Here is a 57,197-nt window from a genome sequence, read left to right as displayed (position 1 = left end):
TCTGACCGGTGTCTGCATTTCTTCATCCTAATAAACCTTCCAGAACTTTAGCTGGACATAACCAGTGGTCGACCAGTAGGGTCTATGACAAACCACCAACAGACAGGAAGGGATATAGCAGGTATAATGTACCAGTGTGTGATCTCAGAAGGAAATGGTCAATTCTTATTCAGTAAGCAAGTGTCACCCTAACATTGAAAACAAGGCACAGCCACAATAATCATTAGCAAAGTTTTATTTTCATTAGAAACGAAGAGCTAAACAAAACAAATCAAAAGTTGGAGCTCCTTCACAAAAAAAAAAAACAGTCAAGAAATAGACCTTCTGGGGGTAATTCTTGTTCTCCCTTGAACCCAGGCTCTGCCTTTCCCAATTAAATCTTTATTTGTGTCCCAGGGATGAAGCCAACTTGATTGTGGTGGATAAGCGTTTTGATGTGTTGCTGGATTTAGTTTGCCAGTATTTTATTGAGGATTTTTCTATCGATGTCTATCAGGGATATTGGCCTGGAATTTTCTTTTTTTGTTGCATCTCTGCCAGGTTTTGGTATCAGGATGATGCCGGCCTCACAAAATAAGTTAGGGAGGATTCTCTCTTTTTCTATTGTTTGGAATAGTTTCAGAAGGAATGGTACCGGCTCCTCTTTTCACCTCAGGTAGAATTTGGCTGTGAATCCATCTGGTCCTGGACTTTTTTTGGTTGGTAGGCTATTAATTACTGCCTCAATTTCAAAACTTGTTATTGGTCTATTCAGGAATTCAACTTCTTCCTGTTTAGTCTTGGGAGGGTGTATATGTCCAGGAATTTATCCATTTCTTCTAGATTTTCCAGTTTATTTGTTGAAATCTTTTTCCAGTTGATTTGGGCTGGAGAGTTCCGTAGATGTCTATTAGGTCCACTTGGTCCAGAGCTGAGTTCAAGTCATGAATATCCTTGTAAATTTTATTTCTTATTGATCTAATAGAGGTGTTTGTAGTATTCTCTGATCATAGTTAGTATTTCTATGGGATCAGTGGTGATATCCCCCTTATCATTTTTTATTGTGTCTATTTGATTCTTCTCTCTTTTCTTTTTTATTAGTTTAACTAGCGATCTATATATTTTGTTAATCTTTTCAAAAACCAGCTCCTGGATTCACTGATTTTTTTGAAGAGTCTTTCATGTCTCTGTCTCCGTCAGTTCTTCTCTGATCTTAGTTATTTCTTGTCTTCTGCTATCTTTTGAATTTATTTGCTCTTGCTTCTCTAATTATTTTAATTGTGATGTTTGGGTGTCAATTTCAGATCTTTCCTGCTTTCCGATGTGGGCATTTAGTGCTATAAATTTCCCTCGTGACACTGCTTTAGCTGTATCCCAGAGATTCTGGTATGTTGTCTCTTTGTTCTCATTGGTTTCAAATAACTTATTTATTTCTGCCTTAATTTCGTTATTTACCCAGTAGTCATTCAGGAGCAGGTTGTTAAATTTCCATGTAGTTGTCTGGTTTTGAGTGAGTTTCTTAATCCTGAGTTCTAATTTGATTGCACTGTGGTCTGAGAGACAGTTTGTTATGATTTCTGTTCTTTTGCATTTGCTGAGGAGGGTTTTACTTCCAATTATGTGGTCAATTTTAAATAAGTGTGATGTGGTCCTGAGAAGAATGTATATTCTGTTGATTTGGGGTGGAGAGTTCTGTAGATGTCTATTAGGTCTGCTTGGTCCAGAGCTGAGGTCAAGTCCTGGATATCCTTGTTAATTTTCTTTTTGATCTGTCTAATATTGACAGTGGTGTATTAAAGTCTCCCATTATTATTGTGTGGGAGTCTAAGTCTCTTTATAGGTCTCTAAGAACTTCTTTTATGAATCTGGGTGTTCCTGTACTGGGTGCATATATATTTAGGATAGTTAGCTCTTCTTGTTGCATTGGTCCCTTTACCATTATGTATTGCTCTTTTTTGTCTTTTTCTATCTTTGTTGGCTTAAAGTCTGTTTTATCAGAGACTAGGATTGCAACCCCTGCTTTTTTTTTGTTTTCCATTTTCTTGGTAAATCTCCTTCCATCCCTTTATTTTGATCCTATGTATGTCTTCACACATGAGATAGGTCTCCTGAATACAACACACTGATGGGTCTTGACTCTTTATCCAATTTGCCTGTCTGTGTCTTTTACTTGGGGCATTTAGCCCATTTATATTTAAGGTCAATTAAATGTATGTGTTATGTGTGAATTTGATCCTGTCACCATGATGCTAGCTAGTTATTTTGCACATTAGTTGATGCGGTTTCTTCATAGTATCATTGGTCTTTATGTTTTGATGTGTTTTTCCATGGCTGGTACTGGTTTTTCCTTTCCCTATTTAGTGCTTCCTTCAGGAGCTCTTGTAAGGCAGGCCTGGTGGTGACAAAATCCCTCAGCATTTGCTTCTCTGGAAAGGATTTTATTTCTCTCACAAGGCTGGTTCAACATTTGCAAATCAATAAAGTAATCCATTACATAAATAGAACCAGTGACAAAAACCACATGATTATCTCAATAGATGCAGAAAAGGCCTTCAATATAATTCAACATCCCTTCATGCTAAAAAAAATCAATAAACTGGGTATTGATGGAACACATCTCAAAATAATAAGAGCTATTTATGAGAAACCCATAGCCAATATCATACTGAATGGGCAAAAGCTGGAAGCATTCCCTTTGAAACCTGGCACAAGACAAGGATGCCCTCTCTCACCACTCCTATTCAACATAGTATTGGAAGTTCTGGCAAGAGCAATCAGGCAAGAGAAAGAAATTAAGGCTATTCAAATAGGAAGACATGAAGTCAAATTGTTTCTATTTAGAGATGACATGATTGTATATTTAGAAAATCCCATTGTCTCAGCCCGAAAACTCCTTAAGCTAATAAGCAACTACAGCAAAGTCTCAGGATACAAAATCAATGTGCAAAAATCACAAGCATTCCCATACACTAATAATAAACAAGCAGAGAGCCAAGTCATGGGTGAACTCTCATCCATAATTGCTACAAAGAGAATAAAATACCTAGGAATACAACTTACAAGGGACATGTATGACCTCTTCAAGGAGAACTACAAACCACTGCTCAAGGAAATAATAGAGGACACACACAAAAAATGGAAAAAAATTCCATGCTCATGGAGAGGAAGAATCAATATTGTGAATGGCCATATTGCCCAAAATAATTTATATATTCAATACTATTCCCATCAAACTACTATTGACTTTCTTTGCAGAATTAGAAAAAACTACTTTAAATTTCATATGGAACCAAAAAAGAGCCCATATAGCCAAGACAATCCTAAGCAAAAAGAACAAAGCTGGAGTCATCATGCTACCTGACTTCAAACTATACTACAAAGTTACAGTAACCAAAACAGCATGGTACTGGTACCAAAACAGATATATAGACCAATGGAACAGAACAGAGGCCTCAGAAATAACACCACACCTCTACAACCGTCTGATCTTTGACAAACCTGACAAAAACAAGCAATAGGGAAAGGATTCCCTATTTAATAAATGGTGCTGGGAAAACTGGCTAGCCATATGCAGAAAACTGAAATTCGACCCCTTCCTTAAACCTTATACAAAAAATAACTCAAGATGGATGAAATACACAAATGTAAGACCTAAAACCATAAAAACCCTAGAAGAAAACCTAGGCAGTACCATTCAGGACATAGGCATGGGCAAAGACTTCATAACAAAAACACCAAAAGCAATTGCAACAAAAGTCAAAATTGACAAGTGGTATCTAATCAAACTAAAGAGTTTCTGCACAGCAAAAGAAACTATCATCAGAGTGAACAGGCAACCTACAGAATGGGAGAAAATTTTTGCAAACTATGCATTTGACAAATGGCTAATATCCAGAATCTACAAGGAACTTAAATTTACATGAAAAAAACCAATCTCATCAAAAAGTGGGCAAAGGATATGTGCAGACACTTCTCAAAAGAAGACAATTATGTGGCCAACAAACATATGAAAAAAAGCTCATCATCACTGGTCATTAGAGAAATCCAAATCAAAACCACAGTAAGATACCATCTCACACCAGTTAGAACGGTGATCATTAAGAAGTCAGGAAACAACAGATGCTGGAGAGGATGTGGAGAAATAGGAACACTTTTACACTGTCAGACGGATTTTAAATTAGTTCAACCATTGTGGAAGACAGTGTGTCAGTTCCTCAAGGATCTAGAACCAGAAATACCATTTGACCCAGCAATCCCATTACTGGGTATGTATCCAAAGGATTGTAAATCATTCTACTACAAAGACACATGCACACGTATGTTTATTGCAGCACTATTTACTATAGCAAAGACTTGGAACCAACCCAAATGCCCATCAATGATTGACTGGATAAAAAAAAGTGGCACATATACACCATGGAATGTTATGCAGCCATAAAAAGGATGAGTTCATGTCCTTAGCAGGGACACTAACACAAGAACAGAAAACTAGACACTGCATGTTATCACTCATAAGTGGGAGTTGAACAGTGTGAACACATGGATACAGGGAGGGGAACATCACACTCCAGGGCCTGTTGGGGGGTTGGAGGCAAGGGGAGGGAGAGCATTAGGACAAATACCTAATGCATGTGGGGCTTAAAACCTAGATGACAGATTGATAGGTGCAGCAAACCCCCATAGCACATGTATAACTATGTAACAAACCTACACATTCTGCACATGTATCCCAGAACTTAAAGTAAAATTTTAAAAAATCTTTATTTTTCTTCCTTCTGTTTCTTTTGTCATCCATTTTTTAGCAGCCCTGTGGCCACTACTGAATCTTCTTTTTTCTTCCATGGAATCTTCCTGGAATTCCTTACTTTCTCTTTTATTTCCTCTTCCATTTTCTTTTAATTATGCTTCATGTAATAGACATTTGTTAGATTCCTATGTCTTCCCCTCTCCTAATTCAATGACATTTCTCCATAGGAGCCACCATTTAATTAAACAGCACATCTACTTCAGGTGGCTCATTCTCAGTTTAAAACTGCTTCCTTGCCATCCAGATCTAAGCCAGTCCACACATAGTATTGCCCAGACAACAATCAATAGTTCTGGCATGGTCCAATTACCGCAATTTTTACTCTATGGTTATGGAAAGAGAATCTCTCTCTCTCTGTCTCTCTCTCTCTGTCTCTCTCTCCACCCCACTGCCCCGCCACCCCGCTCCTCTCTTATTCTGTCTATCTGTGGAAATAGTTGGCTCTGGTTCCTGCTGACATAGGGAGGATGAGGAGGATGAATGAATTGAAGAGAAGAAAAGCCTGCCCTGCCTCTGGAATTTCAGTTACTCACATCAGTAAATTTACTGTGTTATTAAGAGAATAGAGTCAGGTTTCTGTTACCTGCAATTAACAGGATCCAAACTAATTAATTTTCTGATTCTCTCATCTCTATTAACAGCAATGCAACAAAGTTCATTGTATGACAAATATGTGATAGGTCAGATAATCTGTAATGTATTTGAGAATACCAAAAAATTAATTACTTATTATTACATTTTCACATGGTTGAATGTTCAATGAAATAAAACTTGTATTTACATGGTTCTCCTCTTCACAAAAAGGAAACGTTCACAGAAGTAAGAGAATAGAAGGTTGTATTATGTTGTGGAGCCACTCAGCCCACAAGACCTAGAAAAGGGAGATTCCACAGGGAGAAGACACAGTTTTGAATTGGTGGTACCTCTCAAAATAAAACAGTCAAAAAATTTATACATTTCAGGCCCTCGCTACACCTATTTCCACTGGAATCCTAAATCACATCAGGAGTCACTAAGGATTCTAAATTCAGAACAATCCTCTCATTTCCGGAACCATTCAGTGATACAAATCTTTAAAGCCAGAAGACTGTATTTAGTGACTTGCTGCTCCTGTGCAGCATGTGAATCACATAGATTTTGATGACATGGAAAAGAAAATGTTAATTCCCAGTGGATACCAAGTAATTCAAACACCTGGAAATGCTGATTTTTAAGATTTGCATTCAATTAACGTTTTTATCAGATGCCAGGCATATGTGGTACATCATTTAATTTTCAACAATCTGTGAGGCATTAAGTTTGTAGTGGGGGTAGCTGTGAAATTACAAAGAAAACAAACTTGCCAGTGCTTTAAGTGCATTAAGATGTGCAGCTGGTGAGTACAGGGAATTGGCAATGGCTCCTGAGGATCTTGCTTAGGGAGCTGAGTGAGTGGAGGAACCATAGGAGAAGAAGTCAGCTAAAAAGAAGAAGCTAATAAGCTTGGAATACTTTGAGTTTGAGGTGCCTTTGAAACATCCAAACAATATACAAGGAGTTCAGAAGAGAGGTCTGAACTGAAGATAGACTTCAGAGTCATCAGTGTATAAACAATAGTAACAGCAGTGGAGGTGGATGGTAAGATCTGAACAGAATATGGACCTGAGAAAATATAAGGGGCAAAGATAGAATCTTGAGAAATACTACCATTCAAGGGGCAATAAGAAAAGAAAAGTACAAGTCAGGCTGAACTTTCAGCCAGAGATGTAGAGGGGAGAAACTGGTGACACCAAAGCCAAATTTCAAGGAAAATAAAGGGGTCAGAGGTGTTAGATGGCCCAGAAAAGCAATCAAGTTAGGCCAGAAAAGGGATGTTGGAACTGGTGTAGAGGAGGTCTTTGCCTCTTAGCAATTTCAGGGCAGTGGCAGAGGCAGAGGCCTCATTGAAGATAGAGGAGTCAATGGGTGGTGAGACCCTATGTGTAGATAATTCTGTTAAGGTACTTGACTGTAAATGGACACTGAGTGCAAGGTTGGGCTGTTTGCTCTTTTAATTTTAGTTTTTGTTGTTGTTGTTGTTGTTGTTGTTGTTGTTTTCCTTAAGAATTCAGGCATTTGAAACATGAAAGAGGGGGAATAACTTGTGAGGAAGTGGGAGAAGGCAGGATAAAGATGACAGGAGAAAGATTTGACTCTGAACTGCATAAAGATTACCCTTTCTCCTGAGAAAGGCATGATGAAGTTGAAAGTGGGCAGATAAGGGAATTGGATTAGAGATGTTTGGGGAAGACGCTGATCAAGCTCATGACCGTTGGCCTTAATCTTCCCTATGAAACATGATTCAAAGTCTTTGTAGAGATGGAGGCAGACAGAGGCTGGACGAGGACACTTTGTGCTGTCCATACTCTCAGCACTTAACCCCTCAGAGTAGAAAATAACCCAACCTTCAGAGTGCATGATCATGCAAATGCCTGGGAAGAAAATACACACGACCTTTACTTCCCTGTGCTTAATGAATGATTCTTCACAATGGCACTAACGTGGGGATAATAGCCTGCCCAGACATACTTACCTGAGATTCCACATAGATCATAAGTACAATTTCTTGTGTCTCCAAGGAGATGGGTGATTTGATTGTAGGCCATCTTAGGGAACTTTTCCAAACAAGGAGCGGATTTGTGGCTACAAAATTTCCCCAAGTACTCCCGTATCTAGAATGTGGAAATGTATACTGTTTTGAGCATTCTAAAAATGCTCATAATACATACAAATGACCACTGAAGAAAGCCATAGAAAGCCACATATTAGGACTACCAAGACTTGTATAATGATTGTCCCAAAGATGTCAAAGAAATGTGAAAAGCTGACAAATGCCACTATTGAAAAAAAATACCCCCAGATAAAGCAGCACAAGAGTTGGAGCCAATAAGTAAATAGACCAGAGGTGATTTTTACTGCTTTAGGGGTGCTTAAAAAATGAGATAAAGAAGAAAATTTCTACTCCCACTGGCAGTATTCTCCGACTGTCAATGTTCCCCCCAGAACCTTACCTGTGATTGTCTTGTGGCTGCCTAAAATGTTTAGACAGTCTGGAAGAACTTCATGTCAAAACGGTACATTTTTTCACACCCTAGACAGGTGAAAAAATGCCATTTTAAACCTTTCTGAACACCTGCTGGGTGGAGTCCCCCATGAAGATGTCAAATCAAAATGAATGAATGGAAGAAAAAAGTCCCAATACTGGTTGCTCAAGTTTAGACAGCTCAAAGGGCAATTCTTTATCAAGAATATCATGTTTCCAGACCTGGCAATTGATTATGATGGTATTTCTATGCATGAATTCAGCCAGGAGTCTTTTGGCAAAGATTTGCTCTCTATTATCTAAAGTTAAACATAATTAAACTAAGTGTTGATAATATTCCTAGTAGCTACCTTTTATAGGCAGGAATATTTGTGGCAAATTTAGGTTGGAGACCGAAACAGAAACCATGTAATCTTGGTCAGTTCTTTCTAGTTCTGGGATGGCAGACTTTATAGGAAAAGCTATAAAGATAAAATTTTATGACCAAAGATGGTTCGAGATGATATAAATTATTTAATATTTTTCAATTAATAAAATTATGAGGCCTGAAAGGTTGATTTGATGTCATGAGGAAAATCTTAGGGAAGAGCAAATTGCATAATTACTAGTATATGGAATTGCTTATTCTTAGAGAGACATGAGTGCTCTAGTTCCTACTAGGTCTTCAATGACCTTCATCACCTATCTCTCTTCCCTTTCCACTGGCTCCTTCTCATATGCCTGAAAGCATGCTCAAGTTTCTACCATTCTAGAAAGAATATTCCCTTGACAATTCTTTCCTAACAGTCCACCAGTGTCTCCCTCATCCTTTCACTGGCAAACTTTAAGAAAACATATTGTGGAAGAAGCATCACCAGTTTGGAAACTGGACAATCCTATGTTAAAATCCTTACCTTGCCACTGACTAGCCCAGTGGCCTTAAGCAAGTCTCCTTCCCTCAAGTAAAATGGCACAATACTATAATACTTCTTTTTTTTTATTCTTTATTTTTTATTATTATTATTTTTTAATTATACTTTAAGTTTTAGGGTACATGTGCACATTGTGCAGGTTAGTTACATATGTATACATGTGCCATGCTGGTGCGCTGCACCCACTAACTCGTCATCTAGCATTAGGTATATCTCCCAATGCTATCCCTCCCCCCTCCCCCCACCCCACCACAGTCCCCAGAGTGTGATATTCCCCTTCCTGTGTCCATGTGATCTCATTGTTCAATTCCCACCTATGAGTGAGAATATGCGGTGTTTGGTTTTTTGTTCTTGCGATAGTTTACTGAGAATGATGATTTCCAATTTCATCCATGTCCCTACAAAGGACATGAACTCATCATTTTTTATGGCTGCATAGTATTCCATGGTGTATATGTGCCACATTTTCTTAATCCAGTCTATCATTGTTGGACATTTGGGTTGGTTCCAAGTCTTTGCTATTATGAATAATGCCGCAATAAACATATGTGTGCAGGTGTCTTTATAGCAGCATGATTTATAGTCATTTGGGTATATACCCAGTAATGGGATGGCTGGGTCAAATGGTATTTCTAGTTCAAGATCCCTGAGGAATCGCCACACTGACTTCCACAATGGTTGAACTAGTTTACAGTCCCACCAACAGTGTAAAAGTGTTCCTATTTCTCCACATCCTCTCCAGCACCTGTTGTTTCCTGACTTTTTAATGATTGCCATTCTAACTGGTGTGAGATGGTATCTCATTGTGGTTTTGATTTGCATTTCTCTGATGGCTAGTGATGATGAGCATTTTTTCATGTGTTTTTTGGCTGCATAAATGTCTTCTTTTGAGAAGTGTCTGTTCATGTCCTTCGCCTACTTTTTGATGGGGTTGTTTGTTTTTTTCTTGTAAATTTGTTTGAGTTCATTGTAGATTCTGGATATTAGCCCTTTGTCACATGAGTAGGTTGCAAAAATTTTCCCCCAATTTGTAGGTTGCCTGTTCACTCTGATGGTAGTTTCTTTTGCTGTGCAGAAGCTCTTTAGTTTAATTAGATCCCATTTGCCAATTTTGTCTTTTGTTGCCATTGCTTTTGGTGTTTTGGACGTGAAGTCCTTGCCCATGCCTATGTGCTGAATGGTAATACCTAGGTTTTCTTCTAAGGTTTTTATGGTTTTAGGTCTAACGTTTAAATCTTTAATCCATCTTGAATTGATCTTTGTAAAAGGTGTAAGGAAGGGATCCAGTTTCAGCTTTCTACATATGGCTAGCCAGTTTTCCCAGCACCATTTATTGAATAGGGAATCCTTTCCCCATTGCTTGTTTTTCTCAGGTTTGTCAAAGATCAGATAGTTGTAGGTATGTGGCGTTATTTCTGAGGGCTCTGTTCTGTTCCATTGATCTATATCTCTGTTTTGGTACCAGTACCATGCTGTTTTGGTTACTGTAGCCTTGTAGTATAGTTTGAAGTCAGGTAGTGTGATGCCTCCAGCTTTGTTCTTTTGGCTTAGGATTGACTTGGCGATGCGGACTCTTTTTTGGTTCCATATGAACTTTAAAGTAGTTTTTTCCAATTCTGTGAAGAAAGTCATTGGTAGCTTGATGGGGATGGCATTGAATCTGTAAATTACCTTGGGCAGTATGGCCATTTTCATGATATTGATTCTTCCTACCCATGAGCATGGAATGTTCTTCCATTTGTTTGTATCCTCTTTTATTTCCTTGAGCAGTGGTTTGTAGTTCTCCTTGAAGAGGTCCTTCACATCCCTTGTAAGTTGGATTCCTAGGTATTTTATTCTCTTTGAAGCAATTGTGAATGGGAGTTCACTCATGATTTGGCTCTCTGTTTGTCTGTTATTGGTGTATAAGAATGCTTGTGATTTTTGTACATTGATTTTGTATCCCGAGACTTTGCTGAAGTTGCTTATCAGCTTAAGGAGATTTTGGGCTGAGACAATGGGGTTTTCTAGATATACAATCATGTCATCTGCAAACAGGGACAATTTGACTTCCTCTTTTCCTAATTGAATACCCTTTATTTCCTTCTCCTGCCTAATTGCCCTGGCCAGAACTTCCAACACTATGTTGAATAGGAGTGGTGAGAGAGGGCATCCCTGTCTTGTGCCAGTTTTCAAACGGAATGCTTCCAGTTTTTGCCCATTCAGTATGATATTGGCTGTGGGTTTGTCATAGATAGCTCTTATTATTTTGAAATATGTCCCATCAATACCTAATTTATTGAGAGTTTTTAGCATGAAGGGTTGTTGAATTTTGTCAAAGGCTTTTTCTGCATCTATTGAGATAATCATGTGGTTTTTGTCTTTGGCTCTGTTTATATGCTGGATTACATTTATTGATTTGTGTATATTGAACCAGCCTTGCATCCCAGGGATGAAGCCCACTTGATCATGGTGGATAAGGTTTTTGATGTGCTGCTGGATTCGGTTTGCCAGTATTTTATTGAGGATTTTTGCATCAATGTTCATCAAGGATATTGGTCTAAAATTCTCTTTTTTGGTTGTGTCTCTGCCCGGCTTTGGTATCAGAATGATGCTGGCCTCATAAAATGAGTTAGGGAGGATTCCCTCTTTTTCTATTGATTGGAATAGTTTCAGAAGGAATGGTACCAGTTCCTCCTTGTACCTCTGGTAGAATTCGGCTGTGAATCCATCTGGTCCTGGACTCTTTTTGGTTGGTAAACTATTGATTATTGCCACAATTTCAGCTCCTGTTATTGGTCTATTCAGAGATTCAACTTCTTCCTGGTTTAGTCTTGGGAGAGTGTATGTGTCGAGGAATGTATCCATTTCTTCTAGATTTTCTAGTTTATTTGCATAGAGGTGTTTGTAGTATTCTCTGATGGTAGTTTGTATTTCTGTGGGATCGGTGGTGATATCCCCTTTATCATTTTTTATTGTGTCTATTTGATTCTTCTCTCTTTTTTTCTTTATTAGTCTTGCTAGCAGTCTATCAATTTTGTTGATCCTTTCAAAAAACCAGCTCCTGCATTCATTGATTTTTTGAAGGGTTTTTTGTGTCTCTATTTCCTTCAGTTCTGCTCTGATTTTAGTTATTTGTTGCCTTCTGCTAGCTTTTGAATGTGTTTGCTCTTGCTTTTCTAGTTCTTTTAATTGTGATGTTAGGGTATCAATTTTGGATCTTTCCTGCTTTCTCTTGTGGGCATTTAGTGCTATAAATTTCCCTCTACACACTGCTTTGAATGTGTCCCAGAGATTCTGGTATGTTGTGTCTTTGTTCTCGTTGGTTTCAAAGAACATCTTTATTTCTGCCTTCATTTCATTATGTACCCAGTAGTCATTCAGGAGCAGGTTGTTCAGTTTCCATGTAGTTGAGCGGCTTTGAGTGAGATTCTTAATCCTGAGTTCTAGTTTGATTGCACTGTGGTCTGAGAGATAGTTTGTTATAATTTCTGTTCTTTTACATTTGCTGAGGAGAGCTTTACTTCCAAATATGTGGTCAATTTTGGAATAGGTGTGGTGTGGTGCTGAAAAAAATGTATATTCTGTTGATTTGGGGTGGAGAGTTCTGTAGATGTCTATTAGGTCTGCTTGGTGCAGAGCTGAGTTCAATTCCTGGGTATCCTTGTTCACTTTCTGTCTCGTTGATCTGTCTAATGTTGACAGTGGGGTGTTAAAGTCTCCCATTATTAATGTGTGGGAGTCTAAGTCTCTTTGTAGGTCACTCAGGACTTGCTTTATGAATCTGGGTGCTCCTGTATTGGGTGCATATATATTTAGGATAGTTAGCTCTTCTTGTTGAATTGATCCCTTTACCATTATGTAATGGCCTTCTTTGTCTCTTTTGATCTTTGTTGGTTTAAAGTCTGTTTTATCAGAGACTAGGATTGCAACCCCTGCCTTTTTTTGTTTTCCATTTGCTTGGTAGATCTTCCTCCATCCTTTTATTTTGAGCCTATGTGTGTCTCTGCACGTGAGATGGGTTTCCTGAATACAGCACACTGATGGGTCTTGACTCTTTATCCAATTTGCCAGTCTGTGTCTTTTAATTGGAGCATTTAGTCCATTTACATTCAAAGTTAATATTGTTATGTGTGAATTTGATCCTGTCATTATGATGTTAGCTGGTGATTTTGCTCGTTAGTTGATGCAGTTTCTTCCTAGTCTTGATGGTCTTTACATTTTGGCTTGATTTTGCAGCGGCTGGTACCGGTTGTTCCTTTCCATGTTTAGCGCTTCCTTCAGGATCTCTTTTAGGGCAGGCCTGGTGGTGACAAAATCTCTCAGCATTTGCTTCTCTGTAAAGTATTTTATTTCTCCTTCACTTATGAAGCTTAGTTTGGCTGGATATGAAATTCTGGGTTGAAAATTCTTTTCTTTAAGAATGTTGAATATTGGCCCCCACTCTCTTCTGGCTTGTAGGGTTTCTGCTGAGAGATCCGCTGTTAGTCTGATGGGCTTCCCTTTGAGGGTAACCCGACCTTTCTCTCTGGCTGCCCTTAACATGTTTTCCTTCATTTCAACTTTGGTGAATCTGACAATTATGTGTCTTGGAGTTGCTCTTCTCGAGGAGTATCTTTGTGGCGTTCTCTGTATTTCCTGAATCTGAACGTTGGCCTGCCTTGCTAGATTGGGGAAGTTCTCCTGGATAATATCCTGCAGAGTGTTTTCCAACTTGGTTCCATTCTCCCTATCACTTTCAGGTACACCAATCAGATGTAGATTTGGTCTTTTCACATAGTCCCATATTTCTTGGAGGCTTTGCTCATTTCTTTTTATTCTTTTTTCTCTAAACTTCCCTTCTCGCTTCATTTCATTCATTTCATCTTCCATTGCTGATACCCTTTCTTCCAGCTGATCGCATCGGCTCCTGAGGCTTCTGCATTCTTCACGTAGTTCTCGAGCCTTGGTTTTCAGCTCCATCAGCTCCTTTAAGCACTTCTCTGTATTGGTTGTTCTAGTTATACATTCTTCTAAATTTTTTTCAAAGTTTTCAACTTCTTTGCCTTTGGTTTGAATGTCCTCCCGTAGCTCAGAGTAATTTGATCGTCTGAAGCCTTCTTCTCTCAGCTCGTCAAAGTCATGCTCCATCCAGCTTTGTTCCATTGCTGGTGAGGAACTGCGTTTTTTGGAGGAGGAGAGGCACTCTGCGTTTTAGAGTTTCCAGTTTTTCTGTTCTGTTTTTTCCCCATCTTTGTGGTTTTATCTACTTTTGGTCTTTGATGATGGTGATGTACAGATGGGTTTTCGGTGTGGATGTCCTTTCTGTTTGTTAGTTTTCCTTCTAACAGACAGGACCCTCAGCTGCAGGTCTGTTGGAATACCCTGCCGTGTGAGGTGTCAGTGTGCCCCTGCTGGGGGGTGCCTCCCAGTTAGGCTGCTCGGGGGTCAGGGGTCAGGGACCCACTTGAGGAGGCAGTCTGCAGGTTCTCAGATCTCCAGCTGCATGCTGGGAGAACCACTGCTCTCTTCAAAGCTGTCAGGCAGGGACATTTAAGTCTGCAGAGGTTACTGCTGTCTTTTTGTTTGTCTGTGCCCTGCCCCCAGAGGTGGAGCCTACAGAGGCAGGCAGGCCTCCTTGAGCTGTGGTGGGCTCCACCCAGTTCCAGCCTCCGGGCTGCTTTGTTTACCTAAGCAAGCCTGGGCAATGGCGGGCGCCCCACCCCCAGCCTCGCTGCAGCCTTGCAGTTTGATCTCAGACTGCTGTGCTAGCAATCAGCGAGATTCTGTGGGCGTAGGACCCTCCGAGCCAGGTGTGGGATATAGTCTTGTGGTGCGCCGTTTTTTAAGCCGGTCTGAAAAGCGCACTATTCGGGTGGGAGTGACCCAATTTTCCAGGTGCGTCCGTCACCCCTTTCTTTGACTCGGAAAGGGAACTCCTTGACCCCTTGCGCTTCCCAGGTGAGGCAATGCCTCGCCCTGCTTCAGCTCGCGCACGGTGCACGCACCCACTGGCCTGCGCCCACTGTCTGGCACTCCCTAGTGAGATGAACCCGGTACCTCAGATGGAAATGCAGAAATCACCCGTCTTCTGCGTCGCTCAGGCTGGGAGCTGTAGACCGGAGCTGTTCCTATTCGGCCATCTTGGCTCCTCCCCGCACAATACTATAATACTTCTTTGAAAGATTAGGTATTTAATGACTGGTACCCATTGTTCTCAGGCTTGTTGATTCTTCATTTGCTGACACATCCCAGTTGACTGCAATCTGGTTTCTAATCCCATATTCTACTGAAACTTGACTTACTGTCACTAATTACAGTAAAGTAAGCATTTTGTTCCTAGTCTGTTTTTATCTTTTTACAGTGCCTAACACTCCTGACTTCTCCTTCGTTGGTTCTTTCTTCTTGATAGGCTTCAGAGAAATGTCTCCACCTTGATTCTTCTCCTGTATTTCTGCTGGCTACTAATTCTAAATCTCTTTCAGTCTCCTATAATTCTTTAACCTTCCGCAAATGGTGGTATGCATGTGGCTCTACGGCTGGCGTTTTCTCAAGGTAGATGTTTTCCCTGGGTAGACTTTACACAGAAAACTTCTCTTCTCTACCTTCTTCACCCATCTGCTGCTATTCCCTAATAGTCACTGCAACTACATGTCCCATAAGCATGTATTTGGTGTGCTCTAAATTAAACTCATTATTTCCTTTTCTCCCTGCTAAATCTCTGTTTTCTCCAAAATTTCATTTCCTAGTTAATGACCCCAGTGTCAAAACTAAAACATTCTATTTATTTCTGACCCCTTTCTCTCTTACTATTTACATCCAATCTGTCACCAAATTCTTTTAATCCTACATCCTAAATTCATCTTGATTTTCCTTTGCCCCTTAGTTGAGGGCCTCATCTGTATTCCTGGAGTTACTTCTAAGTGGTTAGAAACCACTGGCGGTAATGGAAGTAACTGCCAGTTACTCCCACCTCCATTTCACTCTCCACACTAAAATCAAGTGATTTCCATAAAACACCAGTGAGATAGTGGTACATCCACACCAGAAACCTCTCAGAAGTGTTCCTGTCCATTTCCAGTTCATGCTATGCTCCTTATCCATCACATGAAGTCCAACTGATCAACCTCCTGCATATGTCACCTACTCAATGAAAACTGTCCTTACTGGCTCATTTCCCCACCCCACCTCTGGACTGAGTGAGTTTCCCTCTAATCCCCAACTCCCTTAGTATCTCTCACATATCTCTACCCTATATGCTGAGTATTTTCCTGCATGTCTTTATCCCCAATTAGTCTGAGAGTTCTTTGGCAAAGAGCATATATTATTTGTCTTTGTACTCCCAGCACCTGGCACAATCCCTGACACTCAGTCAAATACTCTATGGTATTTTTATTATGCTACAAAATTGCAGAATGATTGAATAAATGAGATGATAATCTACATGTGTAGTTGCACTATTGTGGAAGATTATTCTCCATTTCATATTATGCATTAAGTTTTCCACTGTTAATGTCAAACTTTTCATAAAAGGTTCTCTAACTTACCAATATAAAATGTATGAAATACACCTTTGAAATTACAGACTCATTTGGTCATGAGGACATCTAGAATATCTTGACTGGTCATGGACAAAACCACATGCCTTGTTTTGCTCAAGAAAGTGGGGATTAGGCTGATGACCATAATTTTACTGCATGTTTCCTGAGTTATGTGCTGTCCCCTTTATTTTCTGGTATGACTAGTGTCTTTGTGACAAATGGGGTAAATGTTCTTTATTCTACCTATCTTTTTGTTCCCTCAAAGATTCATTTTCCTCAAGAATCATGCTTTAAGATTAAAAGCCATATGGACTATAATAGAATGGAAGTGTGTACATAATCAAAGGAGTTTTTTTTACCCTCATAGTAGGTAAACTGAAGTCATCTTAAAATAACCACAATAAAAATGCTTATTATATCACAAAGGCTTGCCGAATAACTCCCCCTGACACCCCGCCCCTAAATGTCCATTGAGTAAATTTCCTATTGTCAATATACACTGCCACTGCTTTAGTTTTGCTTTTTCTCACCACAGTAGTGGCTCTCTCTTCTTGCTCTTTCTGAAAACCAACTGCCACTTTGTTAATTATGTTAGGTATGATAATGGTAGTATGATTAGTTAGCATATTATTTTTAGAGATATACATTAAGTTGAAAAAATAACATGTCTGTATTTTTCTTTAAACTAATTAACAGAAAAGATTAATCAAATATGACAAAATGTGGTAGATGTATTTTTATCAACTAAACTAAAAATGAAAACAACCAAACGTCTATCAATAGAAGACTGATTGAATAAACTATAATATATCCACACAGAATAGAGTGCTATATTGCTGTTTTAAAAAGTAATGAGTAGCCAGGCATGGTAGTGCATGCCTGCAATCCCAGCACATTAGGAGGCTGAGGTAGGAGGATGACTTGAGCTCAGGAGTTCAAGACTACTTTCAGAAACAGGGAGACCCCTATCTCTACAAAAACTGAAAAATTAGCTGGGCATGGTGGCACACACCTATGGTCCCAGCTAATTGGGAGTCTGAGATGGGGGAATTGCTTGTGGCCAGGAGGTTGAGCCTACAGTGAGCTGTGATCACACCACTGCACTTCAGCCTGGGTGGCAGAATGAGACCCTGTCTCAAAAAAAAAAAAATTAATGAGCAAAATCTTATTTACTGCATGGCATGATGACCACTAGAATATATTAAGTTAAAAAAAGAGGTAGATAAAAATGTACATCATAAACTAACATTTATCTAAGAAGGAGGTTTTATATATATTTTAAATGGAAGGCTAACTCAAAACATTTTTTAAGAGGCTGCCATTTGAGGGAGGAAACAGGGTGGATGCAAATGCAATAAGGATAAAGGCCAGACTTCTCAAAATACACCTTGTTTATTGTGTAAAGTGATTTGCACACTTATTTGGATGTATATTGTGGTACAGAGAAAAGTAGTAATTACGTTGATGCTATTAGGACCTGGGATTTTTGGCATGAGAAAAGGATTAAAAAGGTGAGTTTGTGTTCTATACCACTGTGGGATGACTATAGCTAACAATAATGTATAGTTTCAAATAGCTAGAAGGAGGAATATTGAACATTCCCAATATAAAGAAATGATAAATGTTTGAGATGATGGAAATGCTAATTACCCTAATCTGATCACTATACATAATATGTATCAAAACATCACTATGTACCCCGTGAATATGTACAATTATTGTTAATAAAAAAATGAAATTTTAAAAGTTTGCTGAAGTTAAGCTAAAAAGAAAAAACTTGTAGTGCAGAATTTGAATTCGAAATTGTCAGTATGAACTCTCAACAGTTTTATCCTTTAAAAATTCACGTATGACAGGCCAGGTGCGGTGGCTCACACCTGTAATCCCAGCACTTTGGGAGGCCGAGGCGGGCGGATCACGAGGTCAGGAGATTGAGACCATCCTGGCTAACACAGTGAAACCCAGTCTTTACTAAAAATACAAAAAATTAGCTGGGCATGGTGGCGGGCGCCTGTAGTCCCAGCTACTCAGGAGGCTGAGGCAGGAGAATGGCATGAACCCGGGAGGTGGATCTTGCAGTGAGCCGACATCGAGCCACTGCACTCCAGTCTAGGGGGGCGACAGAGTGAGAAGACTCCATCTCAAAAAAAAAAAAAGAAAAAAGAAAAAATTATACGTATGACAACCAAAGCACAGACAACAAATTTAAAAAATAGATAAATTGAACTATATTAGGATTTAAAACTTCTGTGCATCAAAGAGCACAATCAACAAAATAAAATGCAATCCACAGAATGGGAGAAAATATTTGCAAATCATATATCTGACAAGGAGTTTACATCCAAGATGTTAAGGAACTGAGACAACTCAACATAAAAAACCAAAATGATTAAAAAATAGGCAATGGACTTGAACAGACATTTTTCCAAAGATCTACAAATGGCCATTAAGCACATGAAAAGATGCTCAACATCACTAATGATTAGGGCAATGCACATCAAAACCACAATGAGAAAACAATTTACACACATTAGGGTTGCTATATCAAAACACCAAAAATAACAAGTGTTAGTGAGGATGTGGAGAAATCAAATTCTTGAGACTGTTGGTGGAAATATAAAGTGGTTCAGCTGCAATGAAAAACATTATACTGGTTCCTCAAAAACTTAAAAAGAATTGCCATAAGATCCAGAAATTTTGCTCTGCTAACATGTCTCACAAAATTGAAAGCAGAGTCTCAAAGAGATATTTGTATACCCACATTCATAGCGGCATTGTTTACAATCATCAAAATGTGGAAGCAACACAAGTGTCCTTCAATGGATGAATGGATAAACAAGATGTACACATACAATGAAATATTACTGTGCCTTAAAAAGGAAGGAAACTGACATGTGCTACAACATGGATGAATCTTGAGGATATTATGCTACGTAACACAAGGCAGTCACAAAAAGACAAATACTGTATGTTTCTACTTAAATGCAGTACCTAGAAGTAGTCAAATCTACAGAGACAGAAAGAATGGCAGTTTCCAGAGGTTGAGTAGAGTGTGGAGTGGGGAGCTATAATTTAATGAGTACACAATTTCAGTTTGCAAGATGAAAAGAGTTCTGGAGATAGACGTTGGTGATGGTTCCACAATAATGTGAATGTACTTAATACTACTGAAATGTACACTTAAAAATGGTTAAGATGATACGTTTCATGTTATGTGTATTTTACCACAATTAAAATTTTTTAATGAATCAAATGTCTACAAATAAAGGATTGATTAAACAAACAAAAAAGACATTTAAGGAGCATTTCAATTGTGCAATATATAAACTTTATTTAAATCCCAATTCAAACAAATACCTTTATGAGGTAAGCGGAACTTAAATTCTGGCAGGATATTTGATGATGTTAAGTAACTCAGGAATGGAAAACCAAACATTGTATGTTCTCACTCATAAATGGAGGCTGGCTGGGCGCGGTGGCTCACACCTGTAATCCCAGCACTTTGGGAGGCCAAGGTGGGAAGATCACCTGAGGTCAGGAGTTTGAGACCAGCCTGACCAACATGGTGAAACCCCATCTCTACTACAAATACAAAAATTAACCAGGCGTGGTGGCGGGCGCCTGTAATCCCAGCTATTCAGGAGGCTGAGGCAGGAGAATCGCTTGAACCCAGGAGGTAGACGTTGCGGTGAGCCAAGATCGTGCCATTGCACTCCAGGCTGGGCAACAAAAGCGTGATTTCATCTGAAAAAAAAAAAAAAGTGAGAGCTAAGCTATGAGGACGCAAAGGCATAAGAATGATACAATGGACTTTGGGCTCTCGGGGGAAAAGGTAGGAGAGGGGTGAGGGATAAAAGACTACACGTTGGGTACAGTGTACACTGCTTGGGTGATGGGTGCACCAAAATCTCAGAAATCACCACTAAAGAACTTATTCATATAACCAAAGAGCATCTGTTCCCCAAAAACCTATTGAAATAATAAAAAAAGTCACTTTCCTAAAAAAAAGGAAAAGAAAAAAAAGAAATCCTTGTTATTTCTTAGATATGATGGTGATATTGCAGTTTTTATATGGGTCCTTTCTTTAGAGATATATATTTGTGTGTGTACAGATGAAATGATGTATTTGGAATGTGCCTCAAAAATCTGGTAATGGAGGGAAGTGTGGGAACATAGATAAAATTGGCAATGAGTTGATAATTGTTGAAACTGGTTCATGGGTACATAGAACTTTATTGTCTTATTTTCTCACTTTTGTTTATTCTTGAAATTTTCCTCAATAAATACTATTTTTAAAATGTTAGTAATTGTCAAATCTTTGTTTATGGTGGTTCATTATACTACTCTATTTTTCTCTGTGTTTATATAGTAGTCATTATATAAAGTAAAAAAAAAGTCCTTCATCGGAATGATCCATCTGTACCTGATGGTATCACCAGTTTCTTTACTGCCTCTCCATGGTCTCTCCAGCTAATTATCCTCTGATGACAGATAAAGCCTTCTGTCACCTGCCCTCTGCCTTTCACTCCATCTCTTGCATCTGGTACTGGGTCAATGTTGAACTAGTTTGGTTCCTAAATACACAATACTGTTCATGCCTCTGTCCCTTTTCATATGCTGTTCCTTCTTCCTGAAATGCTCTTCCCCTTCTTTACACCTGGTAAACAACCCATCTTGCAAAAACCTCTTCAGTGTTCAAGTTCTCTAAAACCTTCCCATATCACCCTTCTACTCCTTAATTAACTTGTTAATGTATATCTTGCTTCATTCCATACATATCTGAGGCAGCTTCCAGGCAAATTACCACTCTACTATTTCTCTGACATGTACATTATATTAATCTTTGCACAAATCTCAAAGTGTTATAATTATTTCATTACAGGCTTTTCCTGCCCCCACTAAACTATAATTATGTAGTCAATATTTGATAAATATTTATTCAATCAAATTCGCTCCTGCTTTAAAATGATTTAAGTGGCATTGTGAATAGAAGCAACGGTTAAAACAAAGAAAATCTTAATAACTAGAATTTTTTTCATACTATCAATCAGTAGAAGAAAAATAATAACCACCACAGCTGCTTAAAGTGGTCACTAGAGGTTTAGTTTCACCTCAAACACTAACAGATTCTTGTCGAAGATCATATTATTATGACTCAGTCATAGGATTATTTTGAATCAGTTAAGAAAACATTGGAAGATCTTAAATGGAGATTAATGTCATGTAGATATGTGTCTTTCTGTATATGCAATGACCATATTTGGGGGACCCCTTGAAGAGAATTAGGCACTGCAAAAGATGTAAAACCAGTAACACTAGTAACATTTACCGATTTTTTCCATACATTTTGGTGACTATTTAAGTAATTATCTTGCTTCTCTTTTCTTTTTTAACTTACTTTTAAAAATGTATTCACGCAAACAGTTTAAAGATCCAGAAAAGAGTTAATCATTTGCCTATACCTCTCCTCCCCTCCCTGACCTCCACCACTTCCACATCTGCTGCCACTTCCTGCTTCATAACAGCAACTCTTTCTACACTTGTAACCAATTCTTTTGGTATTTGTTGCATTGTTGTACATAGCATGCTTATAGCCCTCTCTTGATTTTTCAGTTTGAGTCATTAGTTTTTTTTGTTTTTTGAGATGGAGTCTCGCTCTGTCACCCAGGCTGGAGAGCAGTGGCATGATCTTGGCTCACTGCAACCTCTGACTCCCTGGTTCAAGCGATTCTCCTGCCTCAGCCTCCTGAGTAGCTGGGATTACAGGCACGCGCCACCATGCCCAGCTAATTTTTGTATTTTTGGTAGAGATGGGGTTTCACCATGTTGGCCAGGATGGTCTCAATCTCCTGACCTTGTGATCCGCCCGCCTCGGCCTCCCAAAGTGATGGGATTAAAGGCGTGAGCCACTGCGCCTGGCTGAGCCATTAGTTTTTATAATACTTCCGCATAAGAAAGATGAGGCTTTCTCACACACAACCTCCACCTCAACCACACACATACGGAAAAATCCTGCTACTACAGCAGGCTCTGAAAACATATCTCATCACTTTCAGTTTTTTCTATTCATTACGAGTTACTCAGTCCAGCACACATCAAGGGAGGGAATTAATCTCTATCTTTATAGGAAGGAGTTTCAAAGAATTTGTGGGCATGTTTAAAAATGACCACAATCTATCTAAAAGACGTCTCAGTGATTTTTCCAGTAAAACATTAAGTAAAACATAGTTTTATTAAAATTTTAACTTTTTTCCTCTCTAACTCTTGAGATATAGGGCTAATTGTATTACAGAGGAAATTTTGCCATCATTTTGCCTGATGTTACCATCAGGTAGTGTGCTTTCCTTTCACCATCAGCTTAAGGATTTCCTTCTCCTGTATCTTGCATGGGGCCCCTTGTTTCCTTGATCCCATTACTTCCCCTTCTTGGTGTACTCACTTTTCCAAAAGAGTGCATACTTTACCAACTTCCTGATAAAGAGTGAATAGGAAATAAAGTTTGTAAGCATATGATCATCCAGCTTCCAATTGTTTTTCAGAATTTCCATGCCATTTGATTCTTTATCCTTGCTCTGTTCTTTCTCTCTGGAAAACTTTAGGATTTTCTCCATATCCTCAGTGTTCCAAAATTGCACCATGATGCATCTCAATGTGCCTGTATGCTTCCTCTGTAATGATTAACTAATGGAATTCTTCAATCTAGAAATCCATGCTCCTCCATTTGAATTATTTCTTTGATAATTTCTTATCCTATTCTCTCCATTTTCCCTGTTTCCTCCTGGAATCTTACTAGTAGAATGTTAGATCTCCTAGACTGGGCTTCTAATTTTCTTTACTTTTGTTTCTTTTCTATCTCTTCATCTTAATCCTTTACTTCCTGAGAGATTTCCTCAATTATATCTTCCAGACCTTCTATTACATTTGTAATTTCTATCATGCTGTTAATTTCCAAGAATTACTGCATTTTCTAAGCGTTTTAAAATAACATTCTACTCTTACTTTTTACATATAATGTCTGTTCTTATAACTCTAAAATCACTAATGGTAGTTTTAAAAATTTTTTCTTTAAAATGCATAGTTTCTGTTTCCTCCAAGTAATTGTCTTTCTGTTTGTTTTGGTCTCTGCCTTTCATACTTTTCTGAAATCTCTGGAGCTCCTTGGCTATCCACTTATATTGCATAAAATGTAAACTTTGATGGAGCTTGTAGATTATGGGCTTCCACATAGGATAAATTGGGCAATTTAAATGTGAATTTCAAAATGTGTCATTTTTTTGAAGTCACTTTTTTGGGGGCAGTCAAATTTCTGAGAAGACTCATCAGAAATGAGTCTTCTGATCCCTTTCCTGGAGAATATAGGCTTAATTTCAGCATTCTGCAAGCCAGGTGGGAAAGAGAATTGGGGAAATAAAATTTCAATATGTACATTTTAACTTAATTTCCATTTGTTCAGTATAGTGTCCCTGCCTTCAGTTATACCTATTATCTCTCAGTCCAGAAATATTTTTGAAAAACTATATCTAGAGCTTAAAGCTCCCATCTTCTGCTAGGGTAGGGAGAAGCAGTTGTTTGGCTGCATGGAACGGGACAGATATCTGAGGGACAATTTTCCTTAAAAAGGTTTTCAATCAATTCTGCTTTTAACTCCACCTCCAGCCCCATATCTAGAGGTGAATGGTGCTGCTAATTCCTGAGAATTTTACAGATTCCATGGTGTAAATCATATTGCTTATTTTTTTCCACTTCTGGCTTAGGTTTCAGATTTTTTTTCCTCGGGTCTATTAGACCAATTATCAGTTACCATCTATGTTTTTTGTTTGTTTGTTTTTTGTTTTTGTTTTTGTTTTGAGACAGGTCTCACTCCCGTCGCCCCGGCTGGAGTGCAGTGGGAAGATCACAACCTATTGCAGTCTCAACTTCTCAGGCTCAGGTGATTCTCCCAACCTGGACCCCCCCGTAGCTGGGACTAGAGGTGCGCCCCATCATGCCTGGCTAATTTTTGTAGTTTTAGTAAGACAGGGTTTCACCATGTTGGCTGGGCTAATCTCGAACTTCTGGGTTCAGGCAATCCACCCACCTTGGCTTCCCAAAGTGCTGGGATTTGTGTGAGCCACGGGACCCGGCCACCATCTACTTTCTAGCTCTCCAAAATTGTGTTTGTTTTTGTTCCCCTTCTTGTTCTCTGCTTGCTTTATGCCATTGAAAAAGATCCCTTTACTTTTTTTTTTATTGTGGTAAAATGTATACTTTCAAATCAACAATTTTGAACAGAAGTACCTTTTCCAAATATTAGTCATTGCCAATGATCATATTTACCAAGCACTATTTTTAATAAGTCTAAATTGTTAAATCTCAAATCGGAGGGGAAATATAGAGGATATGGAATAAAGGTGTAGATTTTTTCCCTTTCTTTCTTTTTTTTTTTTTTTTGGAGACATAGTCTCACTCTGTCGCCCAGGCTGGAGTGCAGTGGCCTGATCTTGGCTCACTGCAACCTCTGTCTCCCGGGTTCAAGCGATTCTCCTACCTCAGCCTCCCATGTAGCTGGGACTACAGGCACCTGCCACCATGCCCGGCTGATTTTTGTATTTTTAGTAGAGACAGGTTTTCAGCATGTTGGCCAGGCTGGTCTTGAACTCCTGACCTTGTGATCCGCCCACCTTGGCCTCCCAAAGTGCTGGGATTGCAGGTGTGAATCACGGCGCCTGGCCTGGTGTAGATTTTAAGAAAATAAAACTGACAATTTTAAAAAGTGAGCTTTACCATACATCTGCAGGGAAAGTTAGGCAGCTTCTAGCTGGGATAAATGTGCTTGGCAGCCTGGAAAGACTGTGGAATTCTGTTGGTATGAACAGTGGCAAGCAGACTTAAAAGTTAAGGAATGTGGACTTGTTAAAGTTAGTCCTCTTAGATTATATATGAATTGAATAGGAACAGTTATTTCATCAAGAAATATTGAGCAGAGCTGGAAGTAGAGAAAGAAGTTAGGACTGTTTGATTTTTAAGAGGAAAAACATCTGTTTTTGATTTTATGCGCTGCCCTCTCTCCAAGTGCTTTTAAGTATCTTTAAAGACGCCTAGATGCAAGACGATCTAGTCTCCATGAAATAAACCATGTCTTAAGGAATCCCCTATGCATCCATCTACTTGCTTGGCCATTGAAATAAGTTGCCCTACAACTTGACCATATCTCAGATACAAGTTTATTTAAGTTGCCTTTTTTGAATTAGACTATGTGATTTAAGAATATCGTGAAGTAAATTAAACAACTGTTGGTGGCCATCTGCCTCTGATTATCTGAGGTACAATTTTCCAAACTGTGTGTTCTGGGAAACATCAATAACCCGTAAGTTGGTGAATACTATATGGAAAAAAAACCTGTTTTTGTTTTTTAAATTTTCTTGCTTTACTATATATAAGAAAAATATGAAATATATTTATATAATTTTATAGTGCTGTATATAATCTGCCTTTATGAAATGGAATGCCATACAAAAAAGACCAACAAATAACATTAGCAATCACCTGATTTATGAACACATGGATTTATGAACACTCTAACATGGTTTTGAGGTCTAGGAATGATAATGTATTTACCAAAATGCCACGTCTGGTTTCAGATTTATTGTCTATGGTTATATATCGTGTGTCTCAAAATTTCAAGAAATATTTGCAATACTTAAAAATGTTTTTCTTCTTAAAATAAAACATTTAATTTTCTCACGTTTTTATCAGTTTTGTCGCTATTTTGTGGGAGTTACAAACAGATTTTTAAAAATCTTCAGAAGTTATAAAATCATGCTGGAAAGAGGAAACATACAGTTTTATCATAATACAACAAGGTTTATGGTCAAGTGTTATAGTAAGTTTGAGAGGTGAAGTCACAGGATTCAGAGGAGAAAGTTACTGTGGACTGATATAGTTGGGGCACACTCTGATGAGGAAGTATGATTTGAAATAGGACTTGGAAAATAGTGACAGCTGGAAGATTGTCCTTCTCAGTCTCTCACACTCTCACATGTCTTGCCATATGCCAAGATTGCAAAGCTCTGACTGCTTTTTACCCAGGCCATGTCTTAGAGTTCTGTTTGCAGCAAGCAACTTAAAGAGATGAAGTAAAGTCTCCTTTTTGGAAAAAGAGCAGGTTTGATTATTAGTTCCTATAAAATGGCAGTTCCCCAAGCTCACTGTTCTCTCCAGTAATGCAACCTGCTGTGTGAGCAAATATCCATCTTAGCCATCTCTGTTGCCCCTGTAGGGCTTAGGGAAAAGGGGTATCATGCAAACATGATACTCATGCTGTTTGTGCTGTTGTGATTAATACAATTTTTGTCGCTGGGCTAGACATTTCATCTCTTCTGCCAATTTTCATGATACAGTAATAGACTATTAGCTTGTAAATAGGGTAAAATAAAATCCCAGACCTGACACTGGGGTAATGAGAGATTAGTATGTTTTAGAAAGCACTGTTCAGTAGGAATGTAATGGAAGGGACCTTCATTGGGGGCTCTGGGTAGCCAGCAAGTTTATGAGGTTAGACTTTCAGTAGATTTGACTTTTCAGCCCTGATTATTGGAATCTAACTCATTCTCAAGCCTTAGCTAAAATATTTCCTCTTTAATGAAATTTATGTGAATATTCCTAGGCAGATCTGTATTCTGAAAACACTTTGCTTATTCCTTTATTATAGTTTAGTTTTTTATTCCAATTATGGCTAATTGTTTACGTATTTGCCTACTGATTTTTTGAGAGTAGAAGTAACATCTTATTTCTCTTCTTTTCTCTGATCCCTTTAGCCTACTGCCTTATAATAATAGTAAATTTTGTTTATTGAGCATTTTCTAGGCATTATCTCATTTAATCCTCACAAAATCATCTGGGTAAATAATATGATTATTCCACATTTTACAAACGCTGAAACTGAGATTTGGAGAGGCATTTGAAGTCACATCCTTAGTAGAGGCCAAGCCATAAACCCAGTGTTATCTGCCTCTAGTGTCTGAGCTCTGAATGATGGGATTATAAAGATTCCCACAAACAGTATCCTCTCTCAATACAATCAGCTCTCCATATCCATGGATTCAACCAACTAACTATAGGTCAAAAGTATTTGGAAAAAAATTTCGATAGTTGCAACTGTACTGAACATATACAAACTTTTTTCTTGTCATTATTCCCTAAACAATAGAGTATAACAACTATTACATAGCATTTTCACTGTAGTAGGTATTAAGAATAATCTAAAGATGATTTAAAATACATAGGAGGATGTGCATAGGTTATATACAAATGCTACACTATTTCATAGAAGGGACTTGAGTATCCATGGATTTGGTATCCATGGAGGGTCCAGGAACCAATCCCCCACAGATACTGAGGGATATTTCTTGAATGGTTGAAAGTAAGTATATTAAGGAGTAGATGGTGACCCTGAGGGCATTAGTTAAATAGGGCCCAAAACTTGACAAGGAGGGTCACTGAAAAGTGAGTTGCAGAGTTTTAAAAGCAAACTGTGACTACTGAATATACAAGTTCATTTCTCACTGTTATCAATAATTTTATCAAACCAAGTTTCTCATGTAATATTCTCCTAGCAAAACAAACTATAAAAAAATGTACTTAAAGTACCATAAGGAAACTCATGCACAACACGCATGCATGCCCACTTACCATCTGACTTTAATTCCACAGTAACACATGCTATTTGGTCTTAGGTATCTTTCCTTAGCTCAAGGGTTATGGTTACCTACATTCTAAAAGGGAGCATCACTTCTTGTCTTTTAAGTCAGTATGTTCTTATCTTCTGTTGATTATCCCAGAAAGTCCAATGGTCAGCTTCAGTCATCAGATCATTTAGGTGTTGTAGGGCAGGGGTCCCTAACCCCTGGGCCATGGGTTGGTATCGGTCAATGGCCTGTTAGGAACTGGGCCACACAGCAGGAGGTGAGTGACAAGCGAGCAAGTGAAGTTTCATCTGTATTTACAGCTGCTGCCCATTACTTGGATTACTGCCTGAGCTCCACCTCCTGTTAGATCGGCAGCATCCAGTGAGGGATCTAAGTTGCATGCTCCTTATGCGAATCTAATGCCTGATGATCTGTCATTGTCTCCCCTTACCCCCAGATGGGACCATCTAGTTGCAGGAAAACAAGCTCAGGGTTCCCACTGATTCTACATTATGGTGAGTTGTATAATTATTTCATTATTACAATGTAATAATAATAGAAATAAAGTGCACAAAAAATGTAATGCACTTGAATCGTCCTGAAACCACCCACCCCCACCCCTGTCTGTGGAAAAATTGTCTTCCAAGAAACCAGTCTCTAGTGCCAAAAAGGTTGGGGACTGCTGTTGTAGGGAATGTGTGAGGTAGTTGTTCAGCTCATTCAGAATAAAAGCCAGAGTGCTTACAGTGGTCCAAAGGCTTACATAATCTGTCCCCAACCCCTTTATCTCTCTGACTTCATGGCCTATTTCTGTCTCCTAATTCGCCATTCTCAGACCATCTTGATTAACCCTTCATCCCTTCAATTTTTGCTCAAAGGTCGCTTTTCATGAGGGCAACAGCTCTCCAATCTCCAGCCTTTCTAATGCTCCTTGGGGTGCTCTCCGTTTTCTTTTTTTCATAGTATTAATCTTCTCCTTACATACCCAATTATTTATTTATTATTATTATTATTATTTATTGTGTCTGCTCTTTTTCCTCCGCTTCCCCCTAGGACGTAAGCTCCATGAGGACAGAGCTTTGGTTTTGCTTCATTGACATATGCTAGAACATGCCCAGAATGTATCAGACACTCAATAAATATTTGTTGGTTTAAGTGAATGAAATAATAATGAAATCCTATGAATCAATAAGGAAAAGACAGACAAACTAAATATAGAAAATGGGCAAAAGGTTTGAACAGGCATTTCATAAAAAAGGATATCCAAATGGCTAGAAAAGAGATGTATAGATGCCTAAAGTCTGCAATGATTAGGGAAATGTCAGTTGAAACCACAATGAGAGATACCATTACATATTCCCCTGACAAAAAGTAAATAACTAGAAATACCAAATGTTGCAGAAGTGAGAAGCAATGAGAATTCTTATAGTAGTATAAATGGATACAATCCTTTATATTTGACATGATATAACAAACTGGAATATGTGCATACTCTCATGCTACCACTTATTCCCAGAAATGCACTCCGAAGAAACACTTGCTCGTGTTTATCAGAGTACAAGTCCATGAATGTTCATACCAGCAGTGCTGATAAGAGCCAGAACTGGGAACAACCCAAATGTCCATCAGCAGTTCAATGGACTACATTATAGTATATTTGAACAATAAAATACCACACAGCAATCAAAATAAATAAATTGTCCTAGACATAATATGGATTAATCTCTTAAAAACAAAAAGAATATCACAAAACAATTATTACAGCACGATTGTATTCATTTAAAGTTCAAAAACCAGCAAAACTAAGCATGGATAGTTTAGGAATGCACATTTAAGTGGTAAAACATTAGCAAAAAGAAAGAAATGATCACTTCTCACTTCTAGGTGGAAAGAGTTGGAAGTGTGAAAGGATGTATGAGGCAGGGGTTTCTGGGGTGCTGGAAATGTACATTTCCTTCCACTCTTCGGTGGTTACATAGATGTTTGCTTTGTAATAATTATTAAATTGTACATAAATGTTTCATATACTCTTCTCTGTAATTTATTTCTCATAATTTTTAAAATGGCAATAAATTGCTGGATCTTGTAGGATATTCCTTTCATTTGGAACTTCTTAATGTTCTAGTCCTTGTGGCAAACCATCTTGAAAGAATATACCCTTTTTTGATTTGGATCTTTTTAAAAATCATTTTATGTATGTATGTATTTATTTATTTAGAGACATGTCTTGCTCTACCACCCAGGCTGGAGTACAGTGGCACAATAATAGCTCACTGCTACCTCAAACTCATAGGCTCAAGTGATCCACCCACTACAGCCTCCAGGGTAGCTGGTACTACAGGTGCACAGCACCACACCCAGATAATTTTTTTTTTTTTTTTGGAGAGATAAGATCTTGCTATGTTTCTCAGGCTGGTCTCAGAACTTCTGGTCTCAAGCAATTCTCCTGCCTTAGCTTCCCAGAGTGCTGGGATTACAGGCATGAGCCACTGTGCCAGCCCTGATTTCAGTCTTTTTCACTGGATAAGAATATAATATGATCAATTCCACAGTCCTTACATTGCAATTTACAAGAGATATTTCATAAGTATGTAATGAAGAGGAAGGGACAAAATTAAGTCAACTAAAGGCTTTGCTTTTGGGGTAGGCTTAGTGTGAGGTGTGCTAAACACTCAGTGGGAGTGCGCTGCTGTCAAAATAGGCCCTGGCTGCTGCTGCTGGGGCTGACTCAGAGAGGGAGGGTTTCTCCATCTTTTGTCTTGGGAAGAATAATTTATTGTAGGCCACCTGGTAGATAAGATGCAGGATGTTGTGAAATTTAGAGTTCCAAGATGTTTTTCAGCCAGAGACATTTGAGTATTTGGCTAATTCTATTTTCAGATACTCCCCTTAGGACTTGCTTCTTTAGTCAGTTCATTGAGCATTGATATTTCTAGCCATGGCTTTGGATAAAGCAAGGAGACCATTCTTAATCTTATGCCTTGTTATTATCTTGCCAGTACTCGATACAATGTAGAATCATCTCTTATAACAATGTGGTTGTTTTTCAGCAAATATTAATAGCAGATTCTGCATCTGAATCTCTTTAAAGTTTACGTGTTCAGGATAGCATAAAGCTGGGGGGTGATGATGAAGAATCATTTGGTAAACCAGCAAATAAATACATACTGAGTGTAGAAATGCTTCTTTAGCCAATGATGCAGCCTGTTTGGGCCAGGCCCAGAGGAGTGGTGACTTCTGCCAAATAGCAGTGACCTTGTTCCCACCAAGAAATAACTTACTGTGTCTCAGTCTCACCATGTTTATTCAAAGTGGTCTTTCCTATTAGTAGTTGCTGAGTTTCAAGATAAAACGTCAAATATTGAGGGTCACTAAGGAGATCTGTATCTCTTATGCCCACAAAGTCACATGGGCTAGGAAGGGAAAAATCTGACCCAGTAATAAAAACATCCAGTGGCCACATTAAACTACATCATCTAGGGAGGATCCGTACCCTACCTTTGGTTTTGCCTTTATTGACATGTAACTTTGGATTAATAATGTAACCTCTTTAACTTTCGATTCCCATTTGTAAATGTGAGTGAGGTGTTTCACGGGTAACCTGGAAACTTGTTAAAATGAAATGAAATAAAAGATGCAAAACTGCTTTTTTGACTGTAAAACTCTACACCAGGGTAAGGTTACTTTTTAAAAATTTCCAATTATACATTTAATATTTATTATTCATTACAACAACTCCAAAGATCAAAAGTGCATGAAATTAAAAAAAGTTCCTGCACCAATCTTAGTCCTCAGAAGGGACCACATTTGATAATTTAGTGCTTACCTTTCTACACTTTATGAATGTGTGTGCATGTGTGTGGGGGCTGGTCGGTGGGGTTAACAAAAAAGGGATAATATCCTACTAACCAGTAAAATACTAAGTAGCAATTTTTTAAATGAGGTAAATTGTCAGATACTGACATGGAATAATTATACTTCATGTGTAAAAGTTACAGAACAACACTTATGATAGAGTTTATGCAGACACAGAGTTTATACATGGCTACTTCTGAGAAGAATATATTGCAAAGGAATGAGGTAATTTTATTTTACTTCTCACCATTCTCTACCATTACAATTATTTTCTTAAGCGTATATATTTTCACAATAATTATTAAAGACTGTGCAAGAGGAGGTGGAGCATAAATCAACACAATGGAGACAATATGATACTACTGAAGATGCAAGTATAAGTGATAGAACATAAAAAAAGTTTTGAAAGGAAAGAATATACAAAAAGATATTGGAGGCTGGGCGCAGTGGCTCACATCTGTAATCCCAGCACTTTGAGGCTGAGGCAAGCAGATTGCTTGAGCCCAGGAGTTCGAGACCAGCCTGGGCAACATGGTGAAACCCCATTTCTACAAAAAGTACAAAAATTAGCTGGGCATGGTGGCACATGCCTGTGGTCCCAGTTACTCAGGAGGCTGGGGTGGGAGGATCACTTGAGTCAGGCAGGCAGAGTTTGCGGTGAGCCAAGATCTTGCCACTACACTCCAGCCTGGGTGACAGAGTGAGATCCTGTCTCAGACGAAAAAGGAAGAAGCAATTGGAAAATGAAATAAAGGAAGTAAAAATGAAACTAGGTATGATATGATTTTCAAAGCATTCTTTTAGGGAATGAAAAAAAGCTGATCACGCTGTTTCTGCTGCCAACTTTCTTGTTACGCATGACTCTCAACAACAGGATATTCTGCCCTGTAGGTTAGTTCTTTTTAACGGCCTTATGCAGAAAAAGGTAAACAGAAATCAGCATAAGCTTTTGCCAAAAGAGGAAGACGGGCTAAATATGACCAGTGCTCAATTATTTTATAGTTTAAAGTTTTTATATCTCATATTTTAAAATTCAGAAAACAGCCACAAATTTGGGGAATGAGCAGGAATGACAAGCTAATGGAAGGCAAGGATCGCTGAAAAGTCCCGGCATTATAAAGTTACAGAATTTTATCCGTAGATATAATTGCTCTCACCGTCTTTAGAGACTTTCTATCAACAAATCCTGCCACGTCTGTGTACAAAGTCTACCTTGAATCTGTCTACTTTTTCCATTTTGGTCCCCATCCACTCAGTTCAAGTTCACTCCCACCTATTTCCACTGTAGTGGCCTCCTGATTAGTCTCTCTCCTTCTACCCTGGCTCTCCTGCTTCCCATGTCATTCCTTTTCTCTCAAGGAAAGCAAACCATCTTCCTAAAATGCTCGTATGATGAAAACCAAAATCCTTCTCATGGTTTCCAGGCACTGCACACTCAGTCCCTTGCTCATTTTTTTCAGTCGCCTTTCAGGTTTCCAACTCTGCTAACATCTTTTTCTCCGTAGTCTTTGCACATACTGTTCCTTCAGTAGGACTGAAATGCTCCTTCTTGCTACCCTACAGGATTCAGTTTTTAAAAAGCTTCCCCAAATCCCTTCTCCCCTAATCTAAATCAGGTCACAATTTGCACTTATTTGTTTGGTATTGGTTTTATCTGACTTCCCAACTCTGTTGAAGCTGTGTAACAACTACTTGGAGGCTCATAAAACTATCCTCTCTACTTTTGTGTTTATTTTATATTTACCATAACATATAAGCTTTAACACTTTTCCTCTGATCCTATAAACTAAAAACAACACTTGTTGCCTGCAATTCTCTTAACTACTTTTTCAAATTTCGTATTTTACAAAGTTTATTTTCCTTTTCATGATCAATTTATTATTGTAACCCTATTAGAGTCATAAAATGCTCTAATTTTTGAATGACCACAGCAGGCTCGACTAGAAGCCCAATGTGCCATCAATTGTGCTATAGAACCAGCTAGAATGCCGTAATTTTAAAGTTCCTAACAAGATGTTGTGGGCAAGAAAATGAACTTGAAATTAACATCAGATAACCTAACAGAAATGTCTGAAGTTCAATTGTTCTGCCACTGTTTTTGCTCCAAAAGTCTTTTATTTGAAAAGGACTCTAGAACAAGGATATAAGACTTCTTTTAGTTCTAGCTTTTACTTTGGATGAATCACTTTCTTTTTTTGTTTGTTTTAAATAATATTATAAAGAGGTTAAGCTCTATATTTTAATTTCAGATATAAAATTCCACAATTTGAAAGAAAAAAAGCACTCAAAAAATACCAATGTTTATTTTTTAATAAAGCAATAATTCAAAACAATTTTTTTTTCTACTCATTCAAAAGGTCATAACCCAGGAGTGCTGTTTATACCAGATGAATCTACAAAGCCAAGAACAGGAATCACCGTATCTCCTTCAGTAGACCTGATACTGTGAGTCTTCTCTTTTCTGTTGACATATTTGTGCAACATGCTGTAGTACTGGCCCTTCGGATTGAAAGTATACAGTGATGAAATTTGCTGCCACTCTTTCACGCTTGGAGTGTTATATTCTTTTGGATGCGAGCCCTCAAAGAAACATTTAATATTCTCTTTTGCCAATTCAGTTGCATGCTCTGTGGCTTTACCTTTAAGGATCTGCTGCTCCTGTTCCAAATAGATTTTCCAGAATTTCAGCTGCAGAAAACTAACTGGAGATAGGCATCGGGTGACAGATGTAAAAATCAGAAGAATGATGATAACAACTGCTATCAAGATCCAGCCCAACACCTTAAGAAAACACAACAAAATAGTAATTTAGTTACTTGGTTTTTTACAAGAAATTTAAAAATCCTCAGATAAAGTTTCAACTACTCCCCAGTTATGATGATGAACAAGCAACAGTTTTAGGTCTTAATTCCTTAAGAGTAAGGTGTCGCAGTAACCTCCCTAGCCCCCCAGTACAACTTCTTGCTTGGAAAGTCAACTGTAGTCCAAGTTATGCACTATGATTCTGCCCAGGGAGGAGCCCATACCATTCCCTTAGAACTCAAAATGTGGAATTTCTGCAAATCCTGGGAAAGAAGTGTTCATTTTAAAGAACCTCTGAGCTTTCTAAGTCCAGTGGTGGCTTTAGAGACAGACAAACCCATTTTATTGTATAGACCCCTTTAATTGTAACAATTCTGCTTCTATTGGCTGGGCAAACAACTTTACTTAGACTCAGTGAAGTCACTATATAGTGGAGATACGAAACTATTACTTGTAATGGCAAAACCGCAATTTTGCACCCAACAGAGCTGTTGTGAGACGTAAAAATAATGCAGGAGGTCAAGGGCCTAGCGCAGTATCTGGCACAAGAGTAGGTGTGCCCACTCTCACTCCCACTTTCCACGATTCATGTACAGTGCCAGATACTACGGGAATGCGTTTTTCTACTTTTCATTCGTTTTATTCAGATATTCGCTTGACGGCAAATTAGATGCAAGGAGCCATTCTAGATTTTCTTAGGGTACTGTATATCTGGAGAAAAGTCACCGATTTTTCCCTCACCCCAGCGGCCCTGAGAAAGCTCGGCCCCTCGGCTCCTCCCAAACGCCCCCAGCGCCAGCGGCAGACCTGCGACTGAGCCTTCAGATCCTTCAGGAGGTCCTGCACGTCCGACGCCTTGGCCTGGTTGCACGGCACCAGCGGCAGCTCCGCTGCGCAGCTGCGGTCGCGGCCGAGGCACAGGCGCTGCGCGAAGGCCGCGCTCCCGGTGGCCGCGCACTCGTAAAAGGCGCCCCCGAGCAGCGCCACGGCCACCCAGGTGAGGGGCGCGAGCGCGGCGGCCGCGCTGATTTGCGCGCACACCAGGGAGCCGCGCAGCGCCGATCCGCAGCTCGCGCGGGCGCTGGAGCAGCATCCGGTGAGCAGGCGCCACGTGCGTGCGCTCAGCACGTAGCCCAGGAGGAAGAGCGCGAGCGCCGGCACCAGCAAGAAGACCAGGCCGTAGGGCAGGTTCCAGGCGGCGCTGCACGGGCACTGGAATGCCACGGCGGAGAAGATGCGCTCCCCGCCCGCCGTCAGCAGGGTCACCAAGCCGTAGCCCAAGGCGCTGTGGTGCTTGACGTGCAGGTCCAGCACCGCCCGAAACTTCTCCATGAGCCTCGTCCCCCGGGGCGTCGCGCACAGGCCCAGATCCTTCTGCCTCTTCGTTGTCCTGCTTGTCAAATGGTTTTGGTGGGATGGGGACCGGGGCTTTCCACTCTGCGAGAAGCAGCTTTTTTTTTTTTTTTTTTAAGGGAAGAGGGCTTCTCAGACCTTCCTAAAGTTTCACTTTCTCATTTCAGCCACACCACCTCTGGTTAACAAACAGAACCAGGCAAGCAAACACCCCCAGGACCTTGACCTCTCTGGCAACCACCCCATTCCAAAGGCAGAGGCACCAGTTATCTTCCTCCCCCAATTCAGGAACTCTGACAGAAGATTGACCTTGTTCCTTTATTACCACCAACCTGACAACGAACCAGGAAACTAACCTTCTTGACCCACGGCCGCCAGTTGGAAAAACTGGGAAATACCAGATTTTCCTCTATTGCAGCCACCCTAGTTACTAAGCCAGATCACAGTAAAACCAAATAATTATCAAAAAACTGATTACTTACGGGAAACATTATTCAAGGACAAATTTCTGGTTCCTCTTCCATAAGCTAAATCAGCAAAGTCCAGCTCAAGTTCTGGTACTTCTATGATGTGCGGCACCCTTTCTGTCTCCCTACCGGACAGAGCCACCAGCCTAGTTCACACTGACTCTTCTCTCCTCTGCCTGATCTCCTTCAGGACATTAGACCAAATATACTGTATTGATTTACTCATCAATACAATGTTCTTTTCTTTCAGATATGTCATAACACTGTCAATGCCTGGAGGAGGGTAAAATTCTGACTCTGACCACCAAGCTGATCTGCACAGAAGGGGATACATGATTATTCAAAGAATGCTAGTTGAACCCAAAATTTCGAACTGCAGCTACATCTATCTAATGTTGTTTCCTCCACCTTCAGTTTTCTCAAGCAGCGTTGTTCTGACACAAACACTGTAACCACTTTTGTGATATTGAGCCTTACTCTGTGTGACTCCAGAGTGAGCTGAGGTGTGCTTGAAAGAACATGGGCTTTGAAGTTAAGTGCATCTTGTCTGTGGTGTGTTTAACAAGTATGCCCCTCTGAGACACAGCATCCTTATTTGTAAAAGAAGGATAATAGTGCCCACTTTTCAAGATTAATGACATGAGTAGATTGAGTAGCATATGTAAAGTGCCTTTACATATAGGGTATGTCTGTTAAATGAATGATCGGTGTGAGAGTTTTCCCCTTAAAATGCAATTTGGGGAATAGACAACAAATAATTACATTGTACATAACTTAAGAATCTTGATGAATACTGAATTTTGAATTTTAAACGAGGATCAATTGAGTGGATAGTATTAAGTGACTCAATGACTCTGCTACCTTAAGAGAATTGGTGTACACCTTAGCTGTCTGCTTCACCACAAGGAGAGTATCTGGATATGGAGCTTGGGTGGGCGGTTCACAATGAAATGGTTCTTATTGGTGCCCATCCACTAGGCTTGCCTTATTTTATCTGGAAAGAATAGGTAGCCCATGGAACCAAGTGAATTTTTAGAGAATGGACAAGAAATGTATTATTCTTTTCTTAGTCCAACTTGCCTTCTTAACTACTCCCTCTCCAACACCACCAGCAGGGTGCCTAGCGTAGTGCCAAAAGCTGTCATTCCATAGTGATGTGGTAAATAGACATCTTTTTTCTGTGTGTTTAGAGGCCAACCCCAGATGAGGGTCTTCATGGTCATGCAGGAAAGTTGGGGCCCTCTTCTCTGAGATTAGACGAGATACTGCTAGGCTTCCTGTCAACTTGCAGCAAAGTTGCGTGTTTGAAGCGAATCACTTCTGCTCTGACTGTTATCTTTGTAATTTGTCATCTCCCAAGATAAATTTCTTCCCTTGTGCCTTGAGTAACTCTCCTCTTACTGCTGGATTCTTCTTCACCTCTACCATAATACTCTAAGATGTGTCCTTTCTCCTCCACCCTTTCCCATATTCCATCATGCAGAAACATCACTATATCCACAACCTTTGTGCAGATGGCTTTATCCAAATCTCCCCTAACCGAAACCTAATAAAAATGCATCCTTCTGTCTTCTTGAGTGAGATTAATTTATTCTCCCACATCTCTCAAACCAAGAGGGATGGCTGGCATTTTCCTGGTTACCTGCTGATAGCCATACCAGGGTTTTACCACTGTGCTGTAATAGTTTATCATCCACTGAGGCTCAATCTAATCAGCACCATCTCCTCCTTCACCTCATTCCTATGGTCTGTTTTCATTCCCTTCATTTTTTAAGACTCTAATGAAGTCCATCACCTTCTCTTCCCTGGCTTCTGTTATTTAGTCAAGGATTTGTTTGAAATATGTTTACTTACAGAAACTTTTATCTATCAGCCCCCTTCCCCAACTAGATTAATTCGTTAACCAGTTATTAATTAGTTCATTTGTTCATTCAGTCATTCATTTAAATGTTTAATAAATACTCAGAATATGTCAAGTACCTATCAAAAGTGCCTGGTATTGCTGGATACAACAAGGAAGAAGACACAGGTATCCTGCCGTCTTTGAACTTATAGTAGAGATGATATAGGAAATGGAGAGGAGAGGTCCTAAAGATTATGCACAGGATAAATTGGAATTAGAGAGTGTCCTGAAAGAGCCTCTATGAGAAACTGACATTTAATCTGAATGAGTCTGGAGTACAAAGGAGCTTGGTTAGAAAGAAGGCCAGAGTGATGGGAGCATTGAGAATGACAGGCAAGTTGGCACATCATGAGGCCAAAGCTGCAAGTGGAAGGTCAGGTTTAGGTGCTTCACAGACCAGAATATGTAGTCTGCAATTCTGCCTCTGAAACTTATCACAGACTGAGCTGCATCCTGACATATTGTCTTGTCAGCTTGTGTCTCTAAACACCACCTCCTGGGTTTGCTACTTCTGTGCTCTCCCAAACCCAAATCTCCCAGATGCAATGATCATTCAGAACTTAGTACAGGTTTCTATAATTGAGAGTCCAGGTTTTGCCTGCCAGCCTGAATGTTTCCCCAGCACTTGGTCTTGAGTCTAGTACCCTGCCATCCACTCCCACCACCACTGGATTGACTGGTTCTAGCTCTGGGTCTATTGAAGATTCCCAGCCCTCCATACCCAGGTCTGTTCTGAGAGGATATTGCTCAGAAGTTCAGCCCTTAGTGGAAATTGACTAACACTCTAATGGTGTGGAGAGGTAGACTAAATAATATTTTAAATGTCTTTACACTTTTGAAAGCCTGTGATTTGCTTCAGCTGTTAAGAAATGAGTAGTAGAACGTCGTTGGCAAAGCCTGAGTCCTGTCCTCTTGCTCTCCTCCCTGGACAGTATGAGCTTCACCACTTGCTCCACCTTCTCCACCAACTACCATTCCCTGGGCTCTGTCCAGACACCCAGCTTCATCGCCCAGCTGGTCAGCAGTGCAGCCACTGTCTATGCAGGCACCCGGGACTCTGGTTCCCGGATCTCTGTGTCCTGCTCCACCAGCTTCTGGGGCGGCATGGGATCCGGGGGCCTGGCTGCAGGGATGGCCAGGGGTCTGGCAGGGATAGCAGGCATCCAGAATGAGAAGGAGACCATGCAAAGCCTGAACGACTGTCTGGCCTCCTACCTGGACAGAGTGAGGAGCCTGGAGACCGAGAACTGGAAGCTGGAGAGCAAAATCCGGGAGCACCTGGGGAAGAAGGGACCCCAGGCCAGAGACTGGAGCCATTACTTCATGACCATCAGGACCTGAGGGCTCAGATATTCACAAATACTGTGGACAATGCCCGCATCGTTCTGCAAATCAATGCCTGTTTTGCTGCTGTTGACTTCAGTGTCAAGTATGAGACAGAGCTGGCCATGTGCCAGTCTGTGGAGAGCGACATCCATGGGGTCCACAAGGTCATTGATGACACCAATGTCACTCGGCTGCAGCTGGAGACAGAGATCAAGGCTCTCAAAAAGCAGCTGCTCTTCATGAAGAACCATGAAGAGGAAGTAAAGTCCTACAAGCCCAGATTGCCAGCTCTGGGCTGACCGTGGAGGTAGATGCCCCCAAATCTCAGCACCTTGCCAAGATCATGGAAGATATCTGGGCCCAATATGACGAGCTGGCTCGGAAGAACTAAGAGGAGCTGGACAAGTACTGGTCTCAGCAGATTGAGGAGAGCACCACAGTGGCCACCACTCAGTCCACCGAGGTTGGAGCTGCTGAGATGACGCTCACAGAGCTGAGATGTACAATCCATTCCTTGGAGATCGACCTGGACTCCATGAGAAATCTGAAGGCCGCTTGGAAAGCAGCCTGAGGGAGGTGGAGGCCTGCTATGCCCTGCAGATGGAACAGCTCAATGGGATCCTGCTGCACCTGGAGTCAGAGCTGGCACAGACCCAGGCAGAGGGACAGCACCAGGCCCAGGAGTATGAGGCCCTGCTGAACATTAAGGTCAAGCTGGAGGCTGAGATAGCCACCTACAACAGCCTGCTGGAAGATGGCGAGGACTTCAATCTTGGTGATGCCCTGGACAACAGCAACTCCATGCAAACCATCCAAAAGACACCACCCGCCCAATAGTGGATGGCAAAGTGATGTCTGAGACCAATGACACCAAAGTTCTGAGACATTAAGCCAGCAGAAGTAGGGGACCCTTTGAGGAGCAGGAGGCCAATAAAAAGTTCAGAGATCAAAAATAAAAACTAAAAAGAAATGAGTAGTAGAGTCTCACATTAAGCACGGTGTAAAGCCAGTGGTTATGGGTTCCCTTTGGTTTCCTTTAACTGTAGTACTTTGTTTTTCAGCACTATCATTTTCAATGTCAGGAATGGGTTTCAGAAACCACAGAACATTTCTTGGAAAAGAAACTTCTTGAAAGGAAATGCACATACACACTGTGAATCTGAAAGTGTCTTGCAATTGTCTTCATGTGTGCTAGTTCTCAAACATTGTTCTCTGCAGCTCTCATAAGAATACAGACTAATGGCATGACCCTGCTTGGAATATGACTGCTAGATTCTAATACAACATTAATCTTGGCCCCAAGACCCTCCAAAAAGAGTAAAATCAAATTAATATTCAAATATCTTAGGTAACATATGCAAGAAGAAATGCCAGATGCCAAATTAAAAAGTTAGTTTACAAAATCTGACATTCCTAGTCTTAAAGGGAATATCTTTCTGAATGTTAAAATTTGTGGATATATTGCTCATGTTAGATAACATATTTGAAAATCTGGAACATGCTGTTGTCTTCAGATATTTTAAACGTTTATAAAAGTTTTTTCCAATGGAAGTGTAAAGCAGAAGGAGGGAAAGATCAGACCCTTTCCTTGGCAGAGAGATGTCATTTGTTAAATGGCAATCCCATGACATTTCAAAAAAGCCTTTTAAAGATTTTTATTCCTCTCTTAGTGTGAATTTCCTAAGCCTATCACAAAAGTTTAAGTACTTATTGATTAACACACTAATTTTTGTTCTTGCAGCAGATATTTTAACTCTGTTAAAAGAAAAACCATAGCCAAATTAAATTTAACAGAGTTTAATTGAGCAAAGAATGATTCATGAATCTGGCAGCCTCTTGAGCCAGAGTAGGCTCAGAGAGAATCCCGTGGAAGATTTATAGACAGAAATAGGAAAGTGATGTACAGAAAATGGAAGTGAGGTATAGAAACAGCCTGATTGGTTACAGCTTGGCATTTACCTTCTTTGAACACAGTTTGAACAGTTGACCCCCTTTGATTGGCCAAAACTTGTTGACTGGCACAACAGTAGGTTACAGTCTGCTTACATTACAGAGAAACCTTTAGGCTGAACTTAAGATACGTAAGGAGGCTGCTTTAGGATAAACTTGATTTAACAACTTAGAGAAACTAGATATGGCCAAGTCTTTGTTGACATCATCGTTGCTACCATTGTTGTTGTCACCGCCATCATCAATATCATCTGATATGCTGAGGCTATTAAAGGTCCTAGTTAGTTTTCCTTCTGTGCTTTTTACGACCTGTGTCTATTAGCAATTTTGGTGAAACAATGTTTTCTCATTGTCTTAGTCTTTCAGTCTGCTATAACAAAATACCTTAGACTGGGTAATTTATAAACAAAAAATTATTTCTCACAGTACTGAAGGCTGAGAAGTCCAAGATCAAGATGCTAGCGGATTTGGTGTCTGGTAAGAGCCTATTCCTCATAGATGGCAACTTTCCTGTGTCTTCACATGGTGGAAGAGACAAGGCACCTCCCTTCAACCTCTTTTATAAGGGCACTAATCCCATTCACAAGAGTGAAGCCCTCATGATTTAATCACTTCTCAACAGGCCTCACCTCTTAATACTATTGTATTGAATACTAAGTTCCAACATAGGATTTTTGGGGGGACACCAACATTCAGACCATAGCACCCATCAAATCAAATTGTTATTTCAGAGGTGAGAGAGAGAGTTGGAGAGAGAGACAGAGAGACAGACATAGAAAGAGAGAGAGAGCCACAATATGTAGCTACAAATTTATATATCCACAATATACATCCAGAATATATCCACAAATTTTAACATTCAGAAATATATTCCCTTTGGGATTAGGAGTGTCAGATTTTGTAAATTAACTTATTAATTTTGGCATCTAGCATTGCATCTTGCACATGATACCTAAGATATTTGAATCTTAACTTGATTTTACTCTCTTTGGAGGGTCTTGGGGCCAAGATTAATGCTGTATTAGAATCTAGCAGTCATATTCCAAGCAGGGTCATGTCATTAGTCTGCATTCTTATGAGAGCTGCAGAGCACAATGTGTGATAATGTGTGATAGAGCTTTGTTGTCAATGGGCACTTATCGTCACAATCCCAGTTCTCCTGAACTCAAATTTCCTTTACTAATTTATGATATATGATCAAAGATATAAATTTCCAAAGAAAACAATAATAAATAACAAGATTAAAGAATAAGAATGAAGAAAATAAAAATAAAAATAAAACAAAATTTTGAGTTCTTCAAATTATAGATGACACTATTATAAAATCTCGGAAATTTAAATGAACTCTGTGGAGAGCATAAACTGTCATGGAAGATCTTTCCAAAAAGAATGCATCACTTGAAACTTGCTACATTGTCAAGTTGTAGAGTACTATTTAAATAAGTTATGTAGTATTGGTGCATAGAATACAAAGTAGATCCATACCATTGAGGTAGATCTGTATGTGCTGGTATGGATGAAAAGACATGGAAGACATACTAATTGGAAAATAAGCAAGAACATTTCATGCAATCCATTTGTATACAACAGAAAATTTACTTTTCAAGAAAGCAGAAGAATGGAATCATGTATTGAAAAGAACTGTGGCTATTGACAAATATAGCTCAGAACTGTGGCTATTGACAAATACAGCTTGCTGGAATCAAAGAGATAAGAAGCTTACTAAAATTTGGGAGAGATTTACAGTCAAAGGAATCACAAGCCCAAGTAGACCTATGGTCTTCTGACATTACGTAAGAAGGACACGCAAGAGAATTACACAGTCCCCAAGACGAATGTATGCCCATTAGTACATGGCAAAGGAAGATAACAGAAGACGCTCCAGAGAGTGGAATCCTGAAAATCAAGGAACATTTCTGTATACTCAAGGTAGGGACTTTTATGGCTTTTGCCAAGTGGTAATTTAGTAAGCTTCTTATTTCTTTGATTCCAGTAAACAGTATTTGCCAATATCCACCATTCTTTCCAAGACATGGTTCTCAGATATACTCTATCATTTTGCTTTCTTGCCCCATCCTCCATGTCTCTCTCTCTCTCCCTCTCTGTCTCTCTCTGTCCCTCTTTCCCTGGTCCTCCTATCTACCCTACCTTCCTCTGTCTCTTCCTCCCTCTCTATCTAGCTCTTCATGTCTTTCTATCTTTATCTCTCTCTTGCCATTACTGTTATCCTGCATATACATGAGTCTATGATTTTCTGTGGAAAAGCCACAACTTTAATTTGATCTTTGCCATGTGTATTTATCCAATTGAATACCTTAATTTTATCTGCCCTGAAATTCCTTAATCTATTGAAAGGCATTATCAATAGGTGGAGACACCATACTTTTAATTTTACCTATCCACAGGCTTTAATGGGCTTCATCTTTCAAGGCTTTCTCAATTTCTGACTTAGTATTTGGAGTTTAAAGCCTGTTAGAATTTGCAATTTTGCAAGGCCCCAATTTTCTGAAATAGTTCCATTCCTTCTCATATTTGTTAACAAAGCAACCAATTCTTTTCTTGAGTTTAAAAAGCCTTGTCAAAAAAAATAGCTAGTAGTGGTAGGCGCGCAGGGCCGGAGATGCTGCAGACCTGCGACCCGGAGCAGTTCGGAGGCGGTGAATAATATCTCTTCAAGTCTGCTATAAAAAATGGCCTCCAATAAAACTACATTGTGAAAAATGGGGAAAAAAACAGAATGGGAAAAGTAAAAAGTTGAAGAGGCAGAGCCTGAAGAATTTGCGGTGGAAAAAGTACTAGATTGACGTGTAGTGAATGGGAAAGTGGAATATTCCCTGAAGTGGAAGGGATTTACAGATGCTGACAATACTTGGGAACCTGAAGAAAATTTAGATTGTCCAGAATTGATTGAAGCATTTCTTAGCTCTCAGAAAGCTGGCAAACAAAAAGATGGTAAAAAAGAAAATATCTGACAGTGAATCTGATGACAGCAAATCAAAGAAGAAAACAGATGCTGCTGACAAACCAAGAGGATTTGCCAGAGGTCTTGATCCTGAAAGAATAATTGGTGCCACAGACAGCAGTGGAGAATTGATGTTTCTCATGAAATGGAAAGATTCAGATGAGGCAGACTTGGTGCTGGCAAAAGAAGCAAGTATGAAGTGTCCTCAAATTGTAATTGCTTTTTATGAAGAGAGACTAACTTGGCATTCTTGTCCAGAAGATGAAGCTCAATAATTGTTCACATTGTTTTTTTATATATATTTATAATATATATAAAATTTGGGTCTTGGATTTTGATTTACTAGTGTGATGAAATAACTACATCCTAATGAAAATCAAGTTTGATATGTTCATTTTGAAAGTAGCGTTGGAAGAGTTGTTGGGGGGTTTTTTGAATCCATAGCACTGGTTACTTTGAACAAACAAAAGTTTTCTATAGTTGCTTCCTCTATCAGAAAAGAACATTTGATACCATGGTATATTATTTCCTCTTCATTAAAGAACAGCTTCTCTAAATGTTGGGGGAAATGTCCATAGTCATTACTCAATCAAAACTTGTGTTCTCATAAGCCTAAGGACCATTCTAGATTTTTTACATGTTTTTGTGTGTGTGTGTGTATCCATAAAATGCATATGTAAATTTTTTGTTTGTTTGTTTTTGAGCATTCACACAAACAAAAAAATCACAGGTAAGCCCATGTTTCTGAGATGCCATTATTCCGAGCAAAATAAGAGATAATCACTTCAAGTTAAATTGAAAATTTTCCTGAAGCCATGCATTTCAAGTGAAATAAGTAATTCTAAATAGGACAATTTAAATTGGATAATTTTAAAGCATCTATAATTGCAGTGGTTTATTTGCAAAATTCCTAAAAGGAAAAATTTTATCACTGCCATCACGGCAGTTTTCCTCATCCAGATGAGGAAACCAGACAAATGCTAGTGTGTTTTAACTAGCTAAACAAAACTAAATTAAATGAACATTAAAAAATTTCCCTAGTGTGCCATTCCTTAACAAAATGTTGAAATCCCTGTTGCTACATTGACTAAAAGGTAAAGATGAATGGAATATGTAAGACTTGGCTCATAGAAACCTAATCAGAGGGTTAGAGATGTTGGCAGTTTAGGACCTGCTGCTACAAAAGTGTGAACAACCTTTTGTAATCTAACCTATTGACCTGCATGTTTTTTCTTTACCCCAACTCATTCCTTACATGTAGGCTCAATCTTCACTTTGCTTTACTGGTTCAGCAAAAGCCAGGAAGAACAACTTTGTAGTAATCAGAATGTTATTCAACTGTATATTGTTTACTTTATTGTAAATACTGGTGAACAGTGGTTAATAAATAGTTTTATATTCCTTTAAAAAAATAGCTAGTAGTTGCCAACACACAGTAGACACATTATTTTCCAATCCTTTCCCTTAGAGTCATATTTTCTTTAGCTACATAATCTTCCTCCAAGTTAATACAGAAGTTGGCTTTACCAACCACCACATAACAAGAATTGTCATCTAGCTAGCCTCCATTATCAATTTCTATGCTGTTCACCACTGAACTGCGAAGCCCATACCACATATTTTAGGGTTTTTAAATTAATAAAGCACCCTGCTTCAAATACCAATATCTGTTCAGAACTAGCCACAAGGTTTCACCTAACTGCAATGGAAAGAGGAAGTATGGTTCTTTCCCATGCCTTAAAGGCAGAGAACCTGACATGGACGAGTACAGGAAGTCTCCACCACATCTTCTATGACCAGTCTTTCTAAACAGTTCCCCATCCACCCCTTCACCTTTCTTAGCTGCATTTTTTCCTTATTATATGTAGCAGTTTTATCTTTCATTTGTTGCTTGTTAATTTTTGTTCATCTCCTCCACTAGATTATACATTCCAAGAGGGCATGGATAACACCTGACTTAATCCTCTTTCAGTTACACAGGTCTTGGCATAGTGCCTAGGACTTCGTAGGTGTTCAGTACATATTTGTGGGAACAGTGAGTGAATCGATGAATGAATGAATGAGAAGCAGGCTTAGATTTTCTCTTCTCTTACTGCAGAGCCAGCACCATTCCTATTTTATTCAGCTTAGAATGTGAGCCCTTCTGCACAGGCCATGCCGGTCTGAGCACATCACACAGCTCAGAATAATGTAAGGAATCTTGAATTGCCAACCCTGTGGAAAACAGTAGGTAGCTTATCCACGGAGGAACAAGGCAACACCAGGAACAAACAAGGTCATGGGTTAGGTTCCAGGTGCAGCTGAAGGGCCACCTGGACACCTACTCCCATCCACTTTAATCAGAGTCACCAAGCCACAGTGGGGGATGGTGGAGGTGCAGGCCTGGGCAGAACAGGGACTGTCCCAGACTTCTTCCTGTTCTCCTTCCCACTCAGCTCAACTGCTTTTGTCTTGTTTACTCAGCACAGTTCCCTTGCCACTAGCCCCACTCCCCATTGTCCACTATCTTTCCATACCCACACATAACTGAATTATTTATGGGAGGGATTTTTCTTTTTACTTTAGCTGAGAAAGCAACACAAGGGCAAGAATTTTTTTTTTATATTTTACTTTTAGATTTATTTTAAAAGTTCAAAAAAAAAAAAGTTCACCTCCTTTCTTGGAAGCAATGAACCAATCTTGAATAAGTTTCATTCACAGGTAGATTCAGAGCTTGACGATCTGTGACTGTACTTTGGCATGATACCTGACCTCCTCTGGTAGTGCCAGGCACCTGCAGTACTTACCTGATTAAGGTAATTTAAGTTTGGCTGCTAATAACACTCTCTGGCTCTCCTCCAGACTCCCTGACTATTCATCCAAGCCTCCTTCATAGGCTCTCCCTCCTCCTCCCAACCATTAATATTGGTACTCACTAAAATTCGGTACTTTCCACATACACACCCTGAATAATCTCCTCTTGGCACCACCACAGACTAGACATGTGACCTTAAGCAAGGTAGTAGATCTGTCTGTGCCTCAGTTATCTGTAATATGAAAATAATATTATCTGCCTCATTGGGTTGTTGTGAAAATTAAGAGTTGAAACATACAACATTCTTCTAATAGTGCCTGGCACATAGTAAATGCTCAAAAGTGTTGGTAATGATATTATTCTCTTTTCCTATGGCTTCAACAACCAACTCTGTGTTAACATTTCCAAATATTCATCTCCCTTTCCTAAGTTCTACATGGGCATTTTTAACTGCCTAGAAGATATCTTCACTTATTTGTTTAGCAATCATTTCAAACATAAAATAGAACTCAGCTTATGTTACAACTTAGTTTTCCTGAATTTTGATGTCAGATAAGGATATTAATCTTTCAAGCTAGAAAACTCAGGGTCACTGGTGATGCCACTCCATTTCTTGTGCAGCTTAAGTCTGCTTCAGGTCCACCCCTCAGTGTGGACCTCTCCTCTCCAACCTCACTGAATGTGGTCCACATTCTCATTACATCACCTCACTGCAGTTTATGCCACTTAGTCCTGTCAGAGTTAACTTCCTGAAAAATGAATATGTCATTTGTTGTTGGTGGGGATGCAAAATGGTGCAGCCACTTTGGAAGGCAGTTTGGCAGTTTCTTACAATACTAAAATACTCTTACTGTATGATCCAGCAATCATGTTCTTTGGTATCTATCCAATTGATACCAATTGATATTTCAATTGAGTTGAAAACTTATGCCCACACAAAAACTTGCAAATGGATGTTTATAGCAGCTTTACTTGTAATTGCCAAAAGTTAGAAGCAACCAAGATGTCCATCAGTAGGTGAATGGATAAATGGTAAATAAACTATCGCACATCCAGACAATGGAGTATTATTCAATGCTAAAGAGAAATGAGCTATCAAGCCATGAAGAGACATGAAAGAAACAAATGCATATTACTAAGTGAAAGAAGCCAATCTGAAAAGGCTACATACTGTATAATTACAACTATTCTGGAAAAGGCAAAACTCTAAAGACAGTAAAATAATCAGTGTTTGCCAGAAGTTGTGGGGCAAGAGGAATCAACAAGCAGAACCTAGAGGATTTTCAGGGCAGTGAAACTAATCTGGATACTATAATGGTGGACAAATGTCATTACACATCTGTCCAAACATGTAGAATGTACATAAGAGTGAACCCTAATATAAACTGTGGACTTTGGGTGATTATCATATGTCAATGTAGGTTTATCAGTTGCAACAAACATATCACTCTGGTGGGGTGTGTTGATAATGGGGGAGGATATGAATGTGTGGGAGCAGGAGGTATGTGGGAAATCACTATACCCTTCTCTGAATTTTGCTATGAACCTAAAACTGCTCATAGAAAAATAAAATCTTTTAAAAAGTGAATTTGAGTATACCCTAGAGACTGATATGCACCATGTGAACGGGATACAGAGTACAAAAGCTCATATTGTTCATAATTGCTATTTTTAAAAAGCTGGTATAAAAGAACTGGTAATAAACATAAAAACTGATCAAATAAACATAAGAATGATTTTAAAAACCAAAGAAAAAATATACAACAGACAAGATAAACTGTGAAATAGTCAAACAAGAAAATACTATATAGCAAAGTAAATAAATAAATATTACTACAGGAACAATCAACAAGGATGAATCTTTAAAACAAAACATTGAGCAATAAAACTTAAACACAAAGAATATGTTCAGTATTATTCCATTTATAAAAAGTTCAGAACTAGTCTAAATAGACAGTCTTTTCTGAGTATGTATACATAAGTGAAAAAACTAAGGAACAACAAAGAAGTGATTAAGAATCAGGACAGTGGTTATCATTTTTGGGGCTTCCATGACATATGACTGGGGAGGAGATGAGGGGTTTTCACAATGTTATATGTTACAAAGGTGTTTACAATTATGCTTTATACACTATATCTGTTTTAATGTTTTAGTATTTTTTCCTCATTAAGGATTATATTTCTTAATTTTTATGGCAAGAGAAAGACAGCAATCCAATTACATTATTTTCCAACTGAAAACCTCCAATACTTCCAGTTTTCCAGAGGACAACTTCCATATCCCTACATTGGCACAGAAGCTTGTCCCAGACTTGCTCCACACATCTCCACCCCACTTCATCCCATGCACCCCGGTTTCCAGCACCACTGACCCCCTTACTTTTCCTGTGCATACACATCACAGTCTTCCTCAATACCATGCCTTCTCACTTGGTTTTCTTGCTTCCTTGAATGACATTTCTGTTTTTCACCTGGCAAACTACTCTCTTCCTTTAATACTCAGTCTGATGTAACTTCTTCATTCAAGTCATCTTCAAAACCCCCAGAGTTAGCATTTCTATTTTTTTGCTCTCACACCATTTAAAAAGAAATAACTGTGCAATAGTTCTTGACATGCCTATTGCAACATTCCTTTCCAGGGATCTGTCTCTCCTACTATGGTGGGAGCTCCCAGGGATCCAGGGCCTCTTCTCATTCATCATTGCCTCCCTCAGTAGAGTCAGCTGCTCTCTGACCACAACTCTCTTCCCACACACGAAGTAGACCTCACTACATTGTATGTTATCTTTATCTACTTACAGAGCTGTCTCAAGCTATGTTGTGCAATTTTATGAGAATTAAAAATGAGATAGTATGAAAAACCCAGCACAGTGTTTAGAATATTTTAGTTTCAGTTACATTTTTTAAAAGGTTTTTTTAAAAAATAGTGACTCAAAAATGTGCTAGAGGGTGCTGATTCACTGTTTTGTTATAGACGATGGTACTCAGGTTGTTAACATTTGACTTGCTCATCTAACTAGGAGCCAAAGAAATAATCAGATTTTTAGTAAGCAAAATATCAGCCATTTTTATTTAATAAATAAATGAATACATTTCAAGTGTTTGTGTCTATAGTTGACTTGAAATTATTTTGGGGAAGAATAAGACAACAACCAGATTGATGGCTGATGGCATGATGTTGCTTGTTTTAGTCCCTGTTTGTATATATCCCCCAACCTAGGGTTTGTCCGACAAGCAGTGAAAACTCAAAGCAGGCAGTGTTGATTTTGGCAGTGCCCCAACTTTCCTTAAAGTAAAGAAATGCCAAACAAAGTGTTTCCTCAACTGTCAAATGGGAAGGCTGAACTAGATCATCTTTGGGGTCCCTTTCAATTCTAACATTCTATAATACATACTTCTAGTTCGTTAAAAAAAAGAAACAGGCATGACCTCTTTAAAAAAAAACACACATACATACATTCGACCAAGAACTGTCAAAATTCAATGAAAAGTAAACCAAAAAAATTTTTAAATCTGCCTTAACAGAAAAAAAAAAAAGAAGAAAAACCAAACTGGAGTTCCATTTATTCCTTCCATGTAAAGCTGGGTTTAAAAAAGCAATATGAGTGACAAATGATTGACTGCTTGAAAGATGTATTGATTGTGAAATATTTTCTAGTTTCTTCTGTATCTCCACATCTTCTGTTAATAATTATTCTAGCTAAATCTTCTCTTCTTTAGGAGAGGATGATAAAGTAGGTTTATGTTATATAAAGCATTGGTCAGCTGATTGAAAGCATTTTACAATGACTCCATTCACTTCAACCACCTGAAAAACCACAAACATTTATGACAGAGTCTTAAAAGTCCAGGAAACAATACTAAATTAAGAGATGGAGACTGTAGATAAATATATTAGTAAATAATTTGCTTTTATGTTTATGAAGCTCAATCAAAGTGACTCACAGTTTGGGTGCAAGATGAGAGTAGACACAAAAAGCAGAAGTCTGGTTTTGCAACTGATTATTTTATGATGTCTGTAGGCTGTGCTGCAGGATCCTAAACTATGACAAATAGTTATAGTAATTTCTAAAATGTGAGGATGTTCAGTAGTCCTTTTTTTTTTTTTTTTTTTTTTTGAGATAGGACCTGACTCTGTGCCCAGGCTGGAGTGCAGAGGCCTGATCTTGGCTCACTGCAACCTCTGCCTCCTGGGACTCAAGCAATCTTCCCACCTCAGCCTCCACAGCAGCTGGCACTACAGGCGTGCACCACCACACCCAGCTAATTTTTGTATTTTTAGAAGAGACAGGGTTTCACCATGTTGCCCAGGCTGGTCTCGAATTCCTGGGCTTAAGCTATCCGCCACCTCAGCCCCACAAAGCATGGGATTACAGGTGTGAGGTACATCACCTGGCCCAGTAGTCTATCTTTAACAAAGATAATCTACTTTGACAATTTTTTTGCTTGTTCACTTAAGTGTCATGAGATTAAAGGCAAACAATTATGGTGAAAGTTTAATAGTTTTGATGTAACTATGCTTATAACTCAGTATTTTTAATGATTATAATGTAGCATTTTGAGCACTCTAAATAATTAAAATTCAAGTTTAGAACATTGTTTTATTTTGAGTTTTATGCTCTAATCCATAATTACTGTTGGCTGTATGTCTCTGGTCACAGTTCTTAGCCTCTCTGAACCTAGCTTCCTAATTTATAAGATGGGGCTGTAGCTATTATCTTCCTTACAGTATGCAGATGCGTACAAATTTCTTCAAACTTTGCTAGGCTTCAATAAGACTGCTATTATCATTGCTATCTAGTAAGCTTTAGCATAATAATGGCGTAAACTTGGACTAGGCAATGTTTTTATGAATTTTAGCACATTTTATAAAATAAGCCTGCATGTGGGCTCATTGCATACCATTTAAGAAACAAAACTTCTTTTACAGAATTATAAAATATTCTTTCATTCCCTACTTCTTCCTCTGACATCCAAATTATTTTTTTAATTAAAAATGACCTATCTTCAGTAGTGAATTCACGAAGGTCCTCTCATCATCCATAAGACTCTTAAAACATGCACTAGGCAACAGGTGCCATGGTTGACTCTCCACGTGTGCAGGTGTGGCAGAAAAGCCAGCTGAATAACCAACCCTCCCAACCACACTGCTTGCCCACACCCCTGACACCCACACCACATTGTCCTATGTTCTCTAGGAAGTCTGCTTTGCTGGCATGGCTATGCTTTCTCGATTGCACAGTGTCATGAACTCACAAGGCATTCTTATGGGCAATGGCTGAAGTTTAGCAATAGTCTGCTGATTACTGGTGGTTTACAACATCCCACACAAATGGTGTGTTATTTTAAGTTGTGCTTTGGAATCTGGGCTCTCGATCCCACTTGGGACCACCCTGTGTTTAGCAATCATATAAGCAGCTGCTTGCTTACCTTGTTAACATCTGTCTTTCACATGTACCCTGTCCTGGAGATTGAATTTTAGGCCTCCACATAGCTCAGAGGTGACAGTGTTGAAACAGCTCTAGGATCTAGTTGGAGCATCTCTCAGGGCCACAGTTCACAGCTAACTGAGAGGTTAGTGATGTTAGCTCATTATAAGAACTATGTTCTATCTTATCTCATTCAGGCTGCTATAACAAAAACACCATAGACTAGGTGGCTTACAAACAACAGAAATTTATATACCACAGTTCTGGGGACAGGGAAATCCAAGATCAAAGCACAGCAGATGTGGTATCTGGTGAGGACTCACTTCCTGGTTTACAGATGGCCATCTTTTCACTGTAGCCTCACATGTTGGAAGGGACAAGGGACCTCTCTGGGGTATCTTTTATAAGGATACTACTCCCATTCATGAGGGCTCCACCTTCATAACCTAATCACTTTCCAAAGGCCCCACATCCTAATACTATCACATTAAGGATTAGGTTTCAACATACTAATTTTGAGAGGAGGCAAACATTCAGTCTGCAGCAAGCTCAATGTTAAGGTCTTCTGGGACCACAGTCTTCTGTACTCCAGTCATTAATCCACCAATTTATTTATTCATTCAGGCAGTCAATCAGTCAATTCATCAAGCATTTTTTGAATACCAAATTTTTCTGAATGCATTTTTTGAATGCCAGGCACTGTGTAAGAACCATGTATATACAACGAGCAAGAGGCACAATCCCTGCCCTAAAGGATTGTAGTCCAGTGACTTTGTGTCTTCTAAGAGTGAGCCACCTAAGGGCAGTGTTCAGTAATAGCAATCAGTTTTCAGTTGTTATTGCAATTGATATTTCAACTGTGATAAAAAATTCTGTGAATTAATCTTTCAAAAGAATCACGTTTCCCTTTCATCAGTCCTTTTTGTATCAAAAAATACGGAGGTTTGAATATATAGAGTGCTCTAAGAATTCTCTTCAGAACTCTACTAAATGACCTGGATCCATTCTTTTGTCAGTAAAACAAATTCCTTCAAGAGAGGAGTAAAGGAGTTTAGAAATCAAGATTATCAAGGAGACAATAAATAGAAATTACTTTTATTTTAGTGGAGGTCTCTGATCCTGGACAAAAATGGTAAACAGCAGAGACTGAAAAGTACAAAGTAAGGAAAACTGACAAGATGTTCGCTTTACACAGAAAGGTACTTCTAGTGTCCTGTTATTACCATTTCTTTGGAAGAAAAAGGAAGTGCCTAGACCATTGAAAACGTTTTTTTGTTCAGAAAAGAATTCCTAAATAAATACTAAACACACTTCTCATTATTTAATTTGGAATGTGCTGGGCTGACTGAATGTTTTTAGAAGCTCTTTTCTTAAGAAATTCTACTGAAATCATAGGGACATTCTTTGATAAAGACTTACCCATAACAAATTTCTAGAGATATGCAGAAGGAGCAGCACTTTTACTTTTCTGATTTAGAAAGTACTCCAACTGCCTGCATTAATCACAATGCTTATATAATTGAAACTATTTCTTTTTTAAATTAAATGGAGTGAGGAAAAGAGACCCTCCTGCCCTGGAGCCTGGTCTACTTTTCCAGTCTGATTTTCTATCACCCGCCACTACATACACACCCTGTACTCCAGTTATACCATTCTATGTGAAGTCCCTGAACAAGGCAAGCTGAAAATACAAATGGCAGAAATATTTGAACAATTTCCTGGGCTTACTAAGGGATAGCCAGGGTGACTGGAGCAGAGCCATGGCAGGCAACCATGCTCTTCTTATATTAAATAAGACTCAGACATATATACCATTAGGGATCCTTGACTCATTATCTTTCTGATCAATACTTCCACAAAATATTCATTCCTTTGGCCACACATTTTGCCTGTGGGCTAGGAGTTAAACATTCCCTCTCCAGACTTATTCAAGGAGCTAATTGTCTTCTACCCAGACTATGGAAATGGTCTCCTAACCTCTTCCCCATTGGGTCCACCCTCTACACTGAAGCTAAAATTGCCTTTCTAAAATGCAAATCTGATTATTTAAAAAGAAAATTCTTTAATGGCTTGCCATTGCTTGCAGCGATTTCTAAGTAGAGGGTACCCCCTCCCTGCCCCACCTCGCCCCAGGGAGTAAACATATGGAATATGGGGGGCATATCAGAACCATCTCAGGGATTTTTCAAAGTTTCACACACACACAGGTATATGTGGCATCATCAACACCCCTCACCCATGTCCCTTTTGCTCCTATACACATTTCCTATCCCATGAAAATCGCTGCCATGCTTGTTGAGTGATGGGTGTTATGTTGTAGCCCTCAGTTATGCTGAGGCATAAAAATGGTTGAGCAGCCATCATGGCAGAATAAAGTCCAGATTCCTTAGCATGTCCTACAAAGTCCTGCACAATAGCCTCCCTGCTTGCCTTTTCAGTTTCATCTTCACCCATTCTCCATCACACACCCTGTGGGCCAACACCACCAGTCTGGAGAATTCCTGAACCAGGTTTGCTTTTTCGTACTTTTTTCTTTATTCTATTCCATTTACCCAGAATGCACTTCTCCTCTCACACAGCTAGTAAATTCCTGTTTAACCTTTAAGAAGGCACCAACAATTACATCTTCAGCCAGAGCCTGCCCCTGGATTCCAGGCTGGTACATCTCCACTTGGATTTTTAGAAAAGTATCTTAAACTTAACATGGCTAAAACAACTTCCTGGACCCACTTCCTACTACTTATTCCTCCTGCAGTCAGCCACATCTCAGTTCATTGCAACTGACTCCCCAACTCATAATCCAAGTCTTTGCTGCAGTCTGTGAGGGCATGCATGATCTGATCCTATTCCTATCACCCTCCCCTCCCCCACTCTGCTCTAGCCACACTGGCCTCCTAGTCCTAAATACACCAAACACATACTGAGCTCAGGGCCTTCGAACTGCTGTTCTATCTGGAATGCTCCTCTTAGATGTCCCTGTGATTCATTCCCTTATTTTCTTTCAAGTGTCTGATCATAAGTAATCACATCAGAAACCACTGTTTATGGGACAGTACCAATTCACCATCACCTTACATCCCCTCCCCTTGCTTTATTCTCCACGGTACTTACCACTACTTGACATCCTGCACTATTACTGTTATTATTTGCTCCCACTAGAACATAAACTATACGAGGGCCAGCTTTTATTATTCCTATTCTCTACCATATCTTCAGTTCCTAAAACAATACTTGGCATATAGTAGATGCTCTGTAAACATGTTATTGTCATTCGTTATTTGTTAACTCAACTGAAAAGTGCTGTGGGACTTCCATTTAAACATACTGCACTCAATATATAAATTTCCTTCAGTTCCTTCCTAAAACCCCATTAAATTAACAGCAAATAGATTTTCAAAATGACACATAGAATGGAAGTGGAGACATCAGTAAAGCCTAGCCTGATCACCACATTTAAAATTATGGCCTCCTCTTCCCAGTCTCCTTACCCTGACTTTTCCCTCCATAGCACCTATTATCTTCCAATAAGTATAAAGAATGGGTAAGAGAGCCAAAGCTTCATTAGTAGGCAGTTTTAGACCTTATTGTAAACAAGTACACAATATATGTAACAGCCAAAAGAATTAGAAATTGGTTACTTCTGGGAAGTACAAACTAAGAATGAGAAGGGAAGGGACAGATAATTTATTGTTTTGTTTTTTAAATAAGGCTTCTAGTACTATTTTACTTTTGCAATCATGTATGTTCATAATTTATGCCAAATAAAACTTCAATTAAAAAAATCGCAAAACCAAGAGGGAAACTGTATATGCAAGAAGTCATAATGTAACTTTGTCTATTTTTATTCTTCACATAGTGACTACGTCTTGTTTAACAGAATTTGAACATATTAAAATAGATGACCAAATACTAAATATTTAGACTATGTAGTGGAACATATGATTTATATCAGTCATTTCTTGAAAACTTATGAGTACTTCATTGACATTACATGCATAAAGCAAATATCTAGCTGAAACATTGCTGAAAAAAAAATACGTCATTTTGCCAGTAAATTAAATAAACTGCAGAAAGAAACTACTTCTCAACATGAAAGTAAAGAGAAGAGAATCAAGGCAATGGGCTTTGCCACAGACAGGGAATACACAGGGAACAGGGAAAGGATCAGGCCCCCCTTGCTTGAGGCTTGCTTTCCTCATCTGTAGATTTAGGGGTCTCAATCAGGTCATCTCAAGTTCCCTAAACTTGCTTAAAAAGCACCAAACTTTGAGTTAGACCTTCAGACTTCCCTAACTCCTTTTTTCCTGAATTAAGCTATGACAAAGATGACCATATGTCCCAGTTCACCTAGTATAATCTCGATTTATATCTATTGTCCTGGAATAACAATTAATTGCTCCTCCTTTAACTCTCAAAGGTATCTCCAGTCGGAA

At 39.1% G+C, this 57,197-nt stretch overlaps 1 protein-coding gene and 2 pseudogenes across 2 annotated transcripts; 2 read left to right on the top strand and 1 right to left on the bottom strand.

Annotated features, from left to right (window-relative positions):
* Window positions 1-19,568: 19,568 nt before the first annotated feature.
* Window positions 19,569-36,228, bottom strand: CALHM6 (calcium homeostasis modulator family member 6). Of its 2 annotated transcripts, XM_054686199.2 has the most exons (3): window positions 35,388-36,130; window positions 34,418-34,559; window positions 19,569-20,001 (listed from the first exon to the last, which is right to left on the bottom strand). In XM_054686199.2, exons 1-3 carry the CDS (start codon window positions 35,910-35,912, stop codon window positions 19,895-19,897), a joined length of 774 nt encoding a protein of 257 aa, XP_054542174.1. In that variant the 5' UTR covers window positions 35,913-36,130; the 3' UTR covers window positions 19,569-19,894. The 2 variants fall into 2 exon arrangements, with proteins under 2 accessions (XP_054542174.1, XP_518707.1); XM_518707.7 differs by lacking the exon at window positions 19,569-20,001 and having other exon boundaries at window positions 34,071-34,559; window positions 35,388-36,228.
* Window positions 36,229-39,199: 2,971 nt separating this feature from the next.
* Window positions 39,200-40,519, top strand: LOC472104 (keratin, type I cytoskeletal 18-like; annotated as a pseudogene).
* A 3,709-nt stretch (window positions 40,520-44,228) lies between these two features.
* LOC100609906 (chromobox protein homolog 3-like) lies at window positions 44,229-44,818 on the top strand (annotated as a pseudogene).
* The last annotated feature ends 12,379 nt before the right edge of the window (window positions 44,819-57,197 follow it).

Source organism: Pan troglodytes, chromosome 5 (genome assembly GCF_028858775.2).
Source record: "Pan troglodytes isolate AG18354 chromosome 5, NHGRI_mPanTro3-v2.0_pri, whole genome shotgun sequence".
Taxonomy (NCBI): Eukaryota; Metazoa; Chordata; class Mammalia; order Primates; family Hominidae; genus Pan; species Pan troglodytes.
Note: the sequence above shows the minus strand (reverse complement) of the source record. Positions and strands in the feature narration are given on the sequence as shown.

Excerpts from the sequence above, each read along its gene's own strand:
- CALHM6 (XM_518707.7), bottom strand. The coding sequence starts at position 35,912 with ATGGAGAAGTTTCGGGCGGTGCTGGACCTGCACGTCAAGCACCACAGC. Across the intron at positions 34,560-35,387 it reads ATCTGAAGGCTCAGTCGCAG|GTGTTGGGCTGGATCTTGAT; the intron begins GTCTGCCGCTGG and ends TGTTTTCTTAAG.